Source organism: Lycium ferocissimum, chromosome 1, assembly GCF_029784015.1.
Source record: "Lycium ferocissimum isolate CSIRO_LF1 chromosome 1, AGI_CSIRO_Lferr_CH_V1, whole genome shotgun sequence".
NCBI lineage: Eukaryota > Viridiplantae > Streptophyta > Magnoliopsida > Solanales > Solanaceae > Lycium > Lycium ferocissimum.
The window spans coordinates 3915220-3976167 of record NC_081342.1 but is presented as its reverse complement, the minus strand read 5'-3'; the positions used below and the strand labels follow the sequence as shown (position 1 = coordinate 3976167).

General features: G+C 33.1%; 4 protein-coding genes across 4 annotated transcripts; 3 read left to right on the top strand and 1 right to left on the bottom strand.

Annotated features, from left to right (window-relative positions):
• Positions 1-242: 242 nt before the first annotated feature.
• On the top strand, positions 243-2035 carry LOC132062319 (inactive protein RESTRICTED TEV MOVEMENT 1-like). Its single transcript, XM_059454928.1, has 2 exons — positions 243-908; positions 1795-2035. Exons 1-2 carry the CDS (start codon positions 387-389, stop codon positions 1891-1893), a joined length of 621 nt encoding a protein of 206 aa, XP_059310911.1. The 5' UTR covers positions 243-386; the 3' UTR covers positions 1894-2035.
• Positions 2036-18305: 16270 nt separating this feature from the next.
• Positions 18306-21573, top strand: LOC132062819 (jacalin-related lectin 2-like). The gene has a single exon (XM_059455332.1). It carries the CDS (start codon positions 20865-20867, stop codon positions 21393-21395), a length of 531 nt encoding a protein of 176 aa, XP_059311315.1. The 5' UTR covers positions 18306-20864; the 3' UTR covers positions 21396-21573.
• Positions 21574-22483: 910 nt separating this feature from the next.
• Positions 22484-27140, bottom strand: LOC132062238 (armadillo repeat-containing protein LFR-like). Its single transcript, XM_059454869.1, has 8 exons — positions 26877-27140; positions 24855-25024; positions 24602-24744; positions 24193-24449; positions 23445-23550; positions 23224-23362; positions 23003-23130; positions 22484-22919 (listed from the first exon to the last, which is right to left on the bottom strand). The coding sequence occupies exons 1-8, from the start codon at positions 27070-27072 to the stop codon at positions 22664-22666; spliced, it is 1395 nt and encodes a 464-aa protein (XP_059310852.1). The 5' UTR covers positions 27073-27140; the 3' UTR covers positions 22484-22663.
• A 4965-nt stretch (positions 27141-32105) lies between these two features.
• On the top strand, positions 32106-36929 carry LOC132062151 (GDP-mannose 3,5-epimerase 2). The gene is made up of 7 exons (XM_059454806.1): positions 32106-32363; positions 33612-34022; positions 35076-35169; positions 35255-35384; positions 35470-35602; positions 36188-36395; positions 36483-36929. Exons 2-7 carry the CDS (start codon positions 33613-33615, stop codon positions 36636-36638), a joined length of 1131 nt encoding a protein of 376 aa, XP_059310789.1. The 5' UTR covers positions 32106-32363; position 33612; the 3' UTR covers positions 36639-36929.
• Positions 36930-60948: the final 24019 nt, after the last annotated feature.

The window sequence follows — 60948 nt, the reverse complement described above, 5'->3', positions numbered from 1 at the left end:
TGTAAGGAGCCAAGAGATCTTATTTCCTCTATTTGCCTTGAAGTACTAGGTAATATTTTCATATTAATGTGGCACAAATGAGTTAAATTAAGCAATATGGCAGGAGAAGTTGTTATTTAGCTTTTTATAATTATTATTTTTTATTTTAATGACCCTTTTACGAGGGATATTTATTTTTTACACATAAAAGATTAAAAAATCATATTCTCCAATATGGCACAGGAAAATTAATGGAAATAGTAATTCACTGATCACCAAACTTAACTAGTAAGATACTAACGAGGAGTCAGATTCCTATTTCGAGATTAAAAGCAGAAATACCGAGTGGGGGACGCTGAAGCGTCTCAAAGAAAAGCATCTTGATCTTTTGACTAGCCCAATTCATCATGGTAAGAAACAGGGGAAGTATGGGTATGGTCAAAGTTGGTCCAGCGGGAGAACTGGGAGAATCAGGAACCCGTTGGGATGAAAAGGGACGAGGAGAAGTAGCACAGATTTTTGTTTCCTACAATCATAACACTATTTGTACACTGCAGTTCCTCTTCTTTGATGAGAATGGCAAATCAGTGTTGTCAAAGAGGCATGGTGTTGATGGTGGTGTAAACTTCAATTCAGCTCTTTTTGATTATCCATCAGAGTTTCTTACTTACATCAGTGGTTCAATCCGAGCACTGAGGAATGGAGATAGTATTTTGAGCTCAATAACATTTGGAACCAACAGGGGTACCTATGGACCATTTGGGACAGTTTTAGCTGATGCCATAGACTTCAACTTTCAGATAGGAAATTATCCTTCTTTTGGTGGTTTTCATGGCAGTACAAATAATAGTCATGGCATTGAGAGTATTGGGGTCTATATGAAGCCCATCACTATCTCCATACCCAATTCTAAAGATTCTCCATTTAAGGTTAGAAAGGAAGAAAAAGATTCATCCATCTTCTACAAATTTCTAAATGATATTGGTATTATATCAATGCTACCAAAATTGACCCATATTTTTAAATTTTACAAAAACTGACCCAAATTTTTTCCCAATCTCCACCATCGTCGGTCACTGTCTTCCCGGCCGGTGAAGCTCCCCAGAATTACTCCCTCCTCCCCTCTCTCTCTGCTGCAACTTCTCTTCGGTGACTTCTCTTCCACCGCTTGAGCGCCATACTCACTTCCGACGCTGCCTCCGACACTGCGGTGGCTCAGATCTGCCCAGAAATTACCTAGATCTAGATCTATCAGAAAACTCATCGAGGTGGTGGTGGAGCGCAGGTGGCGGAGATGAAATTACCGGCGGTAGGAGTCACCGGAGGTGGTTGAGGTCGGCATGGAGAAACCGGGAGGTGCAGGATCGTGGGTGTATAATAGTGTATAATATTGTATAATGGTGTATATGGGTTTATACACCCTCTTATACAATATTATAGTACATTTTTATACACATAATATATCTGTCTTGTATACTTATGTATATAGGTGTATAAATATGTACAAGTCTTATTCAAAACCAGTTCAGATATATGTTTATACCCACTTCTACAATATTGTATAATTGTGTATTTTCTTGTGTAATACTGTATAATTAATTTTTTTAGTATATATACCTACACATTATACACCTTCAAACACCTATATACTTGTGTTTTGTATATAAGTGTATAAAAGTGTTTTTTGGGTCAAAGCTTTGCAATGAAAGTTTTGGGTTGTTTTTTTGCAATGTAGGTGAACAAATTGTATATTTGTGAAATTTCTCCAACTCAAGTCGTCTTTCTCTCCTATGTCATCCCTTCCCTGTTTTCCAGGTGATCGCGGGTGGAGTAGCAGAAGCAGCCCCAGCTGAGGAGAAGAAGGATGAGAACGAAGAGAGTGATGAAAATATAGGATCATTACTCTTTGACTAGATCGGCATTACATTAGTAGTTCATTTTTGTGTTGCTGCATTATCTTTTGTCAGTGTCACTTTGTTGGCGTAAAGTTTTGATAGCATCTGTTTATTTATCAGTTGCTGTTTAACGATCTAGCTCAACATTTTGTTCTATGGTCTCTCTGACTTGCCTTGCTCTTGTTTGATTTTTAATTTAACGAATGGTACAACAGCGAAACACACAAAAAAGAAAAATAAAAGTATATGGTCACATCTGATCTGGTTTTGATAAAAGTTACTACATGCCAGACAGTTAACACTCTCTACCAAAAGTAATTGCCCTAAAATTTTCCAAGGACGCAAGCAATATTGACAGTCAGCTTTGGAGACAATATTTGATCATCTCTTGTCGAAAAACACGAATGGCACAAACTAATAGTGAGCAGTGACAGAGGAAAACATGATTTGCTTCTGCTTAAACCTTTGGGTTCGTCACGCTTTGGACCACGCCATCAGGATTATTGAGGCCCCCATGAAGACGGTTCTCTTCATTGAGAATAAAGGTACTCATTAGCGAGCGTCAGAGTTGCTCAGTCCCCATGCTGATGAGAAATAATAGATACCCGATGGGATAGTCCATGTGATGAACTCAAGTTGGCTCGAACATCACTATTATAAATTAAAAATATAGCACCTATTGTCTGCTGCAAAAGTGGCCATAAACCAACATTATGACTCTCCTGCCACTAATAAGCAGCTGATTTTTTCTTTTTTCTTTAGCCGTCAGGAATTTTTTAAAAATGATAAACACGACATATGTTCCAGATTTCATGATGGGGTTCAATTACTTCTGCTGTTCTGCATTCGCATAGGGGGAGAGCTATGTTGGATCACATTGGAGAAGAATCTTAAAAGACCACACACGATAGTACCATATGAAGCCTTGAAGAATGATTCTTTACAGGTTCTCGAAACACTTTAACAAGAGTAGGAATTTGGACAATTATATGTATTTTGATTTGACACTTGCAAAATGATATTGTGAAACCTTGATTGGACCTAAATTTGGCACGCTGTGCACATTTAAATTTTAGATCATCTTTTAGATGCATGAGAGGAAAGAAAAATTGAACATCGACTATATTTTTCAACAGTTAATCGGCATATATAATCGTTCATTTGAATCATCAGACGGATTTAGTTATTTGAGATCAATATCATTTGGAACCAACAAGGGTTCCTATGGACCATTTGGGAGTACTGCAACTGATGGCAGTGACTTTAACTTTCAGATAGGAAATTATCGTTCTTTTTGTGGTTTTCACGGCAGCAAAAATAGGTATGGCATGGGGAGTGTTGGGGTCTATGTTAAGCCCATCACAACCTCCATGATTCATTTTAAAAATCCTCTAGTAAAGGTTAAGAAGGAAGAAGAACCGGAGAAGGTGTAACTCAAGCTGCATCCCTCTTTTACAAATTTCTCAATGATACAGTTCATGTTAGTTTATTCTATTGCTTATGGTTGTTTATACTTTTCATATCAATTCAGTTGGCGTTACTTGTTATATGAGGATAGCTTTCGTGCTCTGAAAAAGAATATTAAGAAGATGTCTATGATCAGTGACGTTTAAATTGCTTTCAATGTTGACTACTCGAGTAGGGTGAAATGTCATTTAATTTACAAAATTTGGTTTATTTTCCTGATTTTTAAGGAATTTGTTTTCTAAAGAAAACATTTTGACCATACCCCAGCAAAGGAGAATACCGAACCATGGTCTGATCAGATTGACGATTTTCCTTTCAATTGCCTAGACAAATAAAGCTACAAGTTTCATACAAAAGAATGTTAATCGGATTGAATGACTATATTCTCATTCAAAACAGCAGTAGTAATTCTTTTAATTAGTACTTGTTCATTGCCTTAGTAATATCGGGCATTGCAATTGAGGCTCAGCTTTGGAATCAACAAAAAATTATCAGAAACCTATATCTTCAATAATATTAGTACTTGCTTTTATATGCTAGTTAGGCTAAAAAATGTTTTACCTTTTGCTTCCGATACCTGCGAGAATTCCAAGAAGCTTAAACGTTCAAGGAAATTCTGGCTTTTACTTTTTAAATTTTAGGGGAGATGGTGACTTTTGTTTGTACCTTGTTGCCAGTTCTTCGACCATCTAACAAATTATACATGGGAGTATATGTCTAAAACCTCAAATATATTATGATGGTGTTTGTATAAAAATAATCCAAATGAGACGGACAAAAATTGAAATTTATGTGTTCTTACAACGATCTCAAGTCTGGTTAACAGTCAGATACTTATAAATTCTAATATTAACTACTCCCTCTGTTTCAATTTATGTGAACCTATTTTCTTATTAACAAGTCAAAAGAATGGCCTTTCTATGTTTTAACAATTTACCTTTATAAAATGATTTATAGCCACACAAACCATAGACTTGCACTTCTTTCTTTCATGGTCCAACCACAGGCTCTTTCACTGGATGTTCTAACATGACAGGGTTTCTCATGTGTTTTTCTGTTGTTACCAATGATGACTTAACTGTTTTTTGATTCAGGAAAGTGCTCATTAATTCACTTTACATTAAGTAGTTATTTATCTGCAGTGTTTGTTCAACTACTGAATATTTTTATTCAATATATATTTTCATAAAACTAAACAGACCTTGAATAGTTGTGATAATTAAATTGTATAATCTACATGTACAAAGTTCGCCAATAATGGCTATAAATGTTGATTATAGTTTAGCGATATGGAGTTTAGACTGTATTACATTTTTATCTTTCAGTATAATTTTATTTTCTTCTGATTATACAAAACTCATTGTTATATTATTATTATCCAGTTGTACAGCAACGGAGGGAATAAAAGACGAACTGATATAAAAATCCAAAGCGGAAGTAAATGTAACATGGTAGTGAAGATGTCAGTGAGCAGGGGCGGATCCACCCTTTACAATAGGGGTGGCATGGCACCCCCTCAATTAATAAATTTTTTATATACTTATGTTGTAATTACTTAAATTAGGTTAAATATTTGATCCCCGCTTACTTCCAAAATGTAAATTAGATAAAAGTGCCACTACCGATTTACAAGTTTGAATTTATCTTGAACATTTTTCGACTCCGTTTTCCTTTTGCAATTTATACTTCCTTTGTACCATCTGGAATTGCTTTTCGCCCTCCCAATTTTCTATTTATCTTTTTATTATTTATATTGATTTTCCCCTTTTCTATTATTTTATCCGTGATCTCTAGCGAGAACACACAAATAGGAACTTCAAAATCCCTTAAATTAAGTATTTTTTTAACCTCAAATCTGTGAGTATTTAAATCAAAAAACTTGGATCTCAATGGGAATTGTGGATTGAGATCAAAATTCAATTTTTTTTTTTTTATAATTTCTTTTATTTATTACTCCCTCCGTCCATGTTTACTTGTCTACATTTGACCAGGGACACTCTTAATAAGCAATAAATAAAATGAGAAATGAATTGGAGTACTTAATAATAAGGGTAAAATAGGTATAAAATGGTAAATTATGTCTTCGTTTTCCAAACTATATAAACTTACAAGTAAAAGTGGACATATATTTTTAGTATAATGGACAAATAAAAATGGACAGAGGGAGTGTATCATAAAAATTTATGTTATTCTATAATTGTTAAATTCAATTTAAATCACTTTACTACTTAAATTGTGATGGAAATTTCGTAAGCATTGGTTAGAAAAAACATGAAATTTATGATTTATTTTTGAGAACTTTGTAGTTTATCTAATTCTACATTTACTTATTGAAGTATTCACCTATTGAGGAGTTTTTCTATTATTTTTCTTATTTTGATTGGTGTAATTCCCTTATTGAAGATGTTATTTTACTTGTGCAAATTCATTTTCTAATATATATAAGAGATGCAAGTCCCTTGGTGAAAATGTTGATTTTACTTCTATTGTTAATGGATGTTAATGAGTGTGATTCCTTATTTAAGATGTCAATTATGTTCGTTTCTTGATTTTTGGGATGTAATTTTCATATTTGCAAATTAAAACAAAAGCCTATTAAGTTGACCCAAATAAATTAAAACGAAATGGACCCGACCCAAATATACATTCCTAACAAGATGTATATTGAAGAAAATTGTGGCACCCGCCACCTTCAAATCCTAGATCCGCCTCTGTCAGTGAGGGTAGGAAGTAGATATTATTAGCAGGGGAAATTGAAGAAGTGATCAATCTTTTAAGGAAGAGAACATTAGGTTGTAGAAGAAGAGAAGGAACGATACACTGAGAGGGGGAAAATGGAGAGACTAAAAGAATAACTAATGGTAAGAAACGGTTGATCTTTTTAATTGGTGTCATTTTCGTATGCGGATTCCGAAGAGATTTTATTTTGGTGTTTTCTTTGTCTTAAGGTAGGGTAAAAATCCAAAAAAATGTAAAAAAAGATAAATACAATCTCTACATTTGTGTTGCGCCACGTCAGCGGCCCTTTGCCTGCTTTTATATATATATACTAGGTAATTGGCCCGCGCTTCGCGCGGTTATAGATGACTTTATTAAACTTACAAATTTAAATGTCAAAAATAAGGAATAACACTAAAGATGTCAGAAAATTTGATGTTGTTAATATATATCAAGAGCTTTGAATGAAAATCTGCAAAAGTCTTACGTATCTTCTATAAATTTTCGGATTGCAACATTTGTCCCATGATATAATTGCCTTCTAAATATTAATTGATTTTTTATGGAATAATCAGGCATCGTTTTCCTATTTTTGTGGACGAAAAAAGTATAGATAAAATACTCCATGAGACGTTAAAAAATGGATGAAACTTTTAACTTCATATCATAGAAAACAATTATCAATCACAATGTACAGTTCACTTGAAAATAAGGATGATCCTCTATATGCATTATTGACTCACCATGCTTGAGTTTGTAGGAGAACCCTCTTGAACTTAGATGACAAAAGGAATTAACGTAGAAGCAAGATACATTTTAATATTGATGGAGTGTGTTCATCTCACATGTGCATAGACGTAGTAAATGTCTTGTGTAACCTTGTAGAGTTTTAAGATATCATAAACCGGCGAAAAATGATAAATGCAATAATATTATGATATTGAATTGTGAATTTGTGCTGATGAATGAACATATCATTAGCCCTCTCAACCAGCCGCATTTGTACTGTGCTCTATCGTGCAAAAAAAGTCTCCGTTAAGTTACATAATCTAAAGAAAAGAGAAATCAATATACAACCCAGAGGCGGAGTCTAACATATGTCACATAAGTCTTTATTTTCATATTTCACCATTTGACAAAAAACTTTACTCATTGAAACACCAGCAAGATCAACCATACTTCCCCAGCTGTATTTTGTACTTAATAAACTGTTATCCAACTGATTATCCAGGATCTCGTTCTCTTGTGTTGTTTTTTCGCCTTTTTCTTGAAGTTTCAATGCATATTCCAAGCTCCACAAAACTCCTCCACACAGTCGGTCAATCTGCTCCATATTCAACCAAGCATTTTTTTGCACTGTTGACAAACTATTCATCAAGGATTCTGGTGTTTTCTCACGTGGAATCCTAGAGAAGACCGAATCGATAACAGGCCTGCCACAGAGGAGTTAAACACAACCAATCATACAGTATGGGAATCACAAGTAGTTATGAAGCAAAAAATATTTTCTATGACAAAAGAAACAAACCTGTAGACGGCTTAATGAAGAAGAACATCTTTCTGGTTCATTACACTTTGTCCAACACTTCTATTGACACAATACAAAAATTTCCATTGCTTGGAACTCTTATCGAGTTTTTATACTAAAATTTCAGTAACTAAAAATAACTTATATGAAAAAATTCTTTAGTAGGATCTCTTACAACTAATACCGAGTGGGAAGGTGTCATAGAAATTGAGACCAAATTGAAAAACAATGCCCTATATGCCTCTAACATAGACTTGATGCCGAAAGAAATCAATGATCTGAGAATAGCCAATGCCTCTTTAAGAAGCTGCACATTCCAAGCAAATGTAAATGCAATACTTCCTCCCATCGTCTACTTCAAAAAATAGAATGGTGATGACAGAAATAACAAATATTGAAAAAACAAAACTCTTAATAAATCCTCTCCTTCCACCACTCCTTACATAAATTAGCAATTTTAGGTAACAAAATAAAATTAAAACACACTAATTGAAGCCAATAGGTCAGAGCCGGTAATTTCACTTGGATGATATATATGAGAATTCATTATGATATACTAAGTGTCTTTAATTTAGAGAATTGTTAAATCATTTTTCAGTTTTTTGACATAGCAAATGAATGGAAAAAAATTAAGAAAAAGGCCAAGATAGAAGAAAACGCATAATTATGTTTCTTGGCAATTAATTATTAATGAGACTAATTTAGAAAAGAGTTAAACGTGATACCTTTATTTTTTTGGCCAATCTGTTAGGGAAAAAGAAGAGAAAATGTCAAAAAATGAGAGGAGATAAATAGGATTCCTATACAATGCAAAAACCAAACAATGACTCTTACTGAAGTGATGTAAGAGACACGCAATGGTATGACGAATCTTCACTTTATGAACAATGACTTTGAGATTGAGTAATTTTTCTTTAATATATATTATTGATTGAGGAAAAAATTGAAGGAGAAAGTCTGACCTTTAGGTACCGTCTCTCTAGCAAATACAACCCTACGACCATTTGGCGCAAAGGTGATGCATTAACACCTCTGTTATGATAGGCAAAAAAAATTACGACAAAATTGAAGATCATAATAATTTTAATGGACCTGAGTTTCGTACTCTCTAGACAAAAAAATGTCATATACATAGCAACAACAACTTACCCAGTGTCATATACATAGCACATGCACAAATTGCAATTGGATAAAAGATGAATTAAAACTGAATGAAACAATTTTACCTTTTTTTTCATGGCAAATATGGGTCAAAGGAAAAATTTGAAGGCAAAATCAGGGCATCGTCCCAACGGCGCCAAAGCCATATAAAACGAAGGAGGATAAAGATCATTGTAGCCCCTGCAATGGAAAGATCACCATAGAGAGGAAGAGCAGGAGGAAAGTATTGGATTAGGGGCTAATTATTTTTAAAGCATATATATACCTTCTTTGTACCCGATATACATATTGCATACGTACACTATTTTCTCATGAAATATATACATGTTAATTTTTTCTACATATACTATATACATCATATCATATATATATAAAAAAGCCATGTTCCTTCACAAAAAAAAAAGGGGGGAAAGGAATGAGCAGGACTTGTAATTTGTAATGAAACTGAATCAGAAAAGGGGAAAAGGGAAAATGCAGAGAAATGAAGAAAAGAAGAGTGAATGAAGAAGAGATTTCACCGGTGGGGAAAGAAGAGACCGACGAATCACGAATTCAGAAAAATAATTATTAAAGCCAATATCATCTCAATAGTTTGCAGATTGAAGAAGAAACCGCAGGTTTTAGAGTCCGGAGCCAAAATGGCATGTTTTTGAAGCTAATAGCCCAAAATAGAATGCCTTTTTTTTTTATACCAAAATGGGTATTTCATTGACACTGTTCCGGTCCGGTTGCATTTCGCTACATCTGTAGCGAAATTTAACAAATAATATTTCTTTTTTTTTTTGTTTTTTGTATTTCATGGGACTACCAACGAAATAGGATAAAAAAAAAAATTAAAAAATGAATTAAATATTTTTTTTTTCGTTCATACAAAAAAATGAAATATGAAAATATATATATATATATATATATATATATATATATATATATATATATATTTCTTTCTTTTTTTGTATTTTGTGGGACTACCAACGAAATAGGATAAAAAAAAATTGTATTTCGTTGGTAAAAAAATGAATTAAATATTTTTTTGTATTTCGTTCATACAAAAGACGAAATATGAAAATATAATTTATTTATTTATTTTTGTATTTCGTGGGACTACCAACGAAATAGAATTAAAAAAAAATCGTATTTCATTGGTAAAAAAAAAAAGAATTAAATATTTTTTTTTATTTCGTTCATACAAAAAACGAAATATGAAAATATAATTTATTTATTTTTTTGTATTTCGTGAGACTACCAACGAAATAGAATAAAAAAAAAAAAAAAATTGTATTTCGTTGGTAAAAAAACGAATTAAATATTTTTTTAATTTCGCTCATACAAAAAACGAAATATGCAAATATAATTATTTTTTTTTGTATTTCGTTGGACTACCAACGAAATAGGATAAAAAAAATCTTTATTTTTTTTTGTATTTCGTTGGTAGTCTAACGAAATAAGATTTTTTTTTTTTTTTTTGTATTTCGTTGGTAGTCCAACGAAATAGGATAATTTTTTTTTTTTTTGTATTTCGTTTATAAAAAAAGAAATAAATATTTTTTTTTATTCGTTTATACAAAAACGAAATAGGAAAGTATAATTTTTTTTTTTTTTTGTATTTCGTTGGTATATGAATGAAATAGGATAAAAAAAAATTATTATTTTTTTTGTATTTCGTTTATATAAAAATGGAATAGGAAAATAATTTTTTTTTTTTTTTGCATTTCGTTTATATTCATCGTATTCGATTATCTAAACCTCAAACTAACTAACTTCATTAATGTCTAAAAAACATTTTTTCGGCGATGGTTTTAAAAAAAACATAAAGGAGAGGGGAATTGGACTACGACGCTGTGAACTATGGGGCTTGGACTACGACGCTCTTGGATGGGAGGGGGGAAATCGCTCACTCGATAATGAAGATGGATGTGATGGAGAGGAAGATGAATACGATAGCATTAGCGTCGTTCCTGAGACTGACGAAGATTAGAATATTTACATTAATAAGATATCGTTTATATTTTTAATGAAGTCGGATTTATTTACTTGAAATTCAAATTGAAATAACATTGAAAAATGAAAAAGGTACAAATACAACACTTAACTAGCCGACATAACAACAGAAAATGCTTATGGAAAATCATCTTCATCAGACATTTCACAGTCTGAGTTCCAAAATCGAACTCATTGTCGGTCGGTACTTCGACTTGGGTAGAGCGTTGAACTGTAGCATACATGTCAAGCGCCGCTATACATATGTGATTTTAAAAATCTCGGGGAACAAAGAAATAACGATAAAGATTCATCGTCAAGTAATTGGCATCTCACCATAAATTGGTGAACCATCAATTGTATATGAACTTGGACATCGTCGTTATAACCACCGATAGTTCGTGATCATTTACGAACATTTTACTCCTTGAGACGCGTTGCGATAAATCATATTTTAGGGAAATTGGAAACCTTTGCCCTATTTCGGACCAATTTGTATCTAACCGAACTCGCTTCATACACAACTTCACCACCCCAAAATAAATACCCTTTAACATGAGTTTCCGTCATCTTATATGAAATATATAAGAGAAAAAATAAAAGTTGAAGGATATGAAACAGATAAGAGAAAAACAATAGATGAAAGATATGAGATGGATAAAGAAAATTGAAAGACGAAGGATATACCATAGGTAAAGATAGGACAATATTTATAAACGGAGAAAAGTAAAAAATTTCGCAAATTAAGTCACAAAATGTAAAAGATATTTATTTGACAACTATTCAATGCTCGTCTGAAACTGATTGAACCAACAGAAATGAACAAAAAAATAAAATTAAAACCATAGCGATATGGAGAGCAGAAAATCGATAAAAAAAAAAGAAGGGGGGGGGGGGGGGAGGTTTCATTTTATACTCGCGAAATGGAAAAAAACATTTCGTTGGTATATAAACGAAAAAAAAAATTATTTTCCTATTTCTTTTTTATATAAATGAAATATAAAAAAAAAAAAATTATCCTATTTCATTGGTATATGAATGAAATACAAAAATATATATATATATATATATATATATATATATATATATATATATTCCTATTTATATTTTATATAAATATAAATACAAAAAAAAAATATATTATCCTATTTCGTTGGACTACCAACGAACTACAAAAAAAAAAAATAAAAAAAAATTATCCTATTTCGTTGGTAGTCCAACGAAATACAAAAAAAAAAAATTATATTTTCATATTTCGTTTTTGTATGAACGAAATAAAAAAAAATATTTAAGTCGTTTTTTTACCATCAAAATACAAAAAAAAAAAAATTATCCTATTTCGTTGGTAGTCCCACGAAATACAAAAAAAAATAATTATATTTTCATATTTCGTTTTTTGTATGAACGAAATAAAAAAAAATATTTAATTCATTTTTTTACCAACGAAATACAAAAAAAAAAAAAAATTATCCTATTTCGTTGGTAGTCCCACGAAATGCAACAAAAAAAAATTATATTTTCATATTTCGTTTTTTGTATGAAAGAAATAAAAAAAATATTTAATTCATTTTTTTACCAACGAAATACAAAAAAAAAAAATATATTTTTGTTCCATTTACAAAAAACAAAATATATATTATTTGTTACATTTCGCTATGCGAAATGTAACCGGACGAACGTATGGGTATTTAGTTGGATAACCAACGAAATACCCATTTTAATATAAAAAAAAAAAAAAGGCATTCTATTTTGGGCTATTAGCTCCAAAAACAAGTCATTTTGGCTCCGGACTCGCAGGTTTTATGTCTTCTTCTTGCTGTGTAAAAAGTTGATTGCATATTTCATTGTAGCAAAGATATTGGTAACGTAATATAAGTTTGAGAGAGAATTAACGATAGGTGTCAAGATAAGTAACCGTTCCAAAATGGATGGGAAACGACGGGTTTGTTCCCAAATGAAAAATATTTGACGACGACTAAAAGTGTTAACCTTCGACAAACATAAAATATCAAAATTATTCAATTTAACTTAAGAACTATTTTGAACCTACTCTCAATATAAGGAACTATTTTGGTCATTTTCTCCATTAAATAACAAAGTTTCTTTCTTCCCCAAAAATCTTCTCTCCCCATAACACAGAAAGGCTCCCCTGTTACTTCCACCACTGATAGCCAACAGTTCACTTTTAGTCCTTCACCGTAACTGTAAGTTTCTCTCTATTATATTTTCTTGTTATTCAATTCATATTTGATTCTTTTTCTCTTTTTTCTATTAATGCTTTATTTGTGTTACTGTGAAGATTGTTTTCTTGAATCACTGATATGATTATAGTTGGGGTTCTTAGCATTTTGCACGCCTAACATATTATTCTTTTATAGTTTGCACTCGATTCTAGTCTTTTTTACAATACACGCCCAAACCTCTTCATTTTCTTGCAAACCACAAAAATCTCATTTTATACTAATTATTTAAGAGGGTAAAATAGGGAAAACATTATTAAACTCTTCCCAAAAGTAATTTTATGTGGAGTAACTTATATTTTTGAGGAATAGTGAGCAAATGTTGTGATTTTTCCTAACGTTCAAGGCTGATATTTCCTTCAGATCAGCTTATTACTTTTGGAAATAGTTAAATATGTCTTTCCTACTTTACTCTTCTAAATATAATAAAATGAGTATATGCTTTGTGGTTATTGTTGATGGTGGTTTAACTCTTCAAGCTTAATTCAAATTTTTACCGAAAATGTGTATGACATCCTATATTAATTGTGTGTTTCTGACTTGAAGACTTTAGCTAGTTTTCAATGAATAACGAGTCTATTCAAAGTGGTACATGAAAATGTTTGCATAAACATACAGAGAAGAACTTACAAACTGAAGTTGTTCAGGGTATAAGGAGTGACTATTTGTACGATGAGACTGTCTAAAAAAGAGTAGATAGATTGTAAGCATTACAGACCCACACATCTAATGCCAACTTCTAAGAAACAAATCATATTTTTCCAACATAAAACCCATATGTCTAAGCATAGGAAAAATACTGATCTCCAATAAAGCAACTACAGTGAAACAATTACATAAATTCACCAACAAGGATGAATGGACATAACCAAAAAAAAAGGGGGGGGGGGGGGGCGGGGGGGGATGGACACTTGTTTTGAGAAACTTCTTTGGTTTTTGCTGCGACATCATCAAAATGACTCACCTGTTCTACATGGTTGAAATATCTTGTTTTGAGAACCTCCAACAATTAAATTAAGTAATTTAAATTACTTTTGCACAAGGGGCAAAAGAGGGAGCCAATTTTTTTTCTTCTTTTTATGAGAAAAAGAACGGTTTTTTTTTTTTTTTTTTTTTTCGAAAGAACAGAAATAAAGATATCGACATACCAAAGTTTCCAAAAGCATTCGTAACTCCTTATCTCACTTTTCCCGCTGATAAGATGTAGGCCTAAATGAATATTAACATGTGTTCTCTATACATTTCATACATGGTCCACAAGACGAAAAGAAAAGTGCAACATCATTTATTGCAAGTAGAAAATATAGGCAAAATGCAGTGGAAAACCTTATAAAGTAATTAATCAGTTGTGGTGGAGCCACCCTTTGTTAGTTGCAGGACATATTTTATGTTAACTTTCATGATAGACTACGACATTATAGATAGTTGATTATGATTAATAGCGCACACGCATAATTCCTGCATCATATGGTAAACAAACTTAGTTAACACAATGTTAATTGAAACACTGATAAACTATAAAAAGCCCTCATGAATTATCGATTTCTTGTTTTTCTAAAACAAAAAAATATATTGAAACGACTTTGGGGAACTTTCATAAATACAAGATATATAAGAGTTTGGTTATATAATCTACAACTAGTTTATATATTACAAATTGTGCAACTTAAAGCTAAAAACAAGGAGGTTATTGCTATAATAAAAATCTAAAAATAAGGAGATTCCCTATATTAGTGATAACATAATTAAATGCATATAAAACACAATAAGTGCTTACCTAAACAAGCTGCAGCACAATCTACTAGCAAGCTAATTCATGAATTTTAACCCAAAAAAAAAAACTAATTCATCAACAAGTATATTAATGTGGTATCTGTTATATATATTATTCTATCTATATATCGTATATTGTTACTATATATGTTATTGTAGAATGTAGAGTACATTTGGTTGGCACTTAGAGTAATGTATTCATATATTAAGTATATTGTAATATTATATACTATAATATACAAACTTAGATATTCTAATTTCTACTATTAAATACACATATATTTTGTTATTATCTTTTCGCTAAATTTACCAATTCGAATATACCATCTACTTTTTTAGGTATATTTCAATGTACTTTTGTTATACAATATACCATATCTTTTCGTGTACTTTTCTTAATATTAATTTTAATATATTCAAATAATTTTATTTAGTCACAAAAGAATAATTGCATCAGTCATCAAGTGAAAATTAAAATTAAAAAAAAAAAAAAAGAAGAAGAATAAAGAGGAGGAAACGAAAAAAAAAAAAATGTTGATATTTTAGGAATGTAAAAAGTTGTATATTTGAAATTAAAAAGTTAAAATTTTGAATAAGTTGTATTTATGTAATTTTTTGAAGTAGTTGTAATCTTTTTAATTATCATTTGAAAAAATTGTATTTGTGTGACTTTAAGGACATTTTTGATCCAATAAGTGGGACATTTTTGAACCATTTCTATGCGTAAGGGCATTTCGACCCTTTTCCATTAAAAAAAAAAAAGACAAAAATTACAACTGAAAAAGTTGCATCACACTCTAGAAATAAATATAAAATAGTAGAAGCTACAAAAATTGTACCTTTAAATGTGGATTCCACTATTATTATTTTTTTATAAGGAAAAAGTGCAAGTATACCCCTCAAATTTGTGATTTAGAGCAGATATACCCCTCGTTAAAAAATTGATGCATATATACTCCTTTGAGTATTTTTATTTCCTTCAAATTTGGTATCAGAGCCTGTGTGAGATCCAATCAAAGCCTATGTGAGATACGATCAAAGTCTCGTGTGAGATCCGACATATATATAAAAAAAATATAGATATTTCATATTTACCAATTGTCCCTTTTTTGTGTTTGATGGTAAAAATAATTTTGAGAGTTGGTATCAGTAGATGAGTCTGCTTGTCCCTTTAAATCCCTTTCTATGAGTTTGCTTGTTACCTTAGGATCCGTAGTTACGAAGGAAAAAGCGTTTTTGATCATGGTATTTATTATTACATGCTATTTAAATAAATAATCCGAATTTATTAAAAATAATCTTATCTAATCAATTTATATCCTAAAGGGAATGGAAACACAAATTAGTTTGTGTTTTGAGTTAATTTGATATTATTAAAAATATTGAATAATAAGCTTATTTTTTTTAATGTTAACAGTTTTAAAGGTGTTTCCATTTAATTAACAGAAAAGACGTTTATAAGCATTTTCTTTTAATCAAAAACATCAACCGCTTATTTTTAGGTCCAGTATTTTTATTCATTCATTTTAAGGGTATTTCAGTTATTTTAACAGAAAAGTTGTTTATCAGCATTTTTTTATTAAATACATCAACTGCGCATTTCAGCTTCAACATTTTTATCTGTTTATTTATAAATTTAGCTTAAGTAATTTTGCCTAAAAATTACTTAAATTTAGCTAAACCAAATAAACTCTAATTCTAGTATTTTCTTTAATATTCAGCTAAGGTTACATATTTTCAAAAACTTTGAGAAAAAGAATGATCAAAATAAAAAGTAAATTAACTTATGCTTTGCCGCATCAGTCTCGTTTATTTTCTTTATATATGCAATTGTATGCTCTACTCGTTCATTTGCTGTCTTTTAATTTTAACTTTTCTTCAGTTACCAATAAAAATATTAGCTTTTGTTTTGCTTTTCTCATTTCATTTCTTAGAATTGCATTTAGGTCATAATTGAAAAAGAAAAAGAAAATGAAAGAAGAAGTGGGGGACAGGGGTGGCGAGTGGTGAGTGAAATATAAAATGTGTGAATGGACCCCACTATCCAAGTGTCAAATATAGAATGGAGCCTTTGTTTTTTAAATTTTTTTATTAGGGGTAGGGGAAGGGAAAATGAGAAAGGAAATTACAACGTGGAGATTCGAACCCTCACCAATAAGATAAAAGTTCAGGTACCGAACCAACTGAGCTACTAGATCCCTACAGAATGGAGCCTCACACAATTATTGTTGTAAAAAATTTCCCTTTTGGCTTACATTAAATACAGTACTAGCTTTCTTTCTTTTCCCAAAATCTTCTCTCTCCCCGGCTACCCCGCCAGGCTTCATTTTCGGTCCTTCACTTTTAAGTCTCTCTCTTGTTTATTTTCTGGTGCTATTTCTCTCTCTTTTTTTCCTGGAGAAACCCAAAAATTTCTGCAGGTTTAGTATAGACTTATAGTACCCTTTTCATTACTAGTATAGAGATATATTAGATAGAATGAACTAACTAGCTTAGGCAGATCCACCTGGTGGGGAGTCTTAAGGCTAGTTAGTCATTGAGTTGTATATACTGCTTGAGTTGGTGATTAATAATGGAGTTTTTTTTTTCTTTAACCAAAAAAAATATAGTAGTACCCTTTTTACTTTCTCCATTATTTTCCTTTTATTCAGTTCAGATTTTCCTTTGAGTTGATTGGTAAAAAATTAATGGAGAAAGCAAAATATGCATCAATTAATATAGGTTGATTGATAAATTATGCGCTTCATTTATTATTTCTTAAGGGGTATGTAAAGTCAAAGTTGAGAAGTAAAAATGAACGGAGGGAGTAATTTTTTAAAGAAATAAGGAGTCTATTGAAATTTCAAAGGGGTACGTGAATATGTTCCCATCAACATACAGAGAAGAACTCACATGAACTGAAGGTGTTCAGGCTATCAGTAGTGACTGTGTTTGTACAATGCCAAATTCTACCTGCAAATAATCATTTTTCAACATAAAAAAAATTTAAATCTAAGCATAGGCAAAATACTGATCTCCAATAAAGCAACCACAACGAAACAATTACATAAATTCACCAAATATACGGTATGAATGGACATATAAAAAATAATAAAAAGAAGCGGATGCTGATACCAAAATATACAAAACATAAACCAAATTATCTTCCAAAGGTGCTGCCGGAACTGTAATACTTCCCCTTGTTTCTTAATAATTCTTCACGACTTTGCTTTACATGTAGTTTATTTAGTAAATACAAATGTTGGGCAGGCGCGGAGCTAGGTAGGCTCCGATGAACCCCCTCGGCGAAAAATTACAGTGTATATACAAGATTAAGATTATTTTTTTAAGTATATATAGTAAATGTTGAACCTCCTTGGCCTCTTCATGTATTTACTTGTAGACACGTGATTTTTGACCCTCCCGGAACCTTTTTACGGTTTTAGTGTCTAACTTTTCTTTTAGTCTAATCTTTGACATTGTAACTTTTATTTTTATTTTAGTAGGTTTTGTTCGTGGAAATGAAAAAAGGACAAATTTTGTGTTCCAAAGAAAGAAAACTTACAAAAATAGGTTTCTTTAAATCGAGATTTTAGTTAATTACTTTTGAGTTTTTCCTTAGTATAATTATTTATTTATTATTTTTGGTTTAAAAGTAGTTGATTAATATATTTATTGTAGTATTTTTATTTTACACCCTTCATGAAAAAAAAAGAAAATAAAAAAGGGGGAAAGGAGAACAAATACCATATTGCCACATGATAAATTTCATCCCTGCCCAATCCATGACATATTTCATTTTAGGAATAAAAATATTCTAGTATTAGGACTTTTTATAAAATTTATCAAAATTAGACACTCTATAAAAGAAAATTAAGACATAATTTTCTAATCTCGACAAAATCATCCTAACACACTAACATCAACAATCAGCAGCCACTCTCATTTTTTTTACAAAGGACATCACAATCTTTTCTTCCATATAGAAAAACCAGAGACTGCACCAATAGACACATACACACACTAATCAGTGGCCTATACAAAAAGAGGGTTTAGTAATCTTATTGAGATAAAAAAATTATTTGATGTAGAGTTTGGCTAGTTTCATTAGTTAGTTTGAATGAAAAGTATTGCCGTCGAAGGTTCGCACCGCCCGTCTTCTTTAATTCTATTATGCATATAAGTGTATGGTCTTTATTAATGGAATTTGTGAGAAATAAACTACTCCCTTTTAGTGATTACTTTCAATTTTAATGAACTTAGTTAGGCTAAATGGTTTACTACAGTTTACTATTAGATTAATTTAAGTTGAGCTTTAGTTTTTTTTAATTGGTCAGGTTGATGTGACCTACTTGGTTATTGTCAATATGAAATGGGCTGTTTTGATTAATTGTTTTAGAAGGCTTTTTTTTTTTTTTTTTTTTTTGGTCTAATGCAGTAAAGTAATATGCATCTTGTTGTGTCTAAAAATGATGTATTTGCTTTGACTTTTAACTTAAAGAATAGCTTTAATACTAGTTCATTCAATCGTTCACTGCATGGTGTGGTTTGTTATTTTGAGTTTGGCACCGTTCTTTCATTTTTGTCCTTTTAATCAATTAAACCTGAAGGCATTATTTTGTTTTTCTCATTGCTTTAATTTTAGCCGTTACAAGCACGTCTATATTCGTCAATATTGTAGACAAACGTTGGGCCATGATCGAGGCCTAACTAACTTAATTATTAATTGTGAGATGAGCGAGATGAGGTGCGATTTATTTCAAACCCTGTTGTCAAGTATTAAAAAAAAAAAAAAAGGAGTGGTAAAACCAATTGTAAGGGAACGAGATGGGTTGCGAATTTATTCAAAACCCGTTGTCGAAAGAGTGAAAATTAATAATAACCTAACAATATTAAGTCTCGGATTTTAGAGACAAATAATTGCTTTTAACGCTAGATGAGCTTTAGGCACGTTTCAAGATGTTTGTTTCGATTAAGAATGCGGTTACGCATCTTATTTCGAGACGCTTTAAACAACTCAAGGATGCGGTTACGCACCTTGGCCAAACTCATTTTAATAACCAATCTTGTTTCGATTAAGAATGCGGTTACGCATCTTATTTTGAGACGCTTAAAAGGTCCGGAATGCGGTTAGGCATCCAGGTTAAGGCTAATAAAAGTTCAACAAATAAAAATACGAGCAAATCAAGGCTCGAGAACATAATTTATCCAAATTTGGTTTAAGCTAAGTATTAGTCGATTAAGCGACCATGCTAGAACTACGAGACTCGAGGAATGCGTAACAGCTTCTCCCCGGTCTTCTGTTTTCGCTAAACAATAATAAAAGAGTCATTTCCTTTTAATTAGGGGTTCATAAGGTGCCTTGGAACACTAAAACTCAATTCCAAGTGGCGGCTCTGAATTAATAAATAATCCCTTTTCAAAATGTCACTTCAAATGGAAAAACCCTTTGACAATAAAAACCTATGCGTTCAGTCGCGTGGGGCCCAAAAAGGGGTGTGACAATGAGTCGTGTTTTTCCCAATTGAGAGGACTATTCCTTGAGAACTCTTATCATTGTATACTTACAAAAAAACATATGAGATGCTTCTATTTGGAATTTATTTTTCATTAATTTGTATCATTTCTCTTATATATTAATTTTTCTAAAGAAATTCATATGTATATTTTTCTACTATTAATAAGTGAAAGTTTGTGGATACTACGAAGGGTATTTATGTAAATTTATCATTTCCTAATTGGTGTTTGACCCATTTCACCTTTACACTGCTTTAAGAATCTTTCATATATTTGTTACTTTCAATGTTTCGTTTGCATTTATTAGAAGAAGTTTCACGACCGCATGAAGCGCGGTTGAATTTACTAGTATTAATATAATAGCGTAAAGATTTTTGTATTATGAAAAGAAAAAAAAGTAGCTTCAAAACAAACTTTATATAACGAAAAATGTTTAATTCAAACTCAGATTTTACTTTATAAATCAGGAGGGAATTTAATGCTAATCATTTTTCTATTCCAAATTTTATGAGCAAAAGAAAGTGGCTTAGGGCTCCGAGTACTGAAACGTAGGTTTAGGGTTAAAGAAAAGCCTATTTATATTAAGTTGGTCTTTCAACTAATACTCCAATTGATCAGAAACGATAAAATATGGATATGGTCAAAGTTGGTCCAGCGAAAGGACGAGGAGAATTAGGAACCCTTTGGAAAGAAAAGGGACGAGGAGAATTAGCCCAGTTTTTTGTTGCATACAATGGTATCAGAGTTTCTTCACTGCAGTTCTTGTTCTACGAGAATAGCACATTAGTGTTGTCAGACAAACATGGTAGTGACAATTGTAAGAAGTTCAATGCAATTGTCTTGGATTATCCATCAGAGTTTCTTACTTCGATCAGTGGTCAATTCGGGGAGAAGGACGGAATTAGTTATTTGAAAACAATATCATTTTGCACCAACAAGGGATCCTATGGACCATTTGGGAGTACTGCAACTGATGGCAGCGACTTCTTCAACTTTGAGATAGGAAATTATCGTTCTTTTTGTGGTTTTCGCGGCACCGCACATGGGTATGGCATTGGGAGTATTGGAGTCTATGTGAAGCCCATCACAACCTCCATGATTCATTTTAGAAATCCTCTAGTAAAGGTTAAAAGGGTAGAAGATCAAGAGAAGGTGGTTTAACTCAAGATGCATCCCTCTTTTACAAATTTCTGAATGATACAGTTCGTATTAGTTCTCTATTGCTTATGGTTGTTTCTACTTTTCATATCAATTTCAGCTGGTGTTACTTGTTATATGAGAATAGTTTTCCTACTCTGAAAAATGAATATGAAGAAGATGGCTAACGCTCTATTCTCTATGATCAATGACGTAAATTACTTTTAATTTTGATTACTCAAATAGTGTAGAATGTTGCTTATGGAACTTGTTTTTCCTACTCCCATGAAACAAGTAATGCTTATGAGTTTCATACAAAAGAAATTGTTAATTCGCTTGCATGATTGCATTATCATTCAAAACAGCAGTATTAAATATTAAATCTAACTTGTTTGATCGTCAAGTAGCCTTTTTTGGCCAGACCCATGGAACTATCTATTTAAGTACATCAAATCATCAATAGCACAGGGTTTTCTCTTTAATAAGACAATGTAGAATCCGATTCCTTTACCACGCGCTTTACAGAAGCTAATTTATTTATCAGTAAGATTCAGATAATGTCATGACTTGAACTTTATTCTTTTGGCCAATAGACTTGAAACCTAATAACATTTTCGTCGATGCCTCCAAGGTGTGTGGTTTATTATGCAACTTCCAGTTTGAAGAGTTCCAAAAGAGGCGTGTTATTTATTATACGAACTTTGAGTTTGAAGAGGACAATTATATGATAATAATTATTTGAGGACAATTACATGATAATAATTATTTGACAGTAGTAGTACAATGATGATATTGTGGTACTGTCAGAGACTAATTTCAACTATAGATTTTTTCCCTGCTGTTTGAGTCAATTAGAAATGTACTTTAATAAATTAATACCCTATTGCCACAAGAAAGAATCATTCATTCTTTTGATTTTATTATGCAGAATAGCTCATCAGTCCTGAGTCCTGACCTTGTTGGTTGAAGGGTTAAAATACCAGAAATTTTGAAGCACCAAGCAAAAGAAAACTTAATGAGTGCATTATATCTAAATATCTGCAAATTGCAATGGAGGAGGAATAGTAATGCAAGAATGTTTTTTCTTCATTTGTATAAGCAGCAGTAATGCAGAGTTTTAACAGATTCGAATAAAATGAAGGCCAGAAATGATAAACCTATAGTAATATATATTTTGCACTTCTGAGGTGAATTAACATTAGGTTTACAACAAAAGCATATGCTCGACTAATCACATTTAAATCTATGTACAACATATCTTACCCAAATAAGGTACCTTGTGTGTTTTGATATTACATGCCCCAGATCCCTCGAGCTGATGCCATTTTGTTGCTTGGCCTTGATGTTAGTTCGTAAAGTATCCTGGCAAATATATCTGAGTATCTTGGGTCACCGAAAAGCATTTCGGCAAATGCATTTTCATGCACTAGCAGGAGGGGCTTGTTCTGTGGCTCTGATACAAGGTTTTCCAAAATCGTTGCTGCTTTCCTGCACACTTCTGGCACTGGATGTGGCATCTTAATTACTTTCAAGAGTCTATCAATAGCCCTGAAGTTTTATGTGAGTGGATAAGTCATTCAGATACAAAATATATAAAACATTGTGACTAGGTCCAAAATTCCCGGTCTCACCATCGTTCACTAGCCAGCTTCAAACGGCAGTCCATATTTATTTCTGAAAGGTTATATAATGCACCAATAGCAGCTGCTTGAGCATCAGTAGCCGGTTGACTCATGATATCAACTAAACGTTTATAAATCTGCAACGCCACAAATTAAATTCAACAGGTTTTCTGAATATTCATACATATAGGAACTCTACAATAGAGGCTGTCAAAAGAAAGAACATCAACCTGCGAAGCAAAAGGAAGTAGGAAAGGTTCATTATCAGGATTTATTATAAGACGACCAATTAATTCAGCAGCAGCACAATGCCAGGCCTTAACAGCAGATCCTAGCACTCCCATGAGAGCTTGGACTGCACGTTTCTCCCTGGATAAGGATCAAGAACCCAATTACGGTGTTGACATACAATGATATAAGAGAAATAACAACTAAAAAGTCTCACACTTACGTCATTTTGATAAAAGAAGGTTTTGAGGAACTGAAGATCCGGAGATCTATCAATGGCCCAATATTCACTACAGTCTCGAGTGCATTTGTGACAAGTTCTTCATCCTCTGTTAAGATAAAATCCCAAAGATGAGAAAGTATAAGAAACGTGCTTAAAAGAATACAGAAAACACTTTAACATTCAGGCATAGAAAACTGCATATTCTAACATATTCCAATTGCCTTTTCTCTGTTCAGAATAGGACCTATCTAATTTAATTTTCTTTCTTTTTTTTTCTTTTAAGGTGCTCTTTAACGGGCAGGAGGCGCAATGGGATGCAGGGTGAATGTAAACAAGTCTATCGAGATTATGAAATAGGGCAAGACATAAGTACCGAGACTAGGAACAATAAACAATAGTCGGGCAGATACACTAAAATCACAACACACAATGGATTGGGCACGTCGAATAGATTCCAACCATTTCTTTAGACTTTACAAAGCTAGTAGAGCAACATAAGATTCAAGTTTTCTATTGAAGCATCAACTAGAACAGCATAACCATGAAGACAACTAAAGAAAAAGGGGTAGTAAATGTATTAGACAAGGGGATCATAATACAAGCAATCATATCACAGATGCCAAGCTTGCAAGCACAATACAGAAACCATATATATCAATAACTTTCCATAGAATAGCGCCGCGTCATAGATGGCAAGCTTGTAAGCACAACACAGATATCATAAGATCAAACTAAAACTATTTCCCACCTGTAATATAATCTGCCAGACACTGGAATAGAGTTTCTAAGCAATGCCTATGCTGGCCCATGATGACTTCATTCTCTGGCATAAAAGAGAAGTTGCGAACAATGTTTGAAGCAGCAACAGCACACTGCTGTTTTTCAATCCGCCCCTCCTCATCCAAATTAAATAGGCCATCTTCCTCAAACCACAAACCCGCGGGGCGAGACTTGGTATTACTCTTCCGAACAGACGACTCTCTGTTGGCAGCTCCAGCACCCGTGCTGTCATCAAGGATTACAAATCATTACAGAGATCTCATGCACTGGAAATAAATAAAGTACAAAAATTCAAGTAATACAGACATCTAAAAGAAAGAGACCGCGCGCGTTTTTTTTTGGGGGGGGGGATTAAGTTTGAAACCATCCAGCATTACCTAGGATTGGGAAAAGATTCATTCGAGTTTAATGCGTCATATTCAAGTCCAAATCCAGTAACCGCAGAATTTGCACCCAAAAGCCGGACACGAGGTGCCTTTACAAGTACCCTTGGTAAGGCTATATCACGCCAATCATCTATCTGTTTAACGGAATATTGTCATCATTGGCATGATAGTAAAATAAATAGTAAAGAACAAATAGAAGTTGCATGGGAATCACACGTTGTGTGATAGATATCAAGAAACGTACAACTTGAAGCAGAGCATCAAGCAATCCAGGAATTTTGGCAAGAGGAGTCGCATCCTTGCGGACTTCATCTTTCTCCTTGAATGATAGCAAAGTGAGGGCATTTAATGCCCATGTCAGCTCACTCTTTAATCCACTTTGAAGAGCTAGAACAATCCTTTTATTATTCTGTTCTGGTGAAAGTTTTTTTTTTCAAAAAAAAAAAAAAAAAAAAAAAAACTTCAAGATAACCAAATAATAAGCATGCAAGAATAAAGGGGCTGGCATCATCCTATTTCTAAAGCCTTACAGCCCTTATCAGAAATAAATGTCACTATTTTTTTTCTCAAATTCAACACGTAAGTCAATCTTTCAGAAAGTATCCTCTTACATAACTCAAGCTCATTTCAAGGCGAATATTAGCTTTATAGTTAGTTGAGATCAGAAACAATCTGGTTCACTTGGCTTGGGTTGACCATATAAAAAGCAAATACCTCCCTGCCTACGCTAGCAAATCCTATGCATAATTCTTTCGTTTAGTTCTAGACCTAGTTAGGTGATCATAGAATCATAGATCAGTGGACGATGTCACTCTATTCAACTCCCAAATTGAATCTACGTGGGTACATAGTGCATCACTCAAATCATGTGCATCAAGATTTATAGCAAGTAAAACGAGTTCTGCATTACATCTTCAGCTCAAATAGGCTGGTTGTCGGAATTTGGCTTTCCATGTCTTCAATTTTGAGGAACTTAATTAATACCCTTTATTCTTTCGTAAATAAAAACAAGTAATAGAAACTTTTTATTTCGGAAAACAAATATTAAGGAGGCAAAGCAAATAAAAGGAAGTCATTTCCAAGGTCCAAAACTTCAATGAAGCGATGAGTTTGCCCCTTGGTGACTATTGATTTTGTAAAAACTCTAGGAAGTAAAGAGGCGATAAAAATTGTTGGAGAGACAATGATGAGATTCTTTCTATCACACTGGACTAGGGGGCTATCTAGATCACATCCCAGTCAAGAAGATGATCTTGTGAGTTGTGTCATAACATATGGCTTCAAAAAATTAGTCGGTGATCATCTGTCGTCATCGCTTCTTTAGACCTTTGAAAAAAAAAAAAACACACACACACACACACACACTCTTACTCCACCCATTGGTTGTGGGGATGGGTTGTAGGCTTCTACCTTCTCCTTACATGGTCTTTAGTATCCTCAGATCTTGATCCATTTTCTTTACAGATAAAACACCTTGATTCATTTAGCACCCAAGGGTGTGGCCTAGTGGTCAATGAAGTGGGTTACGAACCATGAGGTCTCAGGTTCAAATCCCAACAGAGTCAAAAAACGCTAGGTGATTTCTTCTTATATGTTCTAGCCTTGGTTGACAGAGTTGCCTGTAGCTATTGCTAATGGGAGGTGGCAGGTATCCGTGGAATTAGTCTAGGTGCCCGCAAGCTACCACAGATGCACGGTTATTAAAAAAACACCTTGATCCATTATCTTTATGGATACATTCATATCAATCAAAGTCACATCCTAAACCATTTTATTTCATACCCCCAAGCTTAACATGTCTATTTTGCTCTCTAATTCTCAGCCTCCTTGTCACGACCTAATATTGGAACATGACCACTGCATAAAGGCTGATAACGAGGTACAATTCACAGCAAGAAAGCTCAAAACTTTATACTCCCTACGGTCCATTTTACTTGTCATGTTTTGTTTTCCACGCCCCTTAAGAAAACATTAACTAAAAGGGTAATTCGACTAAATTATGCTTATTTATTCTTTGATCTCAATTTAATACTACTCTCTTTTTCACTAAATTAATAATCTCTATCCACATTTATTGAGTAAGGTGAAAACTAATAGTTAATTATATCTTGATATTCTAAAATGACAACTATATCCCAAGATAGAAAAAATTCACAAAACCCCGATCCCTTCTACAACTACTTTTTTTACACCAATGATACGTTGCCACGTATTAAAAAAATTAAGTATATTCTATGTATTTATGAGGCAAAGATGTTTTACTAACCAGCGAATGCAGAGTGAACTTGAAGTGAAGGGCCGAGTAGTGTTGAAGGAGCTGCTGAGTCAGCTGCTGCTGCGGCGGCGGCGGCTGCAGCGGCGGCGTTGCTATTTCCGCTACCAAATGGGCGACCTCTTTTAGCCGGCGGTGCAGCCGAGCCACCAGTTGATCCGGTTAGCTTTGATTGCTCTCTTTTCTGCATCTCTTTTTGGAGAGAGTATAGCGGTTGTTGTGAGACTGAAAAGTCAAGAACTGGTCCCAAGAGAGTCGGGTTATGGATCGGAGTAAGGGATGGGCTGACTATTTGACTTGGCCCAACGTGGAGCCCATTAATGTAAGTAATATGGGCCTATTTCAACCCCTTGATCCAAATTCATAAGTGCTTGGGCCATGCGGACCACATTCATTCATTTGCACTTGTGTTCCTATTTTATGTCCCACTTGGCATAAGTTTTATTTTAAAGGAAAAAGATTAAAAATCGGGCAATTTGCAGGACTGTCCTTCACTGGGGATGGTCTTTAATTTTTGGCCCTCAAATTGGTGGTCTTTAACTTTTATCCTTCGCTAAAAATTCATTGGTTTCGGATTCAAAACCACCACTCAATCAAAAATTTAAATAAAATTCGCAAGGTAGATTTTGAATTCGCAAACCCAGTTTTGAAACAAAAATTTAAGAATCCAAACATTCGCCTTACAAAATTTTTTTTTTTTTTTTTTTCCGAGTAGATTTTGGATTCGAACGACAAAACTTAAAGACCGCTAATTTGAAGGGGAAAAATTAAAGACCGGCCCCATGGAAAACCATGCAATAAAATTTATCCATTAGCTAGCACTTTTGACTTTTGACCTTGGAGGTCTGCCCTAGAGTTATGAGGTAAGTGGGATCAAAACTTCGAGGTAATTTTCTGCATTTGAAGTTGGAGTTGGAAAAATAATTGAAATTGAATTTATGAATGATGGAAGAAATGGGAAAATAGCTACTATTTGATTGCTAATATAAAATTTAACTACTACTTCAAAATTATTCAACATTTGGCCGCATTTTTGTTGAAAATAAAAATTTGGACAAAAATATCTTTAGTTAAAACACGAAAAAACTTCAAAAACTTTTCATGTAATTTTAACTAGCGCTATTCAAAAATGTTGAAGCTTGAAATGTGGCAATTTAAAACTCCATGACTTTTTCCTGGAGTTTGAACTATGTAGTTCAAACTCCATAAATTATTTTTAGAGTTTGAATGGTAAATGTTCAAACCCCAGTAACATTTTCTGAAGTTTTTTCGGTGTTTAGCTAGGGATATTACCATACAAATTTTGTTTCTGCATTATCTTTTAATTACATTTCAAACGGCGGCTAAATTTATGTTTGGGGAGTGATAGTTCTTTCTTTTTAAAAAAAGAATTGTCAAAGTTTTAAAATTTGTGAGTGGAAGTTGAAGATCTGAAACACTTTACTTAAAATACAACTTCAAACTAATATTTCTACTTGAAAAAATAAATTCAAGCTCAAGTTAAAATTGTGTTCTAAATACAACAAACACCAATTTGCAAATTGAAACACCATTACATACTATCAAGCCCCGCATACAAACAAATTTGGGCTATGAAGGATTTTATACGTGTTATTTAAGTACATTCAATTTCTATAGTGTTTAACTTATTGTAATTATTGTTGGCAAACTATAAATCCGGATTTTCAACTTCATTCATGTAAATCTAAAGTCGATTAAAAAATGACCAAACGTTAAATGTTTTATATTTTTCAACTGTCCTATATAACGGTCCTACAGGCGGCTTTCTGTGTACTTCGGAAAATATCAATGCTAGCAATATTTTTATTTTTATTGACTGCATTTAATTTCATATGATCCTTGATTCCTTTCCAACACCTTTTGCAATTCTTTTCCAAAATAGTAGTCCTTGCTTTTTGTCTCCAATTATTGGAGGAATCAAATCATGATTCCATTATTCCATACGAATTACGACAAAAGGAAAAAAATTAAATAAACAAACTAAATAAAAAATAGCTGAAAAATACAAAGAAGAATCAGAATCAGCTCTGTATCTAATGGTTTATTGGCTGTCTTGAAAAGAAAAACTCCTACTTATAAGGAATTGATATCCATGTGAAAACGCGGGTTTGGCTAAAAAACTTTCACATCTACTTCTTTGATTGCAACTACCCTACCATGAGCTCTTTTCTACTTGCAACTCTAATTTGTAAAATTTTTAGAACACTTTACCGTTTTTGATTTAAACAATCGTAATTACAGAGTTATTAAATAATAGCTAATTAATTATTGTTGCAAAAGAAAAGTGTTCGCACCAATAGAGTTATTAAATAATTTTATTAAAATGCATCTTAAAGTATGTGATACAAGTCGACAGATAGTAGTTTAACTATAATTTACAATTCATAAAGCAAATCAAATTTATTGGATTAATGTAATATTTTGTCAAAAAGTCAAGTAAATGGTACATAATGACTTTGTCTATAATTTTAGGGAAAAGGGTCAAATTTACCCTCCAAGTATGATTTATAGTTTAAATTTGTCCTCCATCAAAGTTTGGGATCAAATTTGCCCTCTCTGTCAAAGTTTGGGATCAAATTTGCCCTCCCCGTTAAGATACTTGATAAATTTACCCTTATATGGATGAAAGTCTGACTTAGAGTTCACAACACAAAAAGTTAGCTACGTTGGATCCACATAAGCTCCACGTAGTCTCCCAATCCCAATTCTCTTTTGGTAAAAAAAAGTGCCCCTGCAATATTTGTTTTGTCATGGTGAAGGTTTCTTCATGAACTCTTCAGAGCATTTACGAACGTAGGAAAACATTTTTCTCGAAATACATTCCTAAACGCATATCTAAAGTAAGGTCGGAAAAGTTATGATCCCGCAAAAGTGATAACAAGACAACAAAATAAATTTGTGCGGTTCGGCTTTGAAAATCCATTTTCGGTTCTCTTGAAATAGTTTTTGAGAGCTTCGACGGGGAGACGACAACAATGAGTTAAGTTAGCTCCATCAAGTTCACCTAAGATAGATGTCATGTTCAAGAAATTTTCTTTGGTCGATAATTCTATGTTTGGAGAGAACAACGAATCCTTGGTCGTATTAAACATTTGTTGTTCTTCTTTGCAATTTTTCTTACATGCCTCTATTTTATGCATTACGTGTGTACCTCGATGCGATTAAAACTCGCTTTTCACATTACTACGTGTGCCTTAGTGTCGGCCAGCAGGCTAGACGCGTTAAGAGAATTGGGATTGGGAAACGGGTAAAAAGAGAATTGAGTTTGGGAGTCTACTTGGAGCTATGTAGATCCGTCGTGGCTAATTTTTTGGGTTGTGAAGTCAGTCGACTTCCATCCATATAAGGCAATTTATCAAGTATCACAATAGGAAGGGCAAATTTGATCCCAAACTTCGACGAAGAGGGCAAATTTGATCCCAAACTTTAATGGAGGGCAAATTTAAACTATAAACCATACTTGGAGGGCAAATTTGATCCCAAACTTTGACAGAGGACAAATTTAAACTATAAACTATACTTGGAGGGTAAATTTGACCCTTTTCCCATAATTTTACGTCCCAAGTTCATATGAGATCACCACCACATGAAGAGTTAAATAGGTTCTCTTTGCTGATGTCCTTTTTTTTTTTTTTTCAGATTTTATGTCTAATACTTTTAATTATTAAGTGATTTGTAAACATTTTTATGCAAGTATTATATTTAGGGTTCCACATGCAGACTGAGACAAAAAGTTAAATGCATAATGCATTACCTTATACACCAACTCCCACTATCATATAAAAAGTACAATAATTTCTATTTTACTATGATGATTTAGAATAATGGATATAACAACTTTCAAGAATTCAATTACTTATCTAAAAGATTTCCACAACAACTATGAAACAAGTCAAATCAATATGCTAATCCCAGCTTGATCAGTCAAATACTATTAGGACAGATGACGTGATTGATTATATTTTATTTGGTCACCAACTCACCAATCATATAATATTACTCCTAATATATATCACAAATTAATTTTTGTTTTATGCTAAGAGCTTTGTTAACGTAACTCTAACATTGGAAGAAACTTAAAGCTTGTTAAGAAAGTTCTTTTTTTTCTTCTTCAATTCAAAAAAAATGGATAGGGTTCATATCTTTTTATTATTATTGTTATATTTACCTTTTTCCCTTTGTAATGTGTTTATTAGTATTATTTTAGAAAGATTGTGCCCTGTAGGAACAGAGATAGTTGTCAAAAGATGCTAATCGGTTGATCTTAGAGGCCGTTTGGATTAACCGAAAAAAAGTGACTTTTAAGCGTAAGTGCTTAAAGTATTTTTAAGTGCCGAAAGTTATTTTATAAATAAGCAGTTACGTGTTTGGATAAAAGTGCTTAAAGGATTTTTAGAAGTAAGGGTAATATTGGAATTAATAGAAAATATAAGGGATAAAAGGGTAAAGTTGTTGGTCAAATCAAAATGGCTTTTAAGCCGAAAAAAAAAAGTTGGGTTGAGCAACTTCTTGGTTTAGGCTTATTTTAAGCACTTTTTAACTTGATTTAAGCTGTATTCTATTTTACCAAGCACCCAAATAAGTTACAAAATGGCTTGTAAGCTGGTTGACCAACTTATAAGTCAATCCAAACGGGCTCTTAATCATTTGAACTAAACATGTTTCAATCTACTCGGTCTCTTTCATTTTTATGGTACCATAACTGCTTGGAATAATTAATTTATTTATTTTTAAATAATATTTTGTTACATTCATTTCATGCATTTTAAAAATTGTAATTACTTATACATAGTATTTTTATATAATTTTTGAATATGTAATTTTATTTTTAAGAAATTAAAGAATAAATACTAATTTAAGTTTAAGTTAAATTGTTTCTGCGTAGTTCTCTTTTACTTAACAAATAAAAAAATCAACGTTGGAGTACGGCGAGATGATGAAACTTTTTCTACTATAACTCTAGAATACTCCCATTCCACGAATTACTATGTTTATTTGGGTAATCCATGAAAAAAATTACACAATACGAATTCGAATTAGTCATACAATTAAATTTTGAATATCAATTTTTTTTTTTTTTTTTGCAAAAAGGAAAATCTATCTAGGGGTGGTACGTGAAAGGGACCATTTGGAAATGGGCAAGTGATGGAAAGTTTTCAAGGCTTAATATTATTACAGAGAACAGACCAATCAAAATGGATTACAATGATGATTGTTCAAACTGACTCTATTTATGTGTTATAAATTCCAGATAAGACACAACCCTTTAATGTTTCCATAAATTCTGTCCACATAAATATATTGCCTACTATGCCAATCTTGGAATTTGTTTAGGCTGTTATAAAGTACAGATCTATTATCACAACAAAAGAAAAAAAAAGAAAAAAAATACATAGCCCCTTATCATTATTCAGTTTTGCCATCTCCTTCAAGACCCTCAAAAAATCCAATTTTTTCAAGGTATTTTGCTCTCTTTTTTTCTCTTTGAATCTGTATTTTTCATTTCTTGGTTTTAAGTTGCTATTAATGTGATTTGATTCATTAATAACTTGTGTGGGTTGCTTTTCTTCTTTTGGATTTGAGGTTTTAGTATGCTTTTTGTTCTCTTTTTTTCTTGGTTGGGAAAAAATTCAATCTTTTTTGGTTGTTTTTGTTAGCTGCACGTTTTCAATATAATTTTCTGTTTAAGTTGGGTGTTTTATGTGGACTTGTTGTCTTGTTTAATGCTTAATTTATCAAGGGTTTGAACTAAGGTATTAGTTTTAGTTATGTTTATTGATTTCCCTGGTCTTTCTGCATACATGTCTTAATGCTGTGATGTGAATATGTCTTTGTTAAGTGAATCTTTTTTATTTTCCTTATGAAAAGTGAATCTTTTAGTTTTGTTGTGTAGTTTTGTATTTTGTTTAAGTGGCTGAGATGGAGAGGTCTTACTAGTATCCATATTTCTTTCCCTGTTTGTGGGAGGTTCAAATTTGCCCATGTACTATTCACAATGACTCAATTTTGCCAAATGTGCATTCATGTCTTTGTTGTTAGCAAATTGTCTCGTATTTGTCATTTGGCATTAATGGAGCTCCAACGTGATTAGGGGTAAACTTCACGTGTTCAAATTATCCGAGAAAAAAGTTCCAGTTTACTCCTCAATGTTTGACTATGGTTTAAAATTGTCCTTATGTTGGAGCTCCAACAGTATTAGGGGTGAACTCCACGTGTTCAAATTATCCGAGAAAAAAGGTCTAATTTACTCCTCATGTTTGACTATGGTTTAAAATTGTCCTTATGTTGGAGCTCCGTTAGGGGTCAAGGTTGATAACGAGTCTTTTTTCTGACGACGGGGTAGAATTAGATCGGAGTATAACGGATGACAAAGTTGAGCAATGTCGAATAGGACAGGGACAAATTTGCAATTTTTTTGATGTAATTCATAGTATATTAGATAAAAAAAATCATTCTTGATATTCCTTTCTGTGCTTTACACTTAGTTTGTCCTCATTCTTGATTCCAGTATGTCTTTAGACTTGTTATTTCTGTATTAACCACATGGAGATTCACTTATGTTGTCCCTTGTGTTACAAATATTTTGATGATCTAGTGAGTTTTATTCTGGCATGTGGCTATTTAATGCATTTAGACTCGAGCTTCGCCTCTTTTTGGGCTAGTACAATTCCTCACATTTTCCTTTTAATGGTGGTATGCTATGCACAGAATGGGAACTTCTGTCGAAACCAAATATGGAGAATACACATATGAAAACCTTGAGCGGGAACCCTACTGGCCTTCAGAGAAGCTTCGAATCTCTATTACGGGAGCTGGTGGATTCATAGCCTCACACATTGCAAGGCGTCTGAAGACGGAGGGGCATTACGTTATTGCTTCCGACTGGAAGAAGAATGAGCACATGTCTGAGGACATGTTCTGTCATGAGTTCCATCTTGTTGATCTTAGGGTTATGGATAACTGTTTGAAAGTCACAAAAGGAGTTGATCATGTGTTCAATCTCGCTGCTGATATGGGAGGTATGGGCTTCATTCAGTCCAACCACTCAGTGATCATGTATAACAACACTATGATCAGCTTTAACATGATGGAGGCTTCAAGAATCAACGGTATTAAGAGGTTAGCCAATCTCTCCTGCTTTACAAGGGAGTATTGTTTAGTGTTTAGACTTGTGTTCTAATGCAAGGCAGCTATGCAATATTCAAGGGCTACTGGTTTTACTTAGTGGCGGATTTAGAACACGGCATACGGGTTCACGGGGACCCAATGACTCATGCGTAGACCATGTAAATATATTTAAAAATTTACTAAATATGTACAACCATGAGGTCGCGGTAGGAACCCACAAACTTCAAATCCTGGATCCGTCTCTGGTTTTATTTGATATGTTCTTTTATTTTTAGGATGAAAGGGTTACATGAACTTATGGATATATCACTTGCAACACTTTTTATGGAAAACCTTCATTTGGCGTTCCTTCATTCTTAAACGATGAAGTACTTACCTTAAATAGGTGGGAAGATGCGGAGATAATGTTGCCATCTAAATTCAGTGCTTAAAACACGCTGAAATGACCTGAGAGGAAAAGAAAATAATAGTATTTATACACACAAATATAATTAGTTGTTCATAATTCTAGATGAGTCTACTGATATCAATTTGTTGTGGTAGATCTCATGTACAGAAACATGACAAAGTTGTTACTATTTGTCGTACTCCTTTCCTTCTGTGGGAGTTCTATCTCTTCCTTCTGCACTTACTGCCAACTTTTGTACGTCCGTAAGCCTTTTCTAATATATATAAAATAAAGCAAAATGTTATGACAAGTCTCTCTAGGAGCATCACAATCTGCAGTTATGGTCCTTTATGACGCAAAAACAAGATGTTGTGGAGACGGAATTTCAACCTGTGACCTCAAGGTCTTGGGCCTTGCAGGAATAGACTGAAATATCTGGCTAAACAAGCACATTTTTCATTTTGTTGATTCCTCCAGCTCTTGGTCTCCTAATATAATATATCAAGTATATTTATTCCGTCAATGAATGCCGCCATAGAGCTGTCTTCTTCCTTTTAGCTGTTTTTGATTTTCTGTATTCATCCCTTTTGTTGAGTTATAGCAGCTAAGAAATAGTACTGTTTCCAGAAATTGACCTTTCAAATGTTTGGTTACAGGTTCTTTTATGCATCCAGTGCATGCATCTACCCTGAATTTAAGCAGTTGGAAACCAACGTGAGCTTAAAGGAGGCTGATGCTTGGCCTGCTGAGGTTTGTACCTTAAATTGATAAGCCTTATCTGTATTTGGAATTTGATTATCTGCAGCATTGATGACAATTTCTATTTTTGTCTTAGCCTCAAGATGCTTACGGCTTAGAAAAGCTGGCAACAGAGGAGTTATGTAAGCACTACAACAAGGACTTTGGAATTGAATGTCGCATTGGACGTTTCCATAACATTTACGGTCCATTTGGAACATGGAAAGGTAATATGACACAAGCATATTACATGTTCCATTGTCATTGATTATTTTTTTATGAAGTGATCAACTTTTTGTTTAAAAACTATAGGTGGACGCGAGAAAGCACCAGCAGCTTTTTGTAGAAAAGCCCTCACTTCCACTGACAAATTCGAAATGTGGGGAGATGGAAAGCAAACTCGATCTTTCACCTTCATTGATGAATGTGTTGAAGGTGTTTTGAGGTACGTGGAACTCTAAATAAGATTTCTCAACTGGAGTTTAGTTGAGAATGCTTATGACTCAAAGTTTTAATCTATATGGATTTGACCACCCCCCGACACTTTTCTCGGAGGCACTTCCTTCCCCTAGAAAACCTCAGGCCGAGAAAGAAAAGTGAAATACAATACTAGTTCTTTTCAGGCAATGTATCCGTGATGGAAGGTATGCATATGCAATACGAATGGCGCCCAATAAAGAAAACCCTCATGTGAACCAAATTTTGTAAAAGTATTGAGAAGAGAACAGAAAGGAATCTGAGTGCCTCTTATCTGTTGTGGGCTTGGACTTGTGACACCGCAGAGATCATGGATATTAAAAAAAAAAAAAAAAAAAAAAAAAAAAGGATTTTGGCATAGTTTGGGCAACGGTCTGTTAAAATAAAAATATTCATCTAATACACCTTTGTTTGGCTCCGATGCTTCACTAGAAAGAAATGGGCCTTCAGGACATCATTAGTCCTGCTTGGTGTAGGTTTAGCAGACGGAAATTGGCTATACTTTGTTTTGGAGATGCACTTCCGTTGCTCAAACAAATTTATTCCTATTCAGGTTAACAAAATCAGACTTTAGAGAGCCTGTGAACATCGGAAGTGATGAGATGGTAAGCATGAATGAGATGGCAGAGATAGTCCTCAGCTTTGATGGCAAGAACCTTCCTATCCATCACATCCCTGGACCAGAGGGTGTGCGTGGTCGAAACTCTGACAACACTCTCATCAAGGAAAAGCTTGGGTGGGCCCCTAGTATGAGATTAAAGGTATCAAGTTAGAACATTTAATCATCCTTTGGTGTTTGTTATTGTATGTCACGCACTTCTAATGTCTCTGTTCCAAATGATTTTCAGGATGGGTTGAGAATTACATATTTCTGGATCAAGGAACAAATTGAGAAAGAGAAGTTGAAGGGTGGCGATGTGTCCGCTTATGGGTCATCCAAAGTTGTGGGAACACAAGCTCCGGTTGAATTGGGCTCCCTTCGGGCTGCCGATGGCAAAGAGTGAAGTTGATGAGGCCAAGCTATCATTTAGTATGCATGACTGCCGTCTTTAGTTCCACCATGTTTTGTTCGCGTGGAACGTCTACCTATTGAAATATTTATATTATGTACCGAAGCTGTTCCTTTTTTTTTTTTTTTTTTCTTTTTCCATTTCACCTCCTTGCGGACCTACCAAATAATGCTTGCATTCAGTGATTTCTTTTTACTTCCTCAATGCCTTTACGGTATTTTCTGGGTTTGTATGAGACATAGCTATTTGCTATCAATCTATCATTTTTTTTGCTCCTTTCTGAAATTTACATGACTCCTTATGCTTTGTCTCCGTACGACATCTTTGTTGTGCCTAAGGGCGTGACATAGCATTCAATAAAGTGGGATAAAATTGTGGGAGACTAAGGTTCAAATCCAGCTGAGACATGCTAGGTGATTACTTTCATATGCCTAAGTTTTGGTAGATAAGAGTACTTAGGATCTATGTTAATGGGAGGAAGCTGGTATACATTAGAATAATTGAGGTGCGTTCAAGCTGGTCTGGGCACCACCATTATCAGGAAAAGTAAAAAATGAAAGACCAGTATGTTGTGTGGCCTGTGTTATGATCCTGAGATGCTACTTTGTTGAACCCCGGTTTAGAAATGGCTTGGAAGGTCCTTGCACATTATTAAGCTGAAGTTAGCTGATTGTTTGTTTAAGTACTCCTAGAACTTTTGGAATAGAGGCTTCATTTTCTCCTTTTGATCAAAGAAACAATTGCAGCACCTTACAGAAGATTTCACGAAGTTGAAAGGGTAGAGCTACGCTGTCGGTATAGTACTTTGCAATTAGCTTTCGTGCTTGGCGTAAGCACTTGCTGAAAAATTCAATGTTTGGTATTCATAAAGCCAAAAAATGTATGATGTAAGTCTATAACGAACTGCATGATCATAAACAGTTTGATACTTTGAGGTACTGGAAGGTTTTAGGTGCTTGACCGAAGCATAGTTGTTCAAACAATCTGTCTATAAAACGTCATATTTTCTTTTCTTGATGGCCAACCATGTTAGAACTTCTATGGTTGTGTTGTTTTTTGTCATATCATCGACATATTGTTTGATCTCTCAGCATTCTGAACCAAGGCTTTTAGGTCATAAATACATTACTTCTTCCACGTTGTTGAACAGGATTTTTGAATTACAAGGCAAAATTTGCGTGTGAGGGATTGTTCTACCAAAGCTACAATCATGTGAAAGGAAAGAAAGAGAACTTGAACAATTATCTGAATCCGTGCGTGTTCATATTTTTGTTGTGGAATCTAACAATCCAGCTCTGTGGTAAAGGCCACTGCAATTTAAATTGTGACATTAAAATTCGAGTTGTGACATCTAACTACTAAACTATCCGTTGAAAACAATAGCCCAAGTAGTAATAGTTCGGGCTAGTTGTTTTTCAGATTTATAATTGAAAGATAGTCATTGTCATGGAGTTTGAAATTTTACAGTTGAAACTCCATGACAATATTCCGGAGTTTTGCCTGTGAAATTTTAACTTCATGATAATTTGATTATTTCTCGGGGCTGAAAAGTGGCTATTTGTGAATTTTATTCCAAAACCAAAGGACACAGTAGAGGGTCAACAACAAATGGACCTGATTTTTTTGGTTTGTAACAAAAGAGTCAATTCTTACCCTCTACTGATCAATGTAGTAGATAGAACATCTTAAACGGAGGACTACTTTTCTCCTGCTCATTCTCCAATAATTGAAGTTCCAAACATCTAAAATCAAATGGCTTATTTTCGGGGTTATTTGATTTTCAAGTCATTTGGCTATAAATTGTCAAGCACATTAAAAATTACCTTGCTTAGCCTGTTTTACCAAAATAAAAGGTTTTACTACACTCTGTATAAGAGTCCCCATCTATGTGTAGTTTCTTGATTAAGCATTATGTCAATATTTTGTTGTTTTTTCTTGATTAAGCATATGTCAATACTTATTACCGTTTTGGGGTGGGTATTAGTGAATAGTCGTTTTAATCTACCCACTCTTTCTAATCTAGTATCATTTTTTTCCCTATTACAACCTAAAGTTATGTTATAATTTCATTCTCAATCTATGTTTTCTTAGTCCATGTATACCAATGCACTTGATCTTAGGATTCTATTTGCAAAAGTACATCACGGATGAGGTTTTACTCCTTTTAGACAAAAATAATTAAATAGATTTCTTTGTAGTTTGGATACAGTTTCTTTGGTCAATTTTGTGTGTATGGGTCTAGAGACAGATGATGCCTTATTTGGTAAGTTTTCCCATTGAAATCACTCAACTTGCCAACGTTAAATTCAAGAAATGTCACCAAGAATGTGTATTAAACTGAAACTACAACTAACTTCAATTTATGTTTTAAATGCTTTTCAATTGAAATTATAAGTTGCTGAGACTAAAAGAGAGTGAGATTCCATTTAAGAAATGACTATTGGTTAGAAACAGGGATAAATTTATCTGTTTAGCTATCTTAAAAGTTGAAAGTGGTTGAAATCTCTAGACCATAATACCATATGCTCTTTACTTATTTTCTCAACAACCCAACTAACCTTAAGAGAAAACATTCACTAACAAATTCGTATTCTTGTTTTTAACTTTTCTTTTTAACTTCTTGTCAAACCCTAACTTGCTGTTATCTCTATTTCCCTACATTACAATTAAAATTAGGCGTACAACCAAACTTCGCTCAATTTCATATGGTGCGGTTGTCAAGGATTTTTCTTTAGCTGGAGAAAGCATCTGCCCAAATCGGATTTTGAGGAACATATCGAGTATAATAAGGTTCAATGGCGAAGTCAAGATTTCATTAAGGATGTTTAAGGTTTAGAATATATGCGTATTTTTTTTAACCTATAGATACATTATAATTTTTCGATAAAGAATGTTCAACTGCCCACCATTCACTCTATGTGACTACGCCAGCATTCAAACCATTTAAGATTATACAGATTAATTTGCTGTAATTATTACCCAATTATATGGAATTACTAATACAATGCTTAGAGTACGGGAGTGTATACTTGGTTCCATTGATGGGCTAGTCATGGTTTAAAAACGATCAAACCTAATAGACTGAGCAGTCAATAACGTTATATAAAAAGGATCAAGGAGGATACATTCCGGAAGAATAGGCAATAGCTCGAGTGGTATTTAAGTATTTCTCTTAGAGTAACCTTGAGAAAGAAATTAATATCGTTGCAACCTAATCAAGTTGGTATTTATTTTGCAGTTAGAGGATCATAGTCAAGTTCATTTGTTGATTAACTTAAACAGCAAGATTAATTGCAAGTTTTGAATTTCCTACTTGCTCCTTTACTTGTGCTTGATTTTTGGCAAGGGAAATGGACTGCTGATGCAAAGTTGATTTAGTGGTTACTGTAAAAAAATGCACCGAAGTTGATAACATAAATTAAAGAATTGATTTTAAATATATAAACTTGGATATTTAATTGATGAACCAACTAACCAAATTAAAAACCAATCAATTTGAAGGATTAGTGAAAGGAACACTCAACTGTTGCTTCTCTCAATCTTACATTATCTTCTTGGTGACTGCCAATGTAGTACAAAGTAGTACCAAATTGTCAACCAGATGGCATTAATTCAACAAATATTGTTCAGTTTCTTTCTCTAGATAGTTTGTACTTTCTAGTTGTACAATCTTAAGGGAACTTAGTACCATGATCGTATCCATGCTACTAAATTTTGCTCGTTTGGAGTCAAATTATAAATATGATATTGGAAAATTAGAAACACGTAATCACTAAGACCAATTTAGATTGTAAAAGTTTAATGGATCTTGAGCAACTGATAGTTACCCTTGGACAATATTGTAGCTTATCGACTTAACTAAAGAATATGAAAAACGAAAGACAACTAATGAAATTTAAGGAATCCAGTACAAGTTAACTATCTGAATGTTTTATTGCTTGTGTTACTCCATATCGATCCCAGAATATCGTTTGTTCTATGTAAATTTTGTTGTTATGCCTTTTGACATTTCATGACTTTTCCCTCTCTTCGTTATGAGGAATTTGCCTGGGATGTCATATGTATCTCTTAACTACGAGAAAAAAAAAAAGAAAAAAAAATAATTTGTAGAGGTTGAAAATTGTAATTTGCAGGGGTTTTAGCCTCCTCAAGCAATTAGTGAAGGCTAGAACCTCCGCGAATTGCAACTTTCAACCTCTGCAAATTACTTTTTTTTTTCGTTTTTTTTTTCTGTAGTGTTAATTCTTCGATTGTTTGTTAGCCTATCTAAAGAATATGCCAATAATGTTCTCGACCCTATCTCATGCCAATAATGTTCTCGACCCTATCTCATCACTTTGTCTTCCGTCATGGCCCTCACATATCATGGTAACATGTAGATTGAGTGATCAATAAATAATAAATTCTGAAGAAAAGTTTATGTGTATCTGCAGCTCTCATGAGACTCTACTTGGAAATGTCAAAGAAGGTGATGAGATATTGTTAGATGTGCTAACAAAGTTCCATATTGTTAGTAGAAAGATTAAGAAGCTACATATAGATCTTCTTGACAATGGGATGGTTGACATTTAGTCACCCTTAACCAGACAACCTGATATTCGAGACCTGAAAAAATATTTCTTCTTGATCGGAACACTTTGCTCCTTTAGTGAGCTTACCAACACAAATTCAAATTAATCGAAGTGAATTGCGAGTACAAAATGCATAACGGCCAAAAACAAAAAGGTCCAAATTGACAGAAACCGAGCATAATGGGTAATTTGGTACTACATAGGAGAGATTTAAGTCTAATCTTGTTTTAGCAAAAATAACATAAACGATCCATATAAACTGGTTTTAAGTCTAATCCTAATACTAGAAAAACATTAACTAGGATTTAAAGATTAGGAAATAACCTAACTCTGATAAGTACTAATTAACTACCTTTTTTAAGACTTCTCTGACTTGTTGAGCATGCAATTTCCCAACAAAACAACCTCACCTCCTCTTTTTTTCCGAATTAAGAAAATGAAATTGAAAGGTCAGATATTTCATAAATACATGCCTATTTACTTAATTAATCTACGACTAGGCACATGTTTAGCAACTAATTATCTCAATCACATTGCCTTTTCGTTTATTTTCTTTTCTTTGGTTGTTGAGGAAATTAAAGTCGTGTGTGAGAAAATTGGTAACAGATGAAGACCACAACTATAATAACTTACGTATGTCTATAGATGTGCTTTACTATATTGTCAACTGCCTCTTAGTGACCAAAATTGTTCAAGACCCAAAAAAAAATGTTTTTGTTGACATATTTTCCCTGGGACGGACTTATAGTGTACAAGTTATAGATCTATCTGGATCTGTAAATTTGTTTCGCACCAGTATATGTGTAATGATTTTACTTTAATAAATATATTTCTTACTCAAACTGATAAAGTTCGAATCTTAAATCCGCCTTTGGTCTATTCCAAGTTGTAGTTCTTACTTTGAGGACATAGCCAATGACGGATTAGTTAATCGTATCATATTTTGTTTAAAATTAATCTGATACGATATCATTTTCTTTCTTCGTCCACCTTCCTATTATTCCACATATTTTTCCTCTAATTTCGTCCAATCCAAGCATACATTAATGAGTAAATGACATTTCTAAACAAATTCAAAAATCAAACTATAAAGGGCAGAATTGATGTTTCTTGTTGAAAATAGATATTAAAATACTGAATAATTTAAATTAAAAAGAAAAAAACATAGGGAGTGGAGAAGTGGGGTTGGCAGTTGAAGAAAGGACTATATTTGAACTTTGGACTGAGAGGACCACACTAACACTTGGAGTTCCATTATTGTAAACGGATAAATACAAAAGGTTCAACTTTTTGAGTAGTTATTCCTAAAATGGAAATTATTTTAGATTTATCTTAATTTTCAAGAAGGGATTCAAACTGTATATGCTGAAAGTGCATAAAGTTAAAAACGTACTGAAATCATTTGATCGATTATAACGGATATTAATTTATCTTCTTTTACTGCAACCTATTGAGTCCAAACATTTTGGTGTAGTTGGTTATTAATAAAGTCTTTTTATTCTTCATTAAATGCAAATTTATTTTTCACAGCTATGAATTTAAGGTGGCATGTATTTGAGAAGTTTCGAAAGAAAAGTTTGCAGTTTTCTATCCAATTTTTGCAAATTCTAATGGTTTGAGTTGTTTTTGCCAAAAAGAAATTTTGCAAATTCAACTTCCGTTTCTTTTTCTTCTTCATGTATCTGTTTTGGGACTTAATTAATTAGAATTCATGTTCGATATTTTATTTTGGGGTTAAGTATTTCTATTTAAGATGATTTCATTTTTTAAGATTTGATACCTTATAATTAAGAACGAAGGAAAATTTACTATCCCACGATAATCTTTGATGGTGGGTTTTATATTTTGCCAATGCTCTCTTACGGTACAATTTTGGAATATGTGCATTCAAAATTTTTACCCAAATCTAACGAATATTCCAAATTCTCAACACAATGTTATGGATTTGACCCCACTTCACAGTTTTCATCCCATGTGCTTGTGACCATCCATGTCATTGGATGGATTACTAAGGAGCCGTTTGGATATAGTTTAAAATTATGGTTTGAATGATGAGATGAAATTATGATTTAAAATCATGTATGGACATGCAATTTAAATTTCTTAAGTTGTATTTTTTTTATAAACATAAAAACTCCCACAAGTTGAGAAAACTAACAAAATATTCTCAATTCTTATACAATCTTACCAAATGAGCAAGTCATAGTTTATAACAAAATTAATACGCTACTAGAAGGCCTTTTTAAAAAATACAACATCAATTGATCAAATTTTAGTTTAATAAAAACGAAAAGTTAACATGAATACTAATGTGACTACCTTTTAATATAATCCTCCCACATGGTAGACATAAATAAAGGTTTGTAAATGGTTGGTGGGAGTAATTGTTAAAAATATCTACCAACTTATGGGTCTTTTTTTTTTTTTTTACAAAATATAAACTTATGGATCAAATTTTATATTTAAAAATTTTGAAATCATGGTTTGAAACCCCAAATCATGCTTTTTTGGATGATCTGGGATTTCAAACCATGGTTTGAAACCAGAGATGAAATGCATGTCCAAACGTTGATTTCATCTCATGGTTTCAAATCGTATGTCCAAACGCCTACTACAAATGTCATTAGAACTATTTATTACACTCCCTAATAATGAATAGTGCAAACTACTCATACAAAATCACTCTCTAATGACATGTACAGTTAATACTGCTCAATTTCTATGTTTGTTGAAATAAAATTCTTTCTTCTTGATAGGACTAATGGACTAGGTAAAAGAATTGGGGCCTCAATGAGATAAAGTTTGAAGTTCGTAAAGTGAAATGAGTATTTAGGTACTATTTGTCTACTACTCATTTATACAGTCTATTTTAGAGGAGACCTTTTTTGTTCTTATCAACTAAGTATCTATTATATTTAGCTATACACGGCGTCTGATACTCATTTTGAGACTTGATTAATCTGAATTCACACTGAGTGAAAGAAGTTTTACTTCGAGAAGAAATCATTCTTTATTAAAGAAGACTTCATTCTCATAGCTAGAATTCAAATCCTATAATTAATTCTTCTGAATATTCAAACAACTGCACCTTAGTGATTTTCACAAATCTTTACTTTCTAATATTTTTTCCCTTTTTAATTAGAATTAGAAAAGAACACTTTTCGTCTCGGCCTCTGTTATTTGACATTTTGTCCTAAACAGTTCTCCGAGTGTAGCAAAATTTCCCAATTAGCTGATCTAAGGTTTAGTATAAAGATGTGCTTATTATAAAATATAATTGGGATGCCTATGATGGACGGCAAGCTGAAGAGGACGGGTCATTGAAAATAACTGATAGGCTTTTAAAGGCGACAAGCTTCTGAAGAAGGATGCACATGATATCCTAGGCAATCCCATCTCAGAATGAGAAAGAAAAAATAATGAGTTTTATAAGGCATAACACAAGTTCACATAGTACGTACGCTTTTAGACTCGATAATGGTGTAGCCCGAGTGACAAATTTGTGAAGTCTATTGGGCCAAAACGAACAATAAGTACCATGGACTTGGGTCATGACAAATATCATATCAAATTTGGACTTTCTTAGTATGTGGTGGGGAAACCTCAGCGAGTATGTTGCATCCCTAAATGAGTGTGTATTTGATGTCCAGAATGGAAAGCGGGTTACAAAGAAGAACTAACAGACTTCTAGGCTAGTAAGCTTCTGAAGAAAGGGTGGTTATAATACCTTAGGTGAATTCCACATTAAAATGTAAGAAAAAAGACGAATAGTTTTATAAGGCATAATACAAGTTAACATGATATGCGCTTTTGAGTCGATGATTGCGTAACACGAGCGACAAATTCGCGAGGTCTGTTACGGACAATATGTGTCATAGGCTTGGATAATTCATGATACCCTAGAACACTTGCAAGAAAATTTACTCACATGTGGTGTTGACATCAAATTGCATTGATGTATCAATTAAGCAATAAAAGTGAAACACATGTTAATTATAGTTAAGTGATGAAAGTGTATATAAAAAATACAATCATATTAAATTTTTAGTATAATAATATCATATGCGAATATTTTTCTATCCACTTATACCCCAGAAGACATCTTCTCTGGCAAGACACCACAAAAAAAAATTGAAAAAATTAACAGGAACTTTTAACCAATTCTTTGAAATAAGTTCAATAACCAAAAATCATTTTTTTAAAGAAAATGAAAATGTAATAGATGGCGTTTTGAAACGTTCAAAAGCTCAATATGGCATCTTTTCCTTGTGTGGCCTTTGGCAAAAAGTTAATTTCACCCTCTCCTAAGGTCTGTGAAAACATAAATTTTTACAATAGACAAGACTTTGCAAATCTCAATTCCAATACTACAATTGAGGAAAAGAGAGAAATATAAATAAAGTAGATAAAGGAGAATAGGTGGAGGGTTGCTTTCACAAAGCTATTATTATTGTCAAAGCCTTGGGCAATAGCTTTTTCTTATTTTGCTTTGTACAGATATCTGGACCCTACTGCCACTCATAAAAATATTTTAAAAATGACTATTTATAATAAAGAATGTGACCCCACAAACTCCTCTTCTCATCTAAATTTGGTTCTCAGCTTTTCTAACTGTTACTGGACGCTACCTACTTTATTTATGCAGATAAAATAAGGTTAAATAAAATTGTTTATTATAGGATATGCACTCCAATGGATTGCCAAAAGCCCCCACCACAATCATTGTATACATATACTATTAAATAAAGAGAAATACTAATAGTATTACTTTAGAATATTTAAAGATGAAATAATATGATGAATTTTTTATATGATAGTACTGATAAGTTATTATATCCGTGATCAAATATGACAAGCAGATTAGGTCTTTGCCAGAGTGGGTTTATCAGATAAAAGACGTCTGATTGACCAACGTGGTATTACACAATTGGTTGTCAGAAATTAAGAGTTAAATCTTTTAATGTATTAATCTTTATGGGCTAATCTGGGGGAAAAAAGAAGATAGTCAGTGCCTCCAAGCTGGTTTCAATAAGAACACAAATTGATCTTTGCTAATGATTTCATTAAAAACATATTCATGGAATATGCCCAAAAGTTTTAATCCATCCTTTTAATGTTTTTAAAATTCTTTTGATGGCTAGCCTATATGTTAAAACTTTGTTAATGTGCTTGCAATAATTAATTTGTATTTTACATTAAAGTCTTGGTTAGTGAATTTTTTTGATTGTGGAGTTCACTACATTGAAGTGGTTCAATTGATTCCTTTATCGTAAAAGTATACAATATATAGGTTGAAAATATTATTATTTGTATGCATATAAGTTGTTGAGTTTTTTAAATTCTACATCCGTTCGTTCATTGAGAATAGCCCGATGACTATTATTATTCATTATTGAATATTATAAAAGAGATAAATTAAGTCTATATGTTGTTAATATTTATACTTATCAATTTGATTTATTAAACCTTTGAAACCTCTGTATTTGAAAGAAGAGAAAGCAAATTGGGCAACTATTTACCATTTCTACAAGTTATCGATTTCTAGAAAAAAATAACCTTATCTTCTTTCTGTTGCAAGACTAAATTGTGGTCTCATATGTGTAATTCATAAACTTAAAACTCTAATATATAAGTACTCCCCAAAAAGAAATAGAAAAACCTTCGTATTTTGCGAGTATATAGTTTGTTTTATGTTATTTGACTCTAAACTTGTCAGGTAGACAGTCATAAATTTCCACTTTGAATTTGTTGACCTACTCTATTTTGATTTTTTTTTGCATTAACCCTTTAAAGTTTCAGACTAATCAATTGGCAACACCACAGTACTAAATTAGTTAAGTCGTGTATATGCGGAGACGGATTTAAAAATCAAATATAATGAACTCGACTTCAGTATTAAATTCATTATAATTTTTAGATTACGAATTCAAATCTAATATATCTGATGAAATTTCAGTTGATTTTCATAGTTACATTCATTAGTTTTTCAGTACGTGCATTGCACGTGTATGTCTGGTCGAATAGCACATGATTAGTGTAAAATAATATCAATGATATTAAAATAAAGGTTTGACTAATAAGTTTTTGTGAGTGATAAAGAGTATAAATTGACAATTCAATATTGGGAAATTGTTTTACTTATTATTTATCTTCATTGTACATTAATATAAATGTACAAAAAATTATTTCGGACGAATATTCATATTTACTAAGTCGTTCACATGCAGAAATGGATTTAAAGTTGGGAAAATTTCATAAATGACTACTATTTGGGGGTTTTTTTTTCCGCATAGCTACGATTTAGCTATTTACTTTTCGTGGCAAACATATAGCTAAACTAAGCGCTTGTTTCATGTTGTATTCGTTATTAAGTGTCACCGTATTCATGAATACAGTTATTAAATTTTGCTAAAATCGTGGGATGAAATCTCCTAAACAAGGCAAACTAAGTAAAATCTTCCTAGAATCACTCTCAATGACCTGGCTTCCAAAATATCACACGATTCTTTTCTGATTACAATTACTCAAATTCAAATTCAAAAAATAATATTCAAAAACGGAAAAAACAGAGCTTAACCTCCTAACAGTAAATTCAATTCAAACATCTAGAATACGTTCAGAATACAATCTCAAAAATCAATTGCGATTTTAATTTAGATTGTCGCAATCGAATCTGCTGTTGTTCGTATGAGTTTCTACAGTTTTTTTTGGAGTTGTTCTATACAGAAATTGCTGGACTAATTCTGAATTTCGAAGGTAAATAATAGTTCAGTTGATGTTCATGATACAACGAGTAGTTTTGCATTGAAGTTGTTGATAATCATTAGCATTACTGAATTCAAAAAAAAATGTCTACCATACCGGCAGTAATTCGACATTCCGGGATTTGGAACGATGAGAATCGTTTTGTGAATTACACAATCGATGCAATAGTTTTCAAAGATTATGCCTCGTATGAGAATGTAGTTGATGTAATAGCGAAACGGTAGGAATAGATACAAGTAACAAAACAATTAATATCAAATACATGATCGAAGGTGATTCTATGCCGCTTGAAATACACAACGACATGAGTGTCAGGGTGTATGTTGAACTGAAGAAAGATAGTAGGCAGTTTGGGATGTATCCTTTGTGTATTACCACAACTGATAAGTTGAGTGAATACAATGTGTCTAGTGAAAGTGTAGTTGAAGGTGACATACCGCAATTAGAATACAATCGCCAATTACAAGTTATGAATACAGATGATGCGACAGAAATGGCATCGTCAACTTCTGGTCAGCAAATAGTTGTGTATAATGATTTGATCATTTCAAATCATAATCACAAGGAGATCATGGTAAATCAGGTATACAATGACAAGGATACTTTGAAGGCTGTGATGAAAAAATATGCAATTGACAATAGGTTTCAGTTCCGTACAGAGAGATCAAATTCTATAAGGTATGCTTGTTAAACTGTTTATTATTTATTTGTATATAACAATAAAATTGTATATTTTTTCATTAAGTGATGTGTATTTAACAAGTTGATATTTCTTACATATATCTGACTATCTAGTTTAAATTGGTATATGAAATTGTATTCAATTTTTTGCTTAATGATTTGATATGTGTCGGCAACGAATGTATAAGTATACAATTGCGGATTTGCAGCTACACCATTGTATGTATATCAGAACAATGTGATTGGAAAATGAAAGCTTCAAGCATTAACAAATCTGCAATGTTCAAAGTTAGAGAGTTTGTGGACAAACATACATGTCCATTAAAGGATAAGGTGTATTCTTGTATTCAAGCAAGTAGTGGTTTTATAGCAGGCATTATTAAACCAAAGTTAACAAATCACAAGAGGAAGTATACGCCAAAGGATATAGTAGATGATGTGAAAAATGAAATTGGTGTGGATGTGAATTACATGAAGGCTTATCGTGCTAAAGAAAAGGCTATGATCGAGTTGAGGGAGAGCCGGCGATTCTTACAAGAAGTTACTGGATATGTATACATCTTGGATAAAACGTATCCGGGTTCTCATATAAGAATGCAAAAATCCCACGAAAATGAGTTCTTATATCTTTTATAGCATTATATGCCTTTATAAAAGGGTTCGACTATTGTCGACCAATAGTGGTTGTAGACGGGAGCCACCTAAAACAAGAATACAATGGCACCTTTGTTTCAGCGAGCACTTTGGATGGTGCAGGTAATTCGTATACAAATGTCTTGTTTTTTGCATACAATGAATACGATGGAGTAAAAATCGGTAACCTTTTGCTTTTCTCAATTGAATTTGTAGGTAATATATTGCCTACAGCATATGGCGTGATCGATTCGAGAACGATAAGTCTTGGTCATGGTTCTTTCAACGGTTCAAGGAAGCATATGGGGTAAGGATAACATGTGTATTGTATATGATAGACATGAAAGCATCATCAAGGCTGTTGCTAGAATTTATCCTACTATTCCGCATTTAGCATGCATATGGCATCTTTGGAAAAATGTTTATAATAACTATAGGAAGAGTCATGAAGTGTTGAGTGGTGTATACTATAAAATGGCAAAAGCATACACACGAGAATGACTTTGATATGCTAATGGGAAAAGTTGAGAAAGAGGATATTCGGGTGAAGGAGTACTTGGATTCGGTGGGAAGGGCAAAGTGGGCTAGGCTTTATTGTCCGATTAACCGAGCATGGACATTAACATCAAATATTCTTTGAGTCCATTAATGCGGCACTCGTATACTGCTAGAGAATTACCAATATATGATTTTCTGGAGGAAGTTAGGTTGATGTATGGACGATGGAATTGCAAACCGACAAAATGGTTCGTATACATTCACAACGCTTGGGAAAAAATTTCAAGAATTGCTTGACCATTAATGAGCATAAATCTACGCGCATGAAGGTTTGTTTTCGTGCGTACGTATACGTATTTTTTTCAATTGCTTATATTTCATCTTTACGATTCTTATACATAAGTATATTTCTTACAAAAAAATTATATATTGACATGGCGTATTATGTTTGTAATAAAAACTTGATGTGAATACGTTTGTATATTGTTGCATAGGTAATTCCATCAACGGAATACTTACACCGTAATTGATGAAGGGAGGAGTTTCATTGTGTATTGAAAAGAAAACTTGCAGTTGCAAAATGTTCCAAGTCGATGAGATGCCACCTTTGCTAGGCTTACATTCTTAAGATGAAAAATCTCACTTTGTCGACGACTCTTGCTCAAACTTGTACAAACCCCGAAAATGTGATGAAGACTTATGATGTCCCGATTTATCCGTTACCGGATCGAGTGAGTGGAATGTCCACATGTATACATTTCGGAAGAAGTAGTGTTGCAGAGGGTACAAAAGACCGCACGGAAGGCCAAAAAGAAGCGTGATAAGTCTTTATCTGAATGGTTTTCAAATACACGTACAAACTCGTGCAGTAGATGTGGACATGCAGGACACAATAGGCGCTCTTGCAGGAATGAGCCTAAAAGAAAGTAGTTGATGTTTGCTTAGTAATTTCTTCTGTTTTTTAGGGTTTCCGTATTCGACCAAGTCGACCTTAAAGCGTCATGACATTTCTGTTCTTTTTAGTTGGTTTTGGCTGACTGATTCTGTTCTTTTTTGTTGATATTGGATGATTGAAAATCATTTTTTTGCGCGGAGTGCCCTTCTTTTAGGGTGGTCTTTAAATTTTGCCCCTCATATTTGAAATGTTTAAATTTTGCCCTTCGGCTAACACCCATAGGTCCCAGGTTCGAACCCACGGGGAGCATATACGATCGAAATTTTAAAAAAAAATTCGGGCAAAGTGGGCTTTTTAAATTTCGCTATGCTAACCAACAGCATACACTTTGTTATGATTTTAGAATTACACATTTTATGGACGTGGGACCGACAAAATGGTTCATACTTCTATGGGGCGTATATAAGTATTTTGATAATTCAGTTCATACAAAGTTATGCCGGTTGAGGGCATACTTTTAATGGGCAAACTTTTATGCGGATCCGGCATAACTTTGTGAAGGAATTATCAAAGTTATCTTGGTGACCGAAAAGAAAACTTTATGTCAAGTCGATGAGATCATAAGTATCCATTGTCCGGCATAACCAGAAATTCCTTCACAAAGTTATGCCGGTGGGGATACTTTTAATGGGCAAACTTTTATGCGGATCCGACATAAACTTTTGAATGAATTATCAAAGTTATGGTTTTTCAAATACACGACCGGCATACTTATGCCAAGTATACCCATAAGGCATAAGTATGCTTAGTAATTATATAACTTTGGTAATTCCTTCACAAGTGTATGTTGATGGGCATAGTTGAAATTTAAACTTGCCTTGCGAATTTTTTTTTTAAATTTTAATATCAAAGTTATGCGTGGGTTCGAACCTGGAACCTATGGGTTTATGGGCAAAGGGCAAAATTTAAAGATTTCAAATATGAGGGCAAAATTTAAAGACCACCCCAAACGAAGGGCAAACTTGCCTTGCGAATTTTTAATTGCCCATTGAAAATAAAGGAACTCTCTATGAATAACTTGCAATATTTCCGGCCATTTATATTTGGATGTATACGTGACGGTATACTTTGTATTTTATGTATGTGTCTGTTTCCAAAATCAGAAACCAATTGCATCATGTTCAGTTCATCAAATTCAGAATTCAGAGACAAGTAATCAGAGATAGAGAATAACTGTATGCATTGCTGGCTGATATACAGTTATGTTTTAATTATGTATACATTAGTGTTATATTTACGAATACGATATGTATTCAAGTTTAAAAAAGTTAATTACGTATACATTCAAATATCTGGATACGTTGATGGCCAAATTTTAACAAAGCGTAAATGATGGCATCCCATAAGTGAATAACTCAACAATGTAAAAAAACTAATTCCATCCGTAACAATTCTAAGTACAACTACGTATTATCTTTGATTATTATTTTAACATCTCTATATACGACAAATGGCCAATGATTGAATCGACAAATGTAAAACAATGGCATCCCATAATGATTAACTCAACAATGTAAGAACATTTAATTGTATTCATCAAAAAAATAAAGCGTATATTGTGAATTCATACTAACAAGCGCCATTTTGACGGCAAAAACTCCTTACAAAAACATAAAGATAATGTTTTCCCTAGAAACATCATAATCTCATTTTGAACCACACAACTACAAACTAATTAACTATGATTTTTTTCAACTTGATCAAAATCTATCTTTGGTCTAAACGGCTTCGGAGGTGCCTCATTATCGCTTTCGGCATTTGCTTCCATCTTCCTTTTAGCGTAATCCCACAAAGAGCACCATATCTCGTACGAAGTAATTCTGCATCAAGGTCTCCATGTGGAATACCTTCTCCTTGACTCAAATACTCCGCATATGCGACAACATACATTCCACAATCCCTGCACGAAAGAAAGAAACAAAAATTGTATTTAAATGATGTATTATCCTCATATATGTCAGTTTTAAAAATCCAAAATTTGACGTACATGCTTCCAGGACTCTGTTGTGGCAAATTGTCAACAAACACGACGTCAAATTTGTCAGCAGGTGCTTTGTCTTTGTACGCAGGGTTATAATTCCAATCAACTCCCTGCTTGGAGGTAGAAGTACGGTAAATGTAAATACAAGGGCAATAGATTGGCGAGTTTGTCTATTTCGAGATCTAACGGTTGCATCATGACCAGGCCGCTCGGTACGAGTCATATATATATATAGACGTCGTCAAGGAATGAAAGGACTACCAACAGCCAATGGTTTTTTTTCTTTAATGTTGACCGGGATGAATACATAGTCAACCAAATGCCACGGGACGGTGCAATGTAACGCCGTGGCCTTTAACGTATTCACATAAAACATCTTCTTGTTTTCCAACACTTATGGCACCATCCGGGTCAGCATAGCCTTTGTGAATAGCATCAATTTTGGTATTGAAAACACAGTCTACAGTGGTAAACTTGTATGTGCTATTTGTATCATATTTGGCTTTTTTCGGAAGTAGTAAAACATGACATCAAGATCTTTTGCAATAAAAACGAACAAAAACATTTAATATTTAAATCACAAAGCAATATAATGTATGTGAAAAAGAAGGTAAATCACACCTCGTCATTCCACATATGACCCTTCATTGATAAAAGGTAGAACCAATTTTTGTCGGCGATTTTCTTAATACCACAATCCATGGATGTTGGCAGTGTTGCCTTACCCTTTTTGTAGTGGTCCTCTTTGTTCTTTCTATAAAATACACACAAAATATATATCAAAACATTATTGAAACTATGTCTATACAACAAGTACATACGATAGATCAACTAACTTACACCTTATTATGCCTAACAAGCGGCCCCTCTTTTACCCATTTTGAGAATTCACCGAACGACTTGGCATCATGTCGCCCCGTGATGCAATTATTATCAAATGGGTGTTTTTTTGTCAAATATCTCTGTCAACTTAAGCTGAACTACACGGTTGAATACGAACGAGTTGAATACAATCTTTAATCACATTAACTACAAGCGAGTGGAATACAATCTAAAAAATAAAAAAATAAAAAGTCATAATGCTTACCCGAAGCTGACCCAAAATTTGTCATGTAAGGAGACATTTGCAAAGGTCCAGGACGCCTCTCTTTACGCAAAGTCATGACAATTTTTGTTATAGTATTCTGTGTTGGAAGGAATTCATCCGCCAGCTCATACTGAGGGATGAGCTCCAGTTCCTTACCAACATGAATACCCTCAAACTCAACAACGACATTGTGCGGCGTCACTTGATTAGAATCATCAGTACGGCACAAAAATGAAGAAGAAGATACACCTTGCACAATATTATTATGAACTAATATGTTGCTTCCTTCGTTGATAGGTATGGCGGCGGGAGTAACAACGATAACATCGGTTTGTCTTGATAGGGATTTGTGATCCAAAAGGCTATAAACAAACATATGACAAATTTTAATCGTAATCTGAAATGTATTTATCATATAACAAAATTTCAACGAAGAGTTGAATAAACTATTAAATGTAGTACCTCTGGTTCGACATAATCTCCCAAAATGTCACCTGGTCCCTGAATTTCCTGTGTTGAATCCCTTAATGTATCACCAGTAGAATTAACCTCGTTCACACCAACATCTCCCACTAGGCCCTAAAATGGAAAGGCAAAAATCAATAAATTTAGTAATGAACAAGCATTACACAACCCCTTTCGAGATGTGTATATAAGACTTTCAAGTATACGTATCTTTGATGCGGGCGAGATATGAATACGATCGTTTATATTTATGAATACGATCGATAAATATGAATACAATCACTTAAGCTGTATCATAAAAAATGGAAGTATGAAGATAAGTTTAAACATAAATACAATGTTATGTTTATGAATACAATATGTTAAAATATGAATGCAATCACTTAAGCTTGTATCATAAAAATGAAAGTCGAATATAATTGAAAACATGCATACATGTTTGGATACGATCAAGTATTTTGGATATAGTCAAGTATTTTGGATACGAGAAAAAGATACGATCAAGTATTTTGAATACGAGAAATAGATTGATACGAGCAACTCATCGGATACTGTGTTGGAAAATGAGCCGTATAACTCTCGTTTTGTATCGGTGATTTATTGTGTATTCCATTATCATGTTGCTTGAAATGTAGATTCTCTGGCGACTCCCTTAAAGAAAAAAAAGATCATTTATGTAAAGATTATTTCAATTGAAAATATTCAAATTGTTTTTGTTTTACCTTTTCAGAATCCTTATTCCCTTTAATTGCTTCAATAGCTTGAAGAATCGTTGTCAAGTTGTCATTGATCAATTTGTGGAGAACATTGAACTCATCCTTCACCTAAAAATATTGAAGAAAATCAAATATAGGAGAGACACATTAACTCCTTGAACTCATCCTTCAACTAAAAGCTATAAATTACACTCGCGAAACAATTTCTTGCCTCACTTCTTAAATTCATCAATTTCTTGTTAAATTGCATCAATTTCTTGCAATGGTCACAACTCGTCTTGTTTGGCGATGTCGGGGCTGCCTCGGGAGACAGATGGGGTATTTACATGCACTTGTTCATTCCCAATTGGAGAAGCCGACTTTGTTGTTTGTACAATAGGCGTCTTCCTACGGGGAGCAATGTTGGAAATTGGAATTGTTTCGGGTTGCAGATCTGCTTTCTTTGATGATGAAGTCCCAACAGACATCTGCCTACGTTTCTTAGACGGTGGAGATTCTGATTGAACAACTCCCTTTTGATGTGTGTCGTTACGGGGTGGTGTAGAAGCAAAATCATCATCATCAAGGACGGGGACGGTGGTACTTTACGGTACACCATTGACAAGTGGGGGCAATTGAAGACAAGCAAGCTCATTGACCGTCGGGACTATGTTGGCAAAAATACGCATTTCCTAATCAACATTTTAATGTTTGTCGAACTTGTATCAAAATACAACATATAAGTAGTCAAGTATACAGTGTATGAATTATATGCTACAGTCAAAATGCCAGTGTATACAAGAATTGTACTGCAAATTTATGAATACAACAAGAAAAAGCAACATATACTACAGTGAAATATAAAGTTGATACAACGTTGTGTCTTTGAGCATTGTATCAAAATAATATCGAAACAATGTATCAAGTATATACTATAGTCAAAATGACATTGTATCCAAGAATTGTCTATATGATTTATGAATACATCAAGAAAATGCAACATAGACTACGGTGAAGTATAAAGTTGATACAAAAATTTGCATTGTATCAAAATAAATATAAAAAACAGTGTATCAAGTATATACTATAGTCAAAATGACATTGTATCCAAGAATTGTACTGCAGATTTATGAATACATCAAGAAAATGCAACATAGACTACAGTGAAGTATAAAGTTGATACACTGTGTCTTTGACTGCATTGTATCAAAATAAATATTAAAAACAGTAGTTCCATATTTATGATTACAAGAAGAAAATATAATGCATTTATCAAAATATAAAATAAAGAAACAGTAAAAATTTAAATACATGAAGGGAACTTATATAACAATGTTGAGTACGACATTTTACCGGGGTGTTATCTTAACTTTAAACATGCCGTCCATCGGTTCCTTAAAGCTTGGTTGACTTTCAATGGTCGTCCATTCGACATTACGGGAATGTTGTTGCCGTCTTATTTGCAAGAGTGGCGTCAACAAATGAACAACACTCATAAAGCCAAACTTGCATAGCAAGTGGCATTCCATGGAGCCTATAAAACTTTTTCTCAGAAGTCATCTTGTGAGTCATACTTTTAATCAACTCATTGAATGCTTTCTTACCCCATGGGTAATCCACGTATCTTCCAGACTCTACCAAATCAAAGTGTAGCCTTGGTATTTTTCTTTGCATTCTTCTCATTGGACAAGATATAGGTATGAATGAAATAGAGGACAGCAATCTTAACGGCATCAACATCATTGAGGCCCCAGTTTTTATCTGTGAAGCATTCAATCAAATCTGCCTTTGAAGGCATTTTCTTAGAACCACCAAAATATGTCTCCAAAATCCTGATTTTACCCTTGCGGTTAACTTTAAAAGCATCTTCATCACCAACACACTTCAAACCGAGTTATTATTGCAAATTCTCTAATAGAAAACCGCAATTCATTACCATTTATATCAATCAAAAAAGCATCGAGTACTTCCAATAAGTTCTCTCACCATGCGACACCTCGAACATTTGTGCTTGAACATCACGGTGTTGCATTTTGGTGAATACACCAAAGCAAGTTTCCCCAAATATTTTGTCTTGCTTATCGGTTAGTTTGTCCTTGAGATCTTTAAATACTTCAACATTGGTGTAACAACTCATGTGCACTGAATGAGTAGGAGGATCTTTCAGAAAAAACTTACTCTGCATTATTCAGTTCAACAACAGACAAAAACTCATTATGCAGCAATGACAAATTTAAATACACTAATTGTATCCCGAAAGAAAAATAATGTATCTATTTAACTATACTACAGTCAACAAAATACAAATTCATTCTAAATGTATCCAAAGAAACAATGTATCTCTTTTGAACGGTAGTTATGTATACATTGCATTTTGTGTATACATAGTATTCAATTCTACAATGTATTCAATTCTACAAATTGTATTCAATACTTACCAAGACAAATGACAAATTGTATTCAATTCTACAAAAATGTATACAGTATACACAAGTAGGCGATATACGGATTAAATATAGAATACATACAACAATATATATTGTATTCAACACTAAAATGTGCAATCACAAAGTGTATCAAAATTAAAAACTAATAACAAATAAACATTGTATTCATAAATATGAAATAAATACAATACCTCCCACTACTTTTGAAGGAACATCTTCAACAACATTTTTCCCTTGCTAACTGAAGAACCATCGATAACTTTTCTCCGCTTTTCAATACTTGGTAGGGATGCTTCAGATATCGATGAATCAATGACATCTTTTCGTTTGGTAGATTTTGAACCTTCATCTACCATTGTTTCCATACTTACCGGGTCATGGCGCCTCTTAATACTACTCTCAGCATCCATTCTAGCAACAGAGCACTGCAATTTCTTCATCATTTTGAGTGATACACAAATCAAAAGATGGACCATCATCATAATGGTGCACATAATTGTGTATACCTCTAGTAACTCTGCATGGAGTGCTTTTCTCCGCCATTACACCAAAAAATCAAAGCAACATGTAGTAGAAACCCTAACAATGGCGGAAACCCTAACAATGGCGTAAAATCAAATAATTGGAAGAATATATTTAACAAAATAAACACAAATTTGTAAAAAAAAACTCCTAAATAACTTACCTAGAAATGCGCAGCAAGAATTTAGGTAATGGAATCGGTGGAGGATCGTGTATAGATATAATGGAGAAAAAATCGGAAGAGATTGAGAGACAATGAGAGAGAAAATGGGTTGATGAGGGGAAAAATATGAATACAAGCCTTATGTTGCGGTTGGTTTTTTATTTTAACCGTGTTTAAATGTTTTAGTTATGTACGATAATTGATATACACCTTTTAGTTATGGGATGTAATTAATTTAAAGTATAGCTACTAGATATAAATAAGGCCTAATGTTATCTACACCATGTAGTTAATATATTTGATGAAATTTTGATTGATTTTTATATTTATATTAACTAGTTTCTCGGCACGTGCGTTGCACGTGTATGTCGAGTCGAGTAGCACATGATTAGTGTAAAATAATGTCAATGTTATTAAAATAATGGTTTGACTAATAATTAATACATGAAATAATAAAATACAAGCTTTTGTGAATGATCAAGAATATAGATGGTAATGTAGTGACTTATTTATCGAAGCAAAGATGATCAAATGGTGTCTAAATCTATGAAGATTATCAATCAACGTTTAATAAGTTATACTTATGTTTTTTCCTTCTTGTGTTTATTTTTTATTTTACGATATACAAACATGTAATTAAACGTATCTTACCTAATGTTAGTTCTTGGTGTATGTTATTTCGTCCGTTTTGGTTGCTCTGTCACAACAAAAATTCAAGTGGTCGACATTGGTCTCCCTCTTGAACGTATAACGTAAAGTTGATCCTGTGAGAAAACATGTTATGATAAACTACACAATCCAACGTTGAAAATTTGCTTTACTTCCCACGTGCAATTCATCCTAACAACTATCGGCTAGGTTAAAAAATTGCCCCCTAATCTTGTGTTGGCTTTGCCAACTTGTTGGGTTGCGGGCGGAGAAAAGCGGACGTGGGGACTCTGATCGGGGCGCAGTGTAACTAAGAGAGCCATTCCATTTAGGGTGAGACAAAATGGGCGGGCACGGGCGGTCTGATGTTCGAGCCGATTGGTCAAACGACATGATTTATTAATTATCGTAATTGTAAAACATATATGTACTAGAAATTATTTAGGACGAATATTTACATTAATTACATTGTCCTTATGCAGAGACGAATTTAAAGTTTGAATTTAATAGGTTCGACTTCAGCATTAAATTCGTTATAATTTTAGATTACGAATTCAAATTTAATATATGTGAAGAAATTTTAGTGGAATTTCATAATTACATTCATTAAGTCGCACATGTTGATTTATAATTTGAATTTAATGGATTCGACTTCAGCATTAAATTTTAGATTACGAATTCAAATTTAATATATCTGATGAAATTTTAGTTGATTTGCATATTTACATCAATTAAATAGCATATATGGAGAGATGGATTTAAAATTTGAATTTAATGAATTCAACTTTAGCATTAAATTCATTATTATTTTAGATTGCGAATTCAAATTTAATACATTTGCTGAAACTTTATTTGATTTTCTTATTTACATTAACTAGTTTCTCGGCACGTGTATGTCAACTCGAGTAGCACATCATTAGTGTAAAATAATATCGAATGGTTTCAGTTATTAAATGAATCATATTTATCACTGAATCATTATTGAATAATTTTTGTATCCTTACTTTATTTTTAGCTAACTGATAAGGCGATTGGTTGAGTGTAAACACTCAATGTAAATAAACATTTATTACTATTACAACATATTTAAAACTGAAAAGACTCAAATATGTCATCGAACTATAGGAAATGGCTCATTTATGCCACTCGTCAATAGTTTGGCTCATTTATGCCATCGTCGTTACAAAAATGGCTCATTTATGCATTGTCGTTACCAAAATGACTCATCCATGCCATTTTTCATTAACGCTGATTTTACAATACTAGATATGACACGTGGTCTCCAACTAGATTATGGTTGTAGGTGGGTTGGGTGTATGGGTCGGATTTTTTATTAATTTGGGATTTAAAATTGAGCTGGTTTATAAACTACGTAGGCCTCTAATTGGAGGCTACGTGTCATTTCTGGTATTGGAAAACTGACATTAATGAAAAATGGCATGGATGAGTCATTTTGGTAACGGCAATGACATAAATGAGCCAAACTATTGACGAGTGACATAATTGATCCATTTCCGATAGTTCAATGACATATTTGACCCTTTTTCGTATTTAAATTACTGACCCTTTTTCGTATTTAAAATTACATAGTTTTAAAAGTCTTTATTTCTCCCTTAAATTTCGCGCTCAAATCAAATAAGTTCATAATAATTAAATAAGTTTTAAGCAAAAATACCAAGGAGTAATTGAAGATTAAATTACCCAACTGGTTGGGAGGTAAAACCCAACAAACAGTCAATAAATGTGTAAATCCAAGAAAAGTATTCTTTGCTTGGGAGTTGAGACCTTCGAAATCATCATCCCCTCAATCTCCATACCCCTAGAGAGAACCATTATTTTTACTATTCCCAATATATTTCAACCACGTGTTAAAGCTCACTAATTTTTGTAACTTTCACTTTTCTTTCTCCACCACTCCACTTGTCCCATCAAAGTAAAAAAGCTCTCACACAGTTAAAAAGGAGGTCAAGCTTGTTCACCCACATAATCTCACGTCTTTAAATATAATTGAGTAGTACTCCTACTTAATAGTTTAAGTATAAAATAATCGAGTAAAATTAAGAATTTACAGGCCGAGGAAGAGTAACGAGTAAGCTATAAAAAATTCCTCTTTGTTTATTCATCATTGTCAAACTGATCTTCAATTAAAGTAGTTCCTTGAGAGTCAAAATACTATTGAGGTGAAGAAACTGA

What these genes read in the sequence shown, in the direction of transcription:
- LOC132062319 (XM_059454928.1), top strand. Translation starts at nt 387, where the DNA reads ATGGTAAGAAACAGGGGAAGTATGGGTATGGTCAAAGTTGGTCCAGCG. An exon ending in CTAAAGATTCTCCATTTAAG is followed by an intron (nt 909 to 1,794) that starts GTTAGAAAGGAA and finishes CCTGTTTTCCAG; the next exon opens with GTGATCGCGGGTGGAGTAGC.
- LOC132062819 (XM_059455332.1), top strand. Translation starts at nt 20,865, where the DNA reads ATGGATATGGTCAAAGTTGGTCCAGCGAAAGGACGAGGAGAATTAGGA.
- LOC132062238 (XM_059454869.1), bottom strand. Translation starts at nt 27,072, where the DNA reads ATGCAGAAAAGAGAGCAATCAAAGCTAACCGGATCAACTGGTGGCTCG. An exon ending in TCTGGCAGATTATATTACAG is followed by an intron (nt 23,551 to 24,192) that starts GTGGGAAATAGT and finishes TTATCTTAACAG; the next exon opens with AGGATGAAGAACTTGTCACA. An exon ending in CCTTCTTTTATCAAAATGAC is followed by an intron (nt 23,363 to 23,444) that starts GTAAGTGTGAGA and finishes ATCCTTATCCAG; the next exon opens with GGAGAAACGTGCAGTCCAAG.
- LOC132062151 (XM_059454806.1), top strand. Translation starts at nt 33,613, where the DNA reads ATGGGAACTTCTGTCGAAACCAAATATGGAGAATACACATATGAAAAC. An exon ending in AGAATCAACGGTATTAAGAG is followed by an intron (nt 34,023 to 35,075) that starts GTTAGCCAATCT and finishes GTTTGGTTACAG; the next exon opens with GTTCTTTTATGCATCCAGTG. An exon ending in TCCATTTGGAACATGGAAAG is followed by an intron (nt 35,385 to 35,469) that starts GTAATATGACAC and finishes TAAAAACTATAG; the next exon opens with GTGGACGCGAGAAAGCACCA.